The 57,529-nt window shown below is 38.3% G+C and overlaps 1 protein-coding gene across 7 annotated transcripts; it reads right to left on the bottom strand.

Annotated features, from left to right (window-relative positions):
- Window positions 1-8,861: 8,861 nt before the first annotated feature.
- On the bottom strand, window positions 8,862-55,639 carry LOC121166496 (ZZ-type zinc finger-containing protein 3). Of its 7 annotated transcripts, none has more exons than XM_040995656.1 (14): window positions 54,650-55,638; window positions 54,506-54,572; window positions 52,929-53,081; window positions 46,031-47,580; window positions 25,384-25,522; window positions 24,401-24,548; window positions 24,201-24,316; window positions 22,531-22,602; window positions 20,912-21,013; window positions 19,581-19,676; window positions 18,539-18,691; window positions 12,367-12,501; window positions 10,393-10,493; window positions 8,862-10,145 (listed from the first exon to the last, which is right to left on the bottom strand). In XM_040995656.1, exons 4-14 carry the CDS (start codon window positions 47,527-47,529, stop codon window positions 10,001-10,003), a joined length of 2,706 nt encoding a protein of 901 aa, XP_040851590.1. In that variant the 5' UTR covers window positions 47,530-47,580; window positions 52,929-53,081; window positions 54,506-54,572; window positions 54,650-55,638; the 3' UTR covers window positions 8,862-10,000. The 7 variants fall into 7 exon arrangements, with proteins under 7 accessions (XP_040851590.1, XP_040851593.1, XP_040851591.1 ...); XM_040995659.1 differs by having other exon boundaries at window positions 24,201-24,313; XM_040995657.1 differs by lacking the exon at window positions 52,929-53,081 and having other exon boundaries at window positions 54,650-55,639.
- Between the last annotated feature and the right edge of the window lie 1,890 nt (window positions 55,640-57,529).

The raw sequence follows: 57,529 nt of genomic DNA, 5'->3' as shown, positions 1-57,529 counted from the left end.
GACCTTGACTGAGCTGGCTCTCTCCAGCACATGCCACACTGCTGGTATCCAAGAAGGCTAGGTTACAAGCAGAGCAGCAGCTTATGAGTGAAATAAAGTAGCAGGCTGCTGATTTTCCCCATAGCATGAAATGTGATATATTTACTAAGGTAGGCGAGATAAGTATTTCATTGCTATGTTTACCTTGCTATGGGATATATCGTGTACATAGGAATGCATACGGGTAATATAAGTGATTTGAACACAGCAGACATTCATGTAACCACTATACAGATCAAGAAACCCAGAGGAGCCCAGAGGCACCCAGGTACCCGCTCTCCATCTAACATCTCCTTTTTTCCTCTCCCCAGGAAGAAACCATTGTTGTGGCTCTCATGATAAACTGAAGCATGTTGTTATATTTCCTTTGAGATTGGCTTCTTAAGCCATGTTGCTGAGTCTGGTCGTGATACATTCTCCCCATTGTTGTAACATTCCATGCTATGACTGTGTCACAGTGCAGTATCCAGCTCTCACTAGTAGATGGGATTTTTCCAGGTGGAAGCCTGGTGTAAACAGTGTTTCTATCAACATTGCCCTGTTCATTTTCTGTAGTGCTTAGACACGACAAGTCTCGGCTGTTTTCTTCTGAGAATTCATTCTTCTTCTGGAAACACTGAAGTTCCTGGGAGTTGCAAAGTTGATGCTGGTTTACATAAATAAGATCTAGGTAAACATAGAGGTGAAAAAAATTTCCCAAACTATGGACAAGAGTGCCCACAACAAATGTGTTAAATACAGATTACAAGACCTAGCCCCAACCTATATATGAGACCTTCTGGAAAGGTCTTGGAAAGTGGCACTTTAGCAAACTCTTTCATACACACACATCTTAGGTGAGTCATCAGGAATCCGTGTTTTTTGTTTTTTAAGATTTATTTTTATTGGAAAGGCAGATCAAATTTACAGAGGACAGACAAAGAATTATCTATGCACTGATTCACTACCACCCCCAAGTGGCCATAACAGCCAGAGCTGAGCCAATCCGAAGCCAGGAGCCAAGAGTTTCTTCCAGGTCTCCCATGCAAGTGCAGGTGCAGGAGCCCAAGGCTTTGTGCCATTCTCTACCACTTTCCCAGGTCATACACAGGGAGATGGATGGAAACTGAACCAGTGCCCATATGGGATCCCAGCATTTGCTAAATAAGGATTTAGCCACTGAGACATCCTGGCCCATCTTTGTAGGTACCCCCTCCACATTTGTAAACTTTAATGAACTCTCTCATGGCCTCAAGCCACTGGATGTAGCCAGCTTCCGACTCCTATCCCCACCTCCATACAGACATGCACGTGCTGAATCTTCCCAGCAATTCTGCAATTTGCCTGTGTCAGGAGCAGCTCCAGCTTGGTTTCCCTCATGCCTAAGCATGTCCACAGATAATCAAGGTTGACAGTAAACAGAGCTCAGGCCCATTTTTTCAAAAACAACATCAAGATCACTATTTCATTTGCTGGTTCACAACCCTCCATCTCCACCCCCAGCCCCTCAAATGCCCACAATAGCTCAAACTGGGCCAGGCCGAAGCCAGGAGCCCAGAACACCTGGTTTGCAGAGACTTGAGTACAGGAGCCATGACCTGCTGCCTCTCAGGTTACACATTAGCAAGAACCTGGGTTGAAAGTGGAGCCAGAACTCCAACCCAGGCATCCTGATGGAAATGCAGGTGGGAATTGGAGTTGGGAAAGTGGGGAAATCAGGTCATATTCCAAGCATGGTGTTAAGCACAGCGCTGAACACCTGCCACACAGCTGTTTCACTAAGTGGTGATGCCTTGCACCAATTTTCCTGAAGGAGCCTGAAGGATATTTGTCAACATTTATCTTGGAGGAAAGCAAGCCTCCAGTGTCACCCTGGCCTCCAGGATGCTTTCAATGCTTGGCCAGGCCTCCCCCTTCTGTAGATGACACACATATGACAGGACAATCTTAGAGGAAGGTTTGACGCCTTCATGCCCAGAAAATTAGTTCCCTTCCTACTTCAGGTGCTGTGGCTCCATATGCCAGTACACCAAGGATACAAAGCACACACTGCCTTTCAAAACGTTCCCATGAGGGTGTCCCACGTTTGCTTGCTTCTCCACACATCCTTGTCCCCCCTAATCTTTGCCCTGTTCCTACCCTGTTCCAAAGATTGCAGACCCTTCCAAAGTCTCATTTTAAGTGACTCCGGAATTCTTCCATGCTGCCTGACAGTACATTTCCTGCAAAGGGCAGTTGGCCATTGCTGCCATCATTTTTAAATTTCCAAAATCTTTTAGAGCAGTACCCGAATACCCTGTCCCCACAAGCTGTATCCTCTCAGCTATCAACAGTGGGCCATGCATTATAATGCACACTTTGTTAATACATCATTATCACCCAGTCTGGTCCTGTCTGTATGCTGTACTGTCTGACACAAGGTGTAATGACATGTCTGTTAATCGGAACATCACTGCCCTAAAAATGCTGTTTTGCCTATCCTCACCTCCTCCGTCCCAACACCTGGCAACCACCAAGTCCCTTTGCCTTTTGCAGAACGCCTTACCATTGGAACTATGCAGCTTTTTCTTGTTTACCTGTTCACTTATTTTCCTCCATGTATTTTCATGGCTTTCTAGTTGTTCCCAAGTACCAGTTTACAAATTTCTGCAATTAGCTATAAAGCAGGTATAAACATTCATGTACAGATTTTATATTTAGGTAAGTTTTCCACTCATACATACCAGAGTGCAATTACTAGATAATATTAGATTTAAAAAAAAAAAACTTAGTTTCTTTAGAAACAGCAGTCTCCTATGACAACTAATACCCAGCAGCAATGAGAGTTTTAACTGCTCCATACCCTTGCCAGCATTTCATGCTTCCATTGTTCTGAATATTGGCCATTCTAATGGATGCGTTATTACTTCAGGTGCCCAGTTACTAGGCAACTGCACTTCATTTTTTTTTTCTTTGTGGTCCAAGGCTTTTAAATTTTGTTGAGCAAATTATAAGCAGGCACTCTTCAGTTATTTACAATCACTTAAGAGTAACTGTACTTTTCTATCCTCTTAATTATAGATCAACGCAGAAGGGACGCCAGAGGAAGTTTTTCTTCAACTTTGCACAGCTATTGACTCTATTTTCTGAAGGCAAAAATGCAAGTATCTTAAAAGAGAGTGGAAACAGAAAACCAGTAAAGGGTTCACCCCTTAACACACTTCGAGTTAAACCTTTCGTGCTCCCAAATCCTGACATCAGTGTTGTTTGCTTCTCAGCTAGGCCTGTGTGGGAGGTATCTGGATGTCATGCATGGTGTCCTTGGGCTGATCAGCCTTTCCATCAGTCAGGAAAGCTGTCCTCGCTCACAGCACATACTGTTACCACATACGCTGCACTTCCTGCACTTCAGCAGTGTAGTGCCAGTCTGCCAGCTGTGACCCCAAGACTTGCTGCAGTTCTGATCACTGGGTCTCGCACCCTAAGGTCCTATCACATCTTCCTTTCTCCCCAAGATTAACATGCTGTTCCCTGAAGGTCTCAACCCTGGGCAGCAGTCCCGGCATTTGTCCTCTGGTGGCCGAGTTGGTTTCCTAACTTCTCATCCACTTGTGGTTCAGAGGCAGGGGGGTTGACTAGAAAATGACATGTACACCACAGAGGTGTCCATGTAAAGTAAAACCTGACAGATTCCTAAGTGAAACTGAACAGTTCCCAAGACAGCAAATCCCGGGTTATCAGTGACAAATGGCTAAGAGAACAAGCTTAAGATTATATATTACCTAGCCTCTTCTCTACATGGTGATAGAATTTCAGCAATTACAAATTACCATCAGTGACCAAAAGTAATTTAAAAGTCAGAGATGACTTTTTACTCTTACCAAACATCAACTTATAATTTTGATTTGTAATTAACCACCCATTTGCTTATTGTCAAGGAGGTTACAAATACAACTACCAAAATTGATGTGGGTGTGTGGGGCCGTCAGTGAGAAGGCATTAGCAGATTCCAGTGTTGTGCTTGTTTCATATGGACCCTTTTCAGGGCTTTGCAACTTTACATCCAACCAATGGAGTCTGGGTTCTCTTGTGTGCTACCACGTGTCAGACCGGCGTTCTTAACGTATCCTAATAAAATAACCGCACCTTCTATTCTGTCACTAGACAAGACCATAGTTGTTCAGTTTGCATGATTTTTTCCTTCAATGGTTGTGAAGATAAGGATCCACTTCTAGGACAAAATTGCATTTTTAAAGTCTTTTTTCTTGAAACGGATATGTACAAATAAAAGAAATGGAAGACAGGATAATGCTTTTTCATTTATTTATAACTCACATCATTCTGGGAAGCATTTTAAGCCTTAATCCAAACAAAATTAAAAGCCAACATATAAAAAATAGCTGAGATTTCTGGTATGTTCATATGGTTTTAATTTTGGCCATAGATCAGTTTCGAGCTATTACACAAGGAATTCTTAATGTAATCATAATACAAGGTAACTTTCATTTTGTTTTTTCTCTTGCCTTCATTCTTAAACAGAAAAACCAGTGTTTGCTATAGAAGCAGCTAGATTTCTTTGGTTACAATTATGCCTCTGTTAATACAAAGGGGCATGTTCCCACCGCTCACAGTCATCCAATCCTTGACCACTACCCGCCCCCCCCCAGTTGTTACGCTCTTCATGGGGGAGCAGGAGTATTTGAGCTAATTAGAACAGTGTTACAGGATGAAAATTATCAGTTGTGCCAGAAAACACACAATGACCCTTTATACGAATTAAAATTCTTCAAACACATGTCACATTTCGGCAAACACAGTCCCTGCCAATACAGCTGTGGCTGCATGGGGAAAGGGAAGTGAGCCCAATCAGCAAGAGCCTCTGGCTTGACTCTTGAAGAGTTTCGGAGGGGGAGAGGAGGCCAGGGGGTTGGGGTCGCAAATCAAGTCTTCCAGAGAACAACCAAAACATGTCACCAGTCTGAATGGTTTGAGATGACAGCACCACTTCAAAGCCCAAGGGCTTTAAAACAGGTGGAGACCTGAGAGGTCTGTGCCCAGCTAAGGACTTTGTGTCTAGAAGACATCAGAACACACCAACTCATTTTCAGCAACCTGCATTTAAGGCCACACCTGAGCTGGGCCTCTGATTCCACCAGCTACTCTCCTCTTGCTCTCTTGGCTTAACTGACACTGGTCATGCTAACGTTGCTTCAGCAAGCCCAGCTCCTCACCGGCTTAAGGCCCTTCCCTCTGCCTTACAGATTAGCTATCCATGAGGCAGCCCTCCTCTCTTCACTTGGTTCTCTGTCCAAATTTGCCCTTGTCGAGGGTCTTTTGATTATTCAGTCTAACATAGCAAGCTCTTTTCCATTCTCCCAATATTTTTCTTCCAAGATTATTATTATTTTTTTTACATCTTTTATCTTACCACTGCAAAATAAATCTTTCCATTTATGACTTTTGTCTAGGCAGGGCTTGCACCAAGCATGCAAGTGTTTTCCTAATTCACAAGTGCACACATGGCACTGATTACTGAAAACAAACATATGGAACTTCTCTGTGCCTCCAGTTCTCCCATCTGTAGGGGTTACACTCTCACAGAGTTGTAAGGACTAACCTAGTTAATAATACTCGGAAATCACTATTCTTTCGTGCTCAATGAAAGGTCACTCTCTATATTTATTATTTTACCTCCACATCAGGACTAGAATTTCCACTCCAGTGGCCTTTCCATTAAATCATCCTAAAGATATCGCAGATACATGGTTAACTGAAGTCCCACAGAAGACCAAGACTATGCGAGCCAGGCAGGATTGAAGCACACGCACTGCACATGGGTTCCTATGCTCTCCCAGCCCTGGAAAGGACATCTCCTGAAGCAAACCTTCTGGGGTACACAGACACACTGAGGCACTGGTGCCTTCTCCTTAGAGGAATCTAACTCACCAAAAGCTTGGTCAAACAACAAACATTCATGGAGAGTCTTTAAAAAAGAAAAAAAAGCTAGGCTCCAAAGATAGACACACAGGATAGCCTGTTCTCATGGAGCTGCATGGGACATAATTCTCTAAAATCTGCTTAATCAGCTACATGAACTATGAAAAGGTAGGTTTTTGTTTTGTTTATTTTTTTTTGGTCTAGGATCATACAAACAGCAGTACTTTTTCAAAGTAAGAAATAAAAGCAAATGCTTTACAGCCTAAAAAAAGGAAGTCCCAGGTGTGGCACAGCAACTTAAGCAGCCACCTGCAACACCAATGTATCATATGAGCAACAGTCTGTTCCAGCTAATCCAGTTCTGATCAGCTCCCTACTAATGAGCCTAGGAAGATAGAAGAGGGCCTGAATACCTGGAACTCAGCCAAGTGGGAGACCTGGATGGAGTTCCAAGTTCTTGGCTTTGGTCTGGCCCAACGGACTGTAAAAGCTACTTGGGAAGTAAACCAGAGGATGTAATACCTCTCTCTCTCTAACTCCGCCTTCAAATAAATAAGTAAACCTTATTTTTAAAAAAACAATGCTTTCCAGCCCAGTGCGGTAGCCTAGTGGCTAAAGTCCTCAACTTGCTGACATCAGAATCCCATTTGGGTGCCAGTTTTGATCCCGGCAGCCTCGCTCCCCATCCAGCTCCCTGTCTGTGGCCTAGGAAAGCAGTGGAGGAAGGCCCAAAGCCTTGGGACCCTGCACCCACGTGGGAGACCTGAAAGAGGCTTCTGGCTCCTAGCTTCAGATTGTCTCAGTTCTGGTCATTGTGGCTACTTAGGAGCGAATCATCGGACAGAAGATCTCTCCTCCTCTCTGCGTATCTGACTTGCCAATAAAAATAAATAAATCTTATAAAAAACAAAAACAAGCAAGCAAACAAAAAAAACAACGCCTTCACAATCTTATGGGAAAACACTCTTAGAACCTGTGGCCTCCCAAGCCCATCCAACAGAGCTACATCAAGACTTCAAACTTTGTTATTTGCAGTGAGAAGTGACAGTACACCAAACCTGTAACTGAAAACCTCACAAACTAATACTTATTCTTACTAAATGCACACACATACACACACACACACACATATGCACACAATTTTTCTTTTTAAAAAAATGTTCCTCAAGCTTAAATAAATGGTTACATTCTGTAAGGAAGAAAAATGGGTAAGTAAAAGGCACCAAGCATGCAAGTGTTTTCCTAATTCACAATGACTGAATATTATAGTATTTTTCCTCTATCTACAAATAAGGGAATCTTGTATTACCAATGCAGAAATGGGGTTCAGGCTTGTATTCTAGGAACCATGTGACACCAGAAAAACAGAATGGACACCAACCCCATGCACACCTCCACTTCTGATACCACAGCTTGCCAATGCGAGTGTTCTTGTTTGGGACCAACGCTGATGCAAGTGAGTCACTGCCCAGGTTAAGGTCCAAGCATCACCACTTGACAAACTTTATGATCTTCTTGGGCAAATCATCTCATTTCTCCCAGCTTCATGTCCTTGTAAGATAAACAGGGCAGTAAAAGAACTTGCCTCATAGGGCTTTGAAGAACTGAGTACATTACTGCATACTTGCTTGGCACACAGTAATCACCATCAGTGTCTGCCATGATAATTAGTGCATCACTCCACTGCCTGAACCTTTGAGTATAAGTTTTACATGTCATTAAGTCTCTTCAGTTGCTAGAAAATAACTTGAGCATAATATAACAGGGAACAGATCTAACTCAGTGAATACTATTTAATGAGCAATGCTTTAACAAGTATGTTTCTTACAGCCAACACTTCTTAAAAGCAGATGGAAAACATACTTGTAAATGACAGCCCTGTGCATTCATGCAACCCTCAAATTAAAGCAGCATACTACCTCTAATTCTGTTCTTAGCAAACTTTTTAAAGCCTTGGGGGACTATTTGGTTACAGTTGAAAATTCCAAAATAAACACATCTGGATCCAGCATAAAATAATCCTCTTTACCAATCCAAAGTCTCAAAATCCTTGCTCTTGAAAAATGCATCCAAGTGAGTTTGCCTATTTTGTTTATACAACAATATCATTCACAGTCCTTTTCCAAAGCATTTTTCATACTTTGCAAGACTTCTGAATGTACCTGAGTTCTCCAAAACTAACTAGTATTATATCTGTACAAACACAGAAGTTACCATCTGCTAATGTCTTGGCTAATCACAGGTTCAAAGCAGGTATATTGGCAGATGCATGACACTGAATACCAATCAAAATGTCCAAAGTTCTAACAATATCCTCTGCTCAATAGGAATCCTAGAGTGAAAGTCCATTTACTTTTCTTTCCAATTATATTAATACTATCGAAAAGCTTTAATAAATATATTAAGTTCTTAATTCTTTAACTTAAATTCCATTAATTGCCTCAATTTAAAAGTCTGAAGGTATGATTTACTATACTGTTATGTACTGAAGAGAATAAATAATACCTCCCGAACTTAAAACAGGTCACTAAATATCAAAGGACGCATAACACCTATTCCATCTTAGAATATTTATGCTATCCTTTCCTAATTATCAGAAACCACATGGGGTAAAGATTGCAGTTTTAAGTTTAATGTTCACATCTGGGAATAATAATTGCCTTTTTCTTTAATCGTGGTCTGTTTACTTTCTTTGTCTTCTTTTTTTAAAATAAATTAACTTACTGCTCCTGCACACAGCGACGGAAAAGAAGAGCATTTTCCACCTCACTTCTTGATTTCACTCTTCCATCATATATTCCTTATTCCTTAAAAAGGACTCAGAGAATGCACTTGCATATATAAAATAAATTCTTTTAAAACATCCAAGCTCTACACTGGTAGAACATCAAAGCCTTAGGCAAAAGGAAGTCACAACAAGCATTCTATAATATAAACAGACAGTATCCACATAGTTTATTTCTCACAGTTCTCCTGACAAATGAACATTATTCAAGAACATACTGTGTACAGATAAGAAGAAACATACAAAACATTTTAAATGATACACAACAAAATCCAGCAGTATAAAAGAATGCATGTGAACTCTTGCTCACTGTGCAGACTAAATTTAATCACTTGTTTAAATAGTAATAAAAATACAATCTTTTATGGGATCTTGTGCAGACTACAAAAGAGGGAAATTATTACCATATATATGATTTTATATTAGGCAGTTTTCTTTGAATGAGCTGTACTGACAACTCCAAATACAGAGGCAGAAGGCTGTGTATTTTAAAGGAACTAATGTTGTGAATTAGACTTTACACAGTTACTACCACTGGCACTTTTCACCGTAGTTTGTACACATCACATGATCATTTTATGTAACATTACATTTAAAAAATATATCTGAGTGACAATTTATAACATTCACACACCATGAGCTGGTTAAGGAAGCGGTGCCACAGTTGCCTCCTGTAGTGCTTCGCTGTTGGTAATAAGGACAGTTCATTGTGGTTAAAAGAAATTAGATATATCAATATGGTTAAGCAGCTCCAATTTACTAAAGGCCAACAATGACCATCACTGGGACAGTGAGTTCTTTTAAAATGGATATCCTAGAAGCAAACACCATCATTGGTTAAAACTTTGCCTAAAGAAGTCAGTTCCTGTGCTGAAAACTATTTTCACAAAACTGAAAGCTACTAAACTGTTTTTAATATAAATACTTTGTCTTCTCCTTATATTTATGACCAAGAACTCTGAAACCTTTGGAATTTACTCTCACTTTCAAGTGTGCTCTCGTTTCCATCTCACCTATTTAAGATCACCACCTAAAAGGCTTTTAAAGTGGTGGTGAAAACTCACCAGGAAACCCTTTGCTCACCAGGAATGTTCAGCTGCTGGACAGTGATCTAGAGCCACAACTGTGCAGAGCTTGACTTGACGAGAACACTCAGGAAGCTCTCATGCTGTGAGTGTCATTTCAGGGAAAGCAGAGAATCTTTCCAAACTGCGTACATACTTAACAATGATACCATTGCTATGTATTGAAGAGGACTAGTAAATGATGTTCTCTTCCATGTCATCTGTTGGCGGGAAAGTAGTTTGGGTCAAGGTAATTATAACTGGTGCCCTGGGACACACAGTAGTCTCTGTCTAAGAATGTCTCTGACCTATAAATAGGTTCTAATTGGTGATCTTCCTTGTGGATATCTGTTTCGTGTAGGCTAAAAAGAAAACACACAAAAACATTATTACTGCATGCATTTGTGCATTACAAAACTTTCCTACAGCTCTCTTTAAATCTATTATTTTATCAACGTTTCTAATGGAAAGCTACATGAGGTATGGAATAATCAGATGAATTCCAACTGCTCAGAACAAAGTTTTAATTCACTAAATGTGACTATTTTCTAAGAAGCTTAGAGATCAAATTAAGTGACTAAGAAGCTTTGTACCTGACAGAACACTTACCAGTCAGAACAAGAATCACAGAAATCCAAAGACATTTCTGGAGGACAATCCTGGCAGTGCCACCGAACACCCTGGATGGGCTCTATGCCACAGTTATCACACTGTAACAGATTCAGAGGGAAAATTGTTACGTTATAGCCTTTCTCAAGCTTTTGTGTTTCCTACTGAGAAATGTGATGTAACAGATATCGTCTTTTCCTTCCTCTGCATGTGCTGGACAGTAAAAACACAAAAGGTTTGTCACTTAAACAGATACATTCTCTAGCAAAGTAGGCAAAATTCTCACGACTCAAGATCAAGAATCAGACGGGCAGAGGGCATAATATAAGGAAATAATCTTCAATTTGCTCTAACCCATTGAAACTTTAAAATCAAATCATCTCAAACTGGGACATCTGCTTAGGGAGATCAGTGTTGAAAAACACTAGTATTATGATTAAAATGACCCAAACATGTTACAGCAGTGCTTTAGGAAAACAGCAGAAAAAACTTTTTTTTTAACCTTAGATAACACAAACGAAAGCAATCACAAAATCCTATCTTACTTAACAACCAACATGCATTATAATAAAAAGACTGAACTCTTTCTCACATGGTGGCATTTCTGTGCAGTTCTGGAGAAGTCAGAATAAACTCCATTTCTAGTCTATTTATCATTAAGCCTACTAGAATAGCAGAGAGACGTGCAAACAAGGCACAGCTGGGTTTTCCAACTCGTGTTTTGGTAAGTGGTTTGAGTATCCTTTGAAAGGTTAGAACTGCTGGTTAGGAAAATCCAATGGAAAAGCAGAGTCACTGAATGGTTGGGGTAGAGGTAACATTTATTAAGGCTAATCACTGCTTCAGAAGGTTAGAGGAATAATTTCATTTGTAGTTTATTTTGTCAGCAATGTTGCACATCTCAGTATTTCTATGTATACCACCAATATCAGGTTCATAGCCTCATTATCACGTTCTTTAATTTGATCAAGCATAGCTGCCCACACCTGTCATCTTCTTTCAGTACTCATATCCAGCAGGTAAGACACCTCAGCTCCTGCCTAGATTATGAAAGGAAAGTCTGAATACGGTCCTTGTCTTTAGACTTGCCCTCTTCTAACCCACTCTTTATTCTACAATCAGAAAAATTGCTTTGTTCCTCATATTTTTAATTACATAAAATAACCCACAATAATCCACTGCTTTACCATATTTAACAATATACAGTCAGAGAATAATAGCTATTCAGCTCTATACTCTATGTCTTCCTAAACTTTATCAATATTGGCTGTTTAAATTCCTTATGGGAATGAGAACAGCCTAAAAACAGGAACTGGGCCCATTTTATTTACTGCTGATTCACTATATACTGTGTGTTTCAAAATTTTAAGCAATTGGATAATGAGATAACAACAACACCACAAAAGAAACAGCTACAGAATAATCTACCTCACATCCTAAATACTTACATGTTTGTCGTCTTTCTGGTTAATCACACATACGTCTCTTGACATCATGAACACTAGAACACCATTTTGTGTAAACAGCAAAACAGGAGATACACTTGCAAGTTGTAGAGTTGAACACAGCAGAAACCATTTTAAAGTATATTTTTTACACCTTTCAAAAATTAAGTAAATCAGGGGGACCCAACACGATAGTGTAGTGGTTAAAGTCCTCAATTTGCAAGCACCAGGATCCCATATGGGCACCAGTTCTAATCCCGGTGGCCCTGCTTCCCATCCAGCTCCCTGCTATGGCCTGGGAAAACAGTTGAGGACCCAAAGCCTTGGGATCCTGGGAGACCGGGAGGAAGCTCCTGGCTCCTGGCTTCAGATTGGCTCATCTCCAGCCATTGCGGCTGCTGGGGAGTGAACCATTAGACAGAAGATCTTCCTCTTTGTCTCTCCTCCTTTCTGTATATCTGACTTTCCAATAAAAATAAATAAATCTTTTTTAAAAATTAAGTGAATCGGAAGAGTAAGCAGAATTTACCTTGAAGCCAACATGCTGCACAAATCCACTTTCAGCCTGCATTTGCTGAAGTTTTTGCTTCTTTAATTTTTTAAACTGTAATAGTTCTTTATATTCAGGTAAATTCCTATACATGAGAGGAATACTTTCTTCATCCTATTGAAAAGAACACAAAAGAATATAAAAATGTTAGATTGACGATTACAATAAACTAAATTAAGAAATACTGATACTGACAATTTCCCCTGGCAAAATACCATTTTTCCCTTCCAAGATAACTTACTTTTTAACATTTAAAGAAAATTAGTGACACTACTAGCAATATTTTATACCAAACTTTGTGGAGCACTTTTCCTATTGATTTAGAGACAGAAAGAAAGATAGAGATCTTCCATCTGCTGATTCACTCACAAAATGGGGGCAAAGCCAGGGCTGGACTAAGCCAAATCAAGGAACCTAGAACTGCTCTGCGTCTCCAACATGGGTGCAGTGGCACAGGCGCTTGGATCACCTTCAGCTGCTGTCCCAGCCACACAAGCAGAGAACTAGATCAGAAGCTGAGCACCAGTGCCCACATGAGACGCCAGCCTTGCAAGCAGTGTCCAACTGGAGGACTTTCTAATGTTAAAGTAATGTCAAGTGTGACCAAAGACTTTAAGATGCACATACAAGGAAGAAAATGAAATGGCTATGTCTGACACAGACTGATACAAGCCCAGCCCCATTTTTACACATGCATGATTACCTCACCTCATCTATTTTTCCTAGAACTATAGGAAGCTTACCTTGTCAACCTAATTTACACTTGCTGCTACAAATATAACATCCTAATAACAAACAAATCATTTTCTGCTCTATACTTCCAAGATCAAGGTAATACATTTCTTTCTCAAATGGATAAACTACATAACAAAGATGACTAGTCAGAACAGATTGTAAGAAAGGGGAGTTGAACTGGCCTTCAAAAAACTGACAATCAAAAAACTTAAGATTCCCAACTTTTAGATACATAAGAGTCTTCAGAAAGCTCATGGACAATGCATATTATAAAAAACAAATAAACAAACAAATAAAACTACACAAGGATTTCTACTTTTTTTTTGCCAAAATAAACTTGCCATTTAATTACATCTTTCCTGAACTTGCTGAAGTACTCACCTATGTTCAGAAACATCATTCCTGCCCTCAGACTAGTGATTTTATATTCAAAGTGCTAACATGCAAAATCTATTTTAAATTTTAGATAGAGGCTGACATTATGTTGCCACCTGCAACACAGGAATCCCACGTGAGTGCCAGTTTGAGATGCAGCTGCTCTTCTGACCCAGCTCCCTGGTAGGGCTCCTGGGAACGCAGAAGGCAGCCCCTGTGCCTCTCACCCATATGGAAGACTAGAAGAAAGCTCTAGACCCCTGGCTTCCTCCAGGCCCACACCTTGTCACTGTGGCCTTATGGAGAGTAAGACAGGAAAAACAAAGTCTCGTACTATGTGCTTGGTTCTCCCTCTTACTCTGTCACTCTGCCTTTCAAATAAACTAGTAAAAAAAAAAATGTAAAAATATTGCCATTTGAGCAACTGAGGACCTTCACAGATACCTATTCCCATATCTCCAATCTCCATACTTAACAGCAGTTTTCCATGCTATCTCAGTTTCCCTCTCCAGCAGTCATAGGATGGATACCCTTCAACTAAAGCGCTTTATTTTCAAAATACAAAAGTAACATTTCCCACCTGCATTTGAGATTATTCTTTCCACTTCTCTCCTGTTTAACTATGAATAACCTTGGTTGATTTCTTCTTCTTTTTTCTTTTTTAAGCCTCACTGCAATTTCTAATTCCATGATCTGTCATCCAGCATTTATTTATTCTCTTTATCATACAATGACTGATTCCACGGTCAGCAATTTTCTAAAAGCATTCCCAACTTGATGAACCCTGTTTCTACTACTGCTTTCTAAACTCTGATCAGGCAACCCTAATGTTCTCAATTTCCCTGCATTGTTAGGTCACTGTGTATTAAGAAAAACAACACTGGTAGAAAGTGTAACACTTGCCTAAGAACACAAAAGTTAATTAAGTGTAGAGTTGGCTGATTTGTCCAGATTTGTCTGCACATTTAGCAGTGTAAGGCAATCTAACAACTACCCTTATACCTAATCCAAAAACTCTGTCACTACTTAATACTTTCCAAGATCTTTTTTCAAATTGCTTCTCTAGTATCCACTGCTTCCACCTGGCTTCACAATCATTTGTCCTCCAAAGTCTTCAGCAGCTGGATGAGAGCCTACAGTTTCACACTTCACCTACACCTCATATGACCCACTGTCTTTTATCCATTTCAAATTCTAATCAGCCACAGTTGCTAAAATACAATTATTATCTTAGTATATCACCAGTGAGAAAAACAATTTAAGTAACAATATATGTGACTATGGTACAACTCAAACTAAGAAATTTTATAAAAACTCAGATGTTTTAAGTAAAGACAAAGATTTACACACAAAGTTTTAGATTTACATTTTAAATTTAAGATTATTTTTTTAAACTGTACATTTGTTTATTCAAAAGGCAGAGTGAGAAAAGACCTTTCATCTACTGGTTCATTTCCCCAAATAACTACAATGGCTAGGGATGCGCCAGGCAGAAGTCAGGGACCAGGAACGCCATCCAGCTCTCTCACCTGGGTGGCAGGAACCCAAGTACTGAAGCTAGACGAGAAGCAGGAGGAGGACTCAGTCTCATGCACTCTGATACACAATATGGGAGAGACCCAAGTAGCTTAACTCATTCTATCACAATACCAGCTAGCCCTGTAAGGATGTTATGATATTTAGTTACCAAGACTAAGATTAAGAAAAGTTGTACTAAAACAAACAAAAAAAACAGAAGTAAGCACATATGTAGAAGCCAAGTCACTACTTGGGACACATACATCCTACATGGGTATGTTCAGGTTTGGGTCCCAAGTCTACTTCAACTTTAGCTTCCTACGAATGTGTACCTTGAAAGGGCGGAGAGGATGGCTTAAGTAGTCAAGGCCCTGTTGTTCACATGGGAAACCTGGACTGAGTGCTCACCTCCTGGATTTGGCATGGCTCAGCCCTTGCTATTGTAACTATTGGTGAGTAAACCAGTAGCTAAAGGGTTCTTTCACTCCCCAACCCTCTCTTTGCGTTTCAAATTAATGTATTTTAAAACCCACAGAATTACAATAAAATCCAACAATTCTACTTTTGCATCTACACCTCCCCCCAAAAAGAAAAGCAAGGACTCAAGATTAGTATATCCATGTTCAAAGCAACACCATTCATGACAGCCAAAAAACAGAAACAACTCAACTATCCATTAACAGATGAAGGAACAGAAAAAATGCAGTATGCATGTAACAAAATATCATTTGGTCTTAAAGAGGAAATTTGGAAACATACTATAAAATGAGTAACCCTAGCACAGACTGTGTTGAATGAAACAGCCAATCAGAAAAGGACAGATATTAATATAATCACCATCAGAGTCAAGGAGGAATTAGTTCCAGGAAACCTCTGTGATTACCAATCTCCAAAGGATGTTCAAGTCCCTTCTTTTTTTCTTTTTTTAAGATTTATTTATTTTATTGGAAAGTCAGATATACAATGCGGAGGAGAGACAGAGAGGAAGATCTTCCGTCCAATGATTCACTCCCCAAGTGAGCACAGTGCTATGCCGATCCGAAGCCAGGATCCAGGAACTTCTTCCAGGTCTCCCACACAGGTGCAGGGTCCCAAGGCTTTGGGCCATCCTAGACTGCCTTCCCAGGCCACAAGCAGGGAGCTGGATGGGAAGTGGAGCTGCAGGGACTAGAACTGGTGCCCATATGGGATCCCGGGGCGTTCAAGGCGAGGACTTTAGCCACTAGACTATGCCGCCGGGCCCTCAAGTCCCTTCTATAAAATGACACAGTATTTGAAAACAACCTACACAATATTCCCACATACTTTTAATCTTCTCTACATTATTTACAATGCCTAATGCAACACAAATGCTATATGATAAATTTTGATACTGTAGTGTAATATTGATAATGTACAGATGCAATTTAGTTTTTGAATTATTTTCAATCCACACCTGGTTGACTCTGCAGATATGAAACCACAGCTAACTGCATGATTCCTCTTACATGAGTAGTTACCCAAGAGGGAGGTTCCCACTGTTTCCCTAATGGGTCCACTCCCACTCCCGGATCTTGCACTCTTCAAAGGGTACTGCAGTTTAGCTCAACAGTATTCCCCCTGTGCCCACATTTGCCAGCTGATACTGCGACAAAGCCCAACCAACCTTCCCCCCTCTGGCTTATGCATGCACCAGTAGGTGCAGTACGCCCAGCCTGGCTTGTCCCTGATCCAGCTTACATGTTGTAAGCCTCCCCTGCCTGGTCTGCCCCTGATCCCAGCTCTCACACTCACCAGTGGGAATAGTGGCCCAGCAGGGGATCTCCCCACAGCCTCCCTACTGGGTTCACCCACACTCCCCTGTGCTGGTTGGGTCTCAAATGTGCTGGCTCAGTGCCGCAGCCCAGTCTGGTATGTATGGCCTGGCTCACTTCAGCATTTGCCAGTGGGTGCTATAGCGTGGCCGGGCCCGGCCCCGCCCCAGTTCCAGCTCATGCTGGTGGGTACTACAGCCTAGCCAGCCCAGCCAGCACCAATCCCAGCGCTAGTGTGAAATAGCTTGTATTGTGGCCTTAACTGGCATGATCCACACACCATTCTGGCTCTCGGATTTGCCAGCGGGTGATATGAACTGGTCCAGTCAGGCTTGCCCCAGACCTGAGCCAAAGGTAAGCCCATGGGTACCGTAACCTGGCCTGGTCTGCTCCCTCTTGGTTCTTGAGCTAACCTGCAAGGACTGTGTTCTGACAGAGGAGTTGCCAAGCTCCTCCATCAGAATCTCTCCCATTACCAGATCTGGTGCACATCAGTGGGTCCATGGGCCAGCCCTACTTAGTCCACCTCTCCTGTCCTGCCAGGAACAGTGGTCTTTCCTGAATGGCCTTCACCCATTCCAGTTCTTATTGTTGGATGCTAACAGCCCATCCTAGCCTTGTCCAAACCCAGACACAGCTCCCACATGGTTCAGCAGGGACAGACTCAGTCCAGCCCATTTTATACCCATCCTGGTTCTCACGAACTCCAATTGCTGCTGGCGTCTAGCCCAGTCTTGCAAGCCCCAAACCAAGTCCATACCCATGCCAAGGGATACTGCATCCATATCCAGACAAGACCACAGCCCCCATTTGTGCCCCTGTGCTCATCAGTGACCCACAACCCAGTCAGGGCATCCCCTTAACTCCCCAACCAGGCCTGATCCCAGCCACTGATCTCGTGCGTGCCAGTGGTTGCTCTGACCCAGCTTGGCATAGCCCCTCCCTCTACTTGGCCTTGGCCTTCAGATGCTGCAGCCTAGATCTGGCCCACCCAGCCCCAGTCCCAACTCTCGCTGGCAGGTGATACAAAACCTGGCATTGCCTAGTCTGCTCTCATGCCTGACTCATGCAAACCAGTAGGTGTGGCAGCCTAGCCTAGCATGACCTGTACTATATCCTGTTATCTACACTTGCCAGTGGGCTATGGTTTGCTTGGCCCTGCTTGGTTGGCCACCTTCCAAAACCAACTCACACACTTGCTAACAGATGGACAATAAAGTTCATATTATATATAAAATTTTATATATATATAAAATTTTCTTTATGAAAAGTGTTTAGGACCTGGCACAATGGCTCAATGGTTGAATCCTTGCCTTAACATGTACAGCGCTCCTATATGGGTACCAGTTTGTGTCCCGGCCACTCCACATCCCATCCAGCTCCCTGCCTGAGGCCCGGGAAAGCAGTAAAGGACAACCCAAAGTCTTGGGACCCTGCACCCATGTGGGAGACCTAGAAGAAGCTCTTGGTTCATAGCTTCAAGTCAGCTCAGGTTCAGCCACTGGGGCCACTCGGAGTAAACCGGCAGACAGATCTTTCTCTCTGTAAATCTGCCTTTCCAATAAAAAAAAAATAATATCTTTAAAAAAATGTTTAAAGCAATTTATTGTAAAATTATAAATCTGATTTGATATTGAAAAGTAACCAATATTCCCTGAAGTCCAGGAATAATTAAAAAGCCCTTGAATTTTCATCCTGCACTCTCATCATATATTAAATTGATAGCTTACGGATTCCTCTTCAATAGCAGTGTTCATGTGGCTATGGAAACATGATCTGTCATCATCTTCATCCATATACACTGGCGGTTCATGTGAAGTCATAAAGGTGGAAGGTTTGAACAGATGCTTATTAAGGGGGTGCTGTCTTCTGCTTGTTGAAGACTAAATGAAAAAGAATTAAGAGAAGAAAACCACTAATGGCACCAAAATATGTAAGAATGTTACTTTTACCAAGTCTCCTTAAAGTATTTCATTTCTATCCCTTTGTCAATATGCTAACATCAAAACTACGGAAAAAAAAAAGCAGTATAGGGGAAATACCTCAACACCAGTACAGGGAGCAGGTTCAATGTCTGGCTTACTTTTGAATCCCCAGTATTTAACACGCTTTTGACAAAGGTTAGCTTCACCCAAATCCTCTTATGCTCATTTCAAAGGAATATAACAGGTGTTACTTCTGCCACATTTGATTTAAACAAGAGGAAACTGAGGAACAAGAAGTCTGTTTCTTGTTCAATGTATTCAGTTAGATAGATAGTGGTGAACCACAATTACAAACCAGGCCCACTTGATGCCAAAGTCCCCACTCTCAGCAATTATGCAGACCCCCTCTTATGATCAGTACATCATAAAAAAGCACAAGGAATAACTTATTCCATTTGTATCAAATATTAAACTAACCACAGAAAGGAAATATTGTGACTCTGGTTGTACTGGCTTCACAGTTGAATGTCACTAATTTAAGATACAGTGTACACAAAAGAAAGAACACAATTAGGTGTTTGCAATATTTTCCTGTTATTAGCATCCCTTCTTAGCACCAACAACATAAAAGCACATAACAACTTATAAAATCAGCCCAGAAATCAGCCATGATAACTGAAGCCATCATGTTGGAAGACTTGTTATCAAGGTTATAACATTCTGAAATTATAAGATAAAATCTACATTAATAGTATAGATAATGCTATAATTGGAAGGGAAATCCAAATATTTAAAATAATTGGCAAATTAAAACAAGTTTCAAAGCTTTCACCTATTTGCTTTTTACCTTTTTGGAGTATATATATAAATTAGGTGTTCTGCCTGGGACTGGAATGCCAGCTTTCGTTAGCTTTATGAAATACTTCTGAACTCGGCTTGCAACCTAAAGAAACATAACTCTTTTAACACAACAACATGGCAAGGGGTACTTGAATAGCTTTAAAAATCAAAATGTAAATCTATATGTAGTGAATACTAACAGTGTCAAATTCATCATAAAACCTATAACAAAAATAGGGTTGCCACCAAATACATTTGTATTTTCAAATATGCCCCATTCAGTATCATTCAAGTACATTTAAATTTGTTTCTTTCAAAAGTTACATATTTCTAATCCATGAACAGTCACACTTGTGGCATATAAGCGCATTCATTAATAAGGGTGAGATTGTGAAGGAGGAAACTGCAAGATACATTATTACATTTATAATAATAAGAAAGGAAACAGCAGGGAAGAAAGAATGGAGGAGTACAGGGGGAATTTCTGTGCCTATGGAATCATATCAAAAAACTTAAAAAAAAAAAGAAATGTAAAAAATGAAAAATGAATCTATCTACTCATTTTTCAGAACCCATTTTATGTTTTAGCTACTCAAATTAGTTAATTAGTTAATTAGTATATTTTGTATGTGTATCCTGAGAGAATGGACCTGATTTAGTTTTCTAATTCCATTGGATACAAGGTCAGCATACTTGAAACAACCGAGCAAACTAACATACCTTGCAATATGTTGTCTGGGCTTTGGGACTTACAATGATGAAAAAGTAAATTTGTCTCCATAGTTTATAGACTAAATTAAGCTTTGTTCAGAATATGTTTATTTTAAGCATCTTATTCTTAAAACTTCACAAATGTTTTAATGTAATCTATTATGATGCATAGAATTATCTAATTTATGAGGTTTTGGGTATAAACATTTAAAATACATATACTATCTTCTTTCAAAAAAAGGGAAAAACAACTAGAAAATACTAAGACATGGGAGAGCCACAAATCTATTTGCGGAATTTAACTAAAAAGTATTCAATTAGAACATCTATTAAGTATTCAAAAGACCTCAAGTCCATTTCACTTCTAATGCACCTAAGAAAGTAACGAAAGGCAGTCCTAGTGCTTGGGCCCAACTGATGATACAAGAGACCTGGATGAAATTTCGGGCTGCTAGCTTCATCCTGGCCACACCTAGGCTCTTGTCATCATCTGTGGACTAAATCAACAGATGGAAGCTCTCTTTCCATCCCTCTCTCACAATGACTTTCAAATAAATTGATCTTAAACAAGCAAGCAAAAAGACTATCAAAAACATGCCAAAACCCTGCAGCTGTCTCCTCAAATACCTGCTTTGCTGTCCTGTTGCCCAGTTCATCTGCTATCTTCTGCCAGCGTCGCGATTCTACTTCTTCAGGAGGGTATTTCAGCAGAAGCTGTTCAAGTTTTTTCTAACCAAATGCAAGAACAAATTTATGAAAACAACTACACAATCTGAAATACTGAATTTATAAATAAATACATTCACAGTCCATTTCAAAGTACCAAACTCCTTCCACTTTGTTGGGGGTTGCATTGCCAGGAAATTTCATAGTAGAAAAATTTTCTAGCTAGGAGCTGAAGTCTTGACAGGAGTTACTTCTGCTAATTTGGCTGAAAACCCAAGGTAAGATGGAACCCTTCCACTCATGTGGGAAACCCAGAAAGAGTTTTGGGTTCCCAGTTTCAACCTGTCCCCAACCCCAGACAATGCAGTTGTTTTGGAAAATAACCCAGTGGAAGGACGATCATTTTTCTGTCTCTCCATCTCCATCTCTGCTTTGTGTGTGTTGGGAGAGGGGAGAAACAAACAAACAAAAAAACCCACTTCTCAGGGATCAGAGAACATACCTATGAATAAGATCTTTGGGTCAGCTTTATAAGAAATGAAGTTGCCACTTGCAATGCCAGCATCCCACATGGGTGCCAGTTTAGATCGAACTTCTTGGTAATGGCTTGGAAATCAGTAAAGATGGCTCAGGCATTTTGACACCTGCCAACCATATGGGAGTCCAAGAAGCTCCCAGCTCCTGGGTTCACCCTGGCCCAAAGCTAACCACTGCAAACATTCACAAAGTGAACCAGTGGAGGAAAAATCTCTGTCTATGCTTCTCTTTCTGTAACTCTTTCAAAATAAATAAATAAGCCATAAAAAAAGATCTAATTAATTTAAGAAAAAACATAGCAAAGAAAGTAAGTAAACACAGCTCAGTGATTGCTACCTTTTTCTTGGTAAAAAAAAAAATTGGAGGCTCCCCCCTTTATACTTCTAAACAAAAACACATGCAACGCAATGTAAATTCAAGTTGATTTAGAACATTATGAGGCCTTTTCCCCCTCCTTTGTGTGGTTTTCCACTCAAATTCTTCAAACTCATCCCCCAAATTCTTCCAGGGTCTTAAATATGGAAAATAATCTGGATGCTGGAAAAAAAGGTTTTCTAAAAGCTTTTTATAAACTGTTAAACTAATTACAGCTTTGAGGTTTATCCTCATATGGGTCATAGATGTGTCTCAAACTTCACCCTCAAACTATCCTTGCTAATGTTAACACAATCCTAAACTGTATGCCAAAATGTGAGAAAACACTGGCACAGCTTCCTCAGATTCATTCCACTCACATACTAAGCATATTGAGGCTCAGCTTTGCTTGGCCTCAGGTTTTCCCACCAGGAATCTACATTACAAAAGTAACTACTAGCGTTTCTCCCCAAACCCAGGTTTTCTTTTTTAAAAAATTATCCCCAAATGGTAATTCATATATTCTCAAAATCCAAGTCTTTTAACTTACAGAGTAGACAAAAATACATCTCAATATTTTACAGTCATGATTAAAAGGGATTACATACAACAACGTGTGGTTAGCTCACAATATACTGACTATAACGTAACAATTTACTTTTTCAAATCTAAACTATGTCAAATATTACCTGTTCTTCAACAGTCCACAATTGGTTAAATGTTTCTGGTTTGGTATCATCACACAAGCGGCCTCTTATCATCTGCACATAGAATAGGCTTTTGTCAAAGGAACAGTAATAAAGACTACCCTTGATACAGTTAAATTCAGATACTTCTAAAGAACTTCAACATTTTAGTGAATTCACATTTAAAGGTAAATTTTTTTTTTTACTCTTTACTACACACTGTCACATTCTTTTTTTTTTTTTTTTACTGTAAAGTCAGATATACACAGAGGAGGAGAGACAGAAAGATCTTCCATCCGATGATTCACTCCCCAGGTGACAGCAACGGCCGGTGCTGCACCAATCCAAAGCCAGAAGCTCTTCTAGGTCTCCCCCACAGGTGCAGGTTCTCAAGGCTTTGGGCTGTCCTCAACTGCTTTCCCAGGCCACAAGCAGGGAGCTGGATGGGAGCTGGAGCTGCAGGGATTAGAACTGGCGCCCACATGGAATCCAGGCGCTTTCAAGCAAGGACTTTAGCCGCTAGGCCATCACACCGGGCCCTTCATATTCTTTTAACGTGATCTTATACGCCTAATAATTTTGTGATGTACACGATAGTAACTTGATTTTAAATATAAGGAACTATAGGTTCAGAATGGAAAAATTTCTCTTTATATAACTCTGCCTTTGAAATAAATAAATAAATATACTGGGCAATTGGCATCTGGACAATGTTGTCCATGACTGTATATTGTCTCTTAGCTGCCCCTCCGCACTTTTTAAGATTTATTTATTTTTAAAGGCAAATTTTACATAAGCACAGAAGAAAAACTGAGAGGTACTTCATCTGCTGATTCTCCAAATGGTTGATCTGAAGCTGGAAGCCAGAAGTTTCTTACACATATCTCACGTGAGTGCAGGGGCCAACTGACTTAGGCCATCCTTCCCTGCTTTCCTAGGCCATACGCAGGAAGTTGGGGATTAAGTAAAGCAACCAGAACATGAACTAGTGCCCACATGGGGTGCCAGTGCAAATAGGCAAAGTATTAGCGCCAGCCCAACCTTTCTGCCTCTGATCCAACTCCCTGGTGAAGCTCCTGGGAAAGCACTGGGAGACCTCCCAAGAGTGCTCCTAGAGTTCACATGGGGCACTGCAAAGGATTTCCTGGCTCTTGGTCGGCTTGGCCCAGCCCTCCCAACAGATACAACTATTTTGGAAGTGAACCTGTCAATGAGAGCTTTCTCTCTCTTTCTCTCTCTCTGTATCTCTGACTCTCAAATACATAAAATCTTTTTAAAAATAGTAATGAACATGTCTGACAAGGTTCATGTAATGGTTACAGGTTTAAGCTAAAAGGCTAGTTAACATTCCACTACAGTGAGTCATTATTACTTTAAGGGTCAGTACCATGTGTCAAAACTGGAGTAGGAACATTAAACGTATCTACCCATTTAATCCTCACAACAACCCTACAACACAACTAATATTAATTGCACTTACTATTAGAGGAAACAATAACCTAAAGACTATAACATAAGTTTCTCCTAATTTCAATGTCCTTGTGAAAAAGTGCCTTAATTTTAAAAAACACAAAGCTGTAGTATATTCAAAACAATTCATTACAAGTTTTCACTTTTAAAGCATTAAAACATTTCACACAAGTTTTCCTACTCTCACATTTCATACTGCTCACCTGAGGACGACTGCTTGAGCCTTCTGGACCATCACTCAGAGGCAACATAGAGTATGAAAGAGATTCTCCATCCTTCTTGGGATCTAAAGGACTTTTTGGTCTAGCAGGTAAACCTACTAAAAACATGACCATATATGGAATCACACCAGTAAAACATTGTCAGATATTTCTCCATTTAAATTTTTTGCATGATTTCTTACCTTTATCAAAAACTAGTTTAACTCTCCTAGTGTGCCTTTTACGATTTTTAAATTCTCTTTCAAAATTCCCAAGGCTATTTGTATACTGGTCCCATACAATCTCAGGCAACTGAACAACTCTCTGTGGATACGGAAGCCCTATATCAGCCTAAAAAAGAGAACAAAATCCAAGTGACAGCCTAAATTTAATTTAAAAAACAATCAACTATAATCAAATTTTCAGATGACATCAAATCAAATAAGCAGCAACTAAACATTTCAATTTACTGTTTGAAGCCAAGAGAAAATTGAGACAAATAAAACATTAAATTCTAAATATAATAAAATTTTTTTAAATGTGGCAAAATGCAAACATTACTTTTAGACAATAAATCTGAAGTATGCAAACACGATGTAGTATATCAGTAACATACTTAACATATACTCCAAAACAAAAAGTTTAACTGCAGCATATGAAATATGTGACAATAAGACTAAGAACACAGAATTTTAAACGTAGCTGCATGACTATGATTTATTACTAAAATAATAGAAGGACCAATTGAATACCACACCAAGTAAAATGTTAACCATTTTCTCTCTCAATACGCTGATGTGCAAATGTAAATCCCCCACCCCACCAGGCAAAAAAGCTTTATATCCTTCATTACTTATTTTTTAGCTTACTAATCTTGCTTTATTAAAAAAAAAAAAAAAAAAAAGAACATACTCAAAAAAGAGAGGCTAACAGAATAAGCTGGGAAAAATGACAAAAAACAAACATATGTTTAAGTAGTTTCCATTCAAATATCCCAAAAATACCTTTCACTGCCTTCTTTTCTGCACATTTATTTGATGGGTACGGAAGGGGATCTGCTGCCTTTACAGGATAGTTAATCACAGAAAGGGGAGTAAATGAATGCTTCCTAAAACACTATATACCCACACAAATAAATTATTTCATTAACGAATAAATCTTAACAGTCTTTAAAAGCAATCTATACCTTCTTCTGAAGTTTTTCCACAAATCCAATGGGATTTTTTAGTGCTTCTCTCTGGTGTTTGCCTAAACTTTCAAGGTCTTGGACTGCTTGCGAACGCTGAGCCTCAAGTACAGCAATCGTCTGTAACAGTCTCTGATAGCTACAGAGACAAAGAAAAATAGCTTACTAAAACTTTCTAATAAGAACAATAAACAAAAGCTGAGTTCAAACCAGGACCTACTAAATCACAAGGTCTTTTTACAGTTACCTAAAAGAATTTAGTAAAATATGTTATTGGGAATAAATGAGGTCATCCTGAGTTAAGATGTACTTCATCAGAATGCACCAGAGAAAACAATGCCTTCTTTTCCCATCTTAAGTGTTGAATTCTCGAACAAGTATCAAAAAAAAAAAAAAAAAAAAAAAAAAGCATCTTGACTTTCCAGCAATTAAAGTCATTATGAAACTGTTGGATTAAAAATATTAATAAATCATAGGACTTTAACACTAGAAGCCACCAAATTCAATCACTCTGGCACTCTGTTGGAATAAGGGATTTTATGACCATTTTTTATGACCAGATCTTTCAGGACCCTGACCTACAACACAACCATGAAAGAAGGTCTCATGATTCTCCTTTGCTCTCTTATAGTCCCATTTTAAAAATTAATTTTCCCATCAAGGAGTCTGTTATAAATTATCCTGTGCATTTAAGATGGAGAAAATACTTCATTCGTAAGTATTAAGCATTTATAGATAAGACCACAAAGATATTTTTACTTCTGTCTGCAAGAATTCACCAATCACAATTAAAACATTCTACCACCCAGACAAATCAACTGCCTCTCCTTATCCTGAAATTTCACGTTTGTGCACGCATGTGAGTGTGCAACCCTGAATACACACACACACGAATATATGTGTATTCAGGGCAAAAGTCCCAAGTAGCCAAATACATTTCATGAGAACAAAACGTCACTCCAAGTTTACTTTAATATAAAGTGATTTGAGTCCTTTGAGTATCAAGAAAGCAATTACTTGACGACTTCAAATAAATTTTAATATTCCACTAGACTACAAACTCCATAATGGTAAATAAATCAGTTAACCATTTTGTTTAGCCTACGTGCAACACACTTCTTAGCATACACACAACAAGTATTTTTTGAATGGACAGAACGGGTTGATTTCTGTGCAATCAAAAATATACTGAATGAAAAATTTTTTAAAGTATACCGAATCATCGAAGTTCAGAAGTTTGCAAACTTGTAGAAATAAAAGCTGTAACAATGCAGTTTTGAGACTCAGAGCCATAGTGCAGTCACTATATGCTGTTCTATTATAACTTTCTTAGTCCACAGCCTAAAACATGATGTTTGAAGTTTATATTAACTCATCTTTGATGAAACATTTTAAAATTAAGGCAAAGGTGTTAACACTGAATATTAAGACCACTCCCAAGCGTGAAATGCTTTACTTCACAGCTAGAATTCTGAAATGAAAGCTACGGTTGTACTAAGTCAGTCCTGAATATGTTAGGATTCCCTAACATTGTTTTGCTTTGCAGAATATGAAGTAGTATGGAAACCTTGCCTCCCTGTCTCTATTAAACAGATTCACCCAAAGCTCAATCAGAGCATAAAGACAGTAAGCTGGATGGTAGAAGCTCTTTCTCTGCAGTATTAACTTCCTGAATTTGCACCCTGCTAGCTGAACACAACCAAAGACTTTAGATTGTCTCTATCCCTGTTAAAAGGCTGCACATTTCAAAGTCACTTTAAAAGTTACTTTAGGGTGGGTTGGGTATTATGGTGCAATGGGTCAAGTCCTGTCTTGGGATGACCACATTACATACTGGAGTGCTGGTTCAAGTCAGCTTCCACTCCAGCATCCTACCAATGAGCCTCAAAAGGGGGATAATGGCCCATTACTTATACCAGCCAACCTTATGGGAGACCTGAAGGAAGTTTTGGACTCCTGGCTTCAACCTGGCAATCATTTGGGGGAATGAACTAGCACATGGAGTATCTCTCTCTCATCTTCCTTTTCTAATACATAATGCATCTTTTAAAAACCAAATTTTATTAAACTTTCAACATTCTAATACACACTAAAATATAAGGACATTAGCTGAGGCTTGCAAAAATTTACATTCGGGAAAACAGATGTATTTTTATTGTCAGGAGCGAGGAAAAAAGTCCACTATTTGTTAGGATTGTTTAAAGACCCTAAGAATATTCAGCCAAGAAGCTAAAGCAAAATATTACTGCAAGATTTAATGAACAGCTATGAGAACAGAATTATAAAAATTAGACAACAAATACTAATACAAAACATGAAAAAGTAGAGGAAACTGAGTTTGTGGTAAATGGTAACCAATTGTTCATTACTTCTTCACAGTTGTTGCTTTGTAAACTTTAAAATTCTTTAAGTTTTGCTATGCTTTACACTGTCCTTAATAAACAGCAATAAGTTCCTTATAATACTTTGTAATTAGAAAAGAACACCATGATTCCCCTATGAAAACAGTTTGATTAAACACACTGAAAAAAGGAGGAAGTAACGAGACAAGAATGAATGCATTTCTTTAGCTACTCTAAGAAAAAGGTCAAAGCAAGAACTGAATGCAAATGAAAACAAGAACTCAGGTCCAGTAACTACTGCCTTTGCAGGTGCATTGGCAGGAAGTGGGATTGGAAGTGGAGCAGCCAGGACTCTAACTGGCAGTCATAGGATGGTGGTGTCATAAACAGTTGCCCAATTTGTTGTGTAGTAACCCTGGCCTTGATTAATGAAATACAAGACAGTGGTCCTGCTCATCATGCTTTCCAGCAACATACACCTAGACACAAAGTTAAAAATTTTTGGAGGAATATATCTTCGTCCTTTGACTCAAAGATAACCCATTTAGTAATTTTTCCAAAAAAAATTAAACAGCTCAATCTGAAATCGTCACACATCACACATACAAGAAAGCAAGACAAAAAGAACTTGAAAATCTAAAGGGATTAGGAAACTACAAAAAATTGAGCATGATTCTTTGAAAATGAAGCAAATAAAAGCATTTTCTACATATAAAAATTAAAACTGAAAACACATTGGGGCAAATTTCCTCTTCCAAAAAATAAAGACAAGACAAAACAGATAAAGACAACCAATAAGTTAAATTTAAAGGTTTTCAATCAAAAGCACTAACAAAATTGGGAATGCTGTAAGGTCAAGATCTGTGAGAGGACAGCAACCAGAAAGATAAAACATGCTTTGGGGACCTTTTTGCCCCACAGCAATGTACTGATCCTGAAGGCAGGATTTACAGGCTCAGCATATCCTTTGACTATTTAACTTTGCAGATCAAAGTTGTAATCTAAAGGGCCAGAGCAGTGGTACATGAGGTTGGACCACTGCTTACAATGCCAGCATCCCATATTGGAGCTAGGTTCAGTCCCAAGTGTTTCACTTCCAATCCAACTTCCTGCTAATGCACGGGGTAAGGAGGCAAAGGGCTTAGGCCCTTGCAACTGATGCAAAAGATGACGGAATTCTTGGTGCAGGCATTCAGCCTGGTCAAATTACTGGATGCTGCAACCACTTGGAGTGAACCAGCAGAATAGAGAGATCTGCTATTCTTCTAAGTAAATAAATAGGTAACTGGGCCCGGCGCCTTGGCACAGTGATTAAGGTCCTCACCTTGCACGCCCGGGATCCCATATGGGCGCCGGTTCTAATCCCGGCAGCCCTGCTTCCCTTCCAGCTCCCTGCTTGTGGCCTGGGAAAGCAGTCGAGGACGGCCCAAAGCTTTGGGACCCTGCACCTGCGTGGGAGACCCGGAAGAGGCTCCTGGCTTCGGATTGGCATAGTATCGGCCGTTGCGCTCACTTGGGGAGTGAATCATCGGATGGAAGATCTTCCTCTCTGTCTCTCCTCTCTGTATATCCGCCTTTCCAATAAATAAATAGTAAAAATAAATCTTTAAAAAAATAAATAGGTAACTACTCGGTTTTGTTTTGTTTTGTTTTTAATATGTGGATTCTAGGGCCCACGAGCTGTTGAATCTAAGAACCACCCCAGTCTTGATGGGATCCTGAGGGCTATTCCTGGAGCATAGAAACACAGTAAGTAAACAGCACTCTCAAACTGCACTAGAAAATTTCGGTTTGGAACTAAGCAATCAGATGCACATAAGCCACCCGATACCTTACTTATGAATATATATGGTATAAAACATATTCATTACAACACTAATCTAATAACAACTCAAATGTATACTTAATCATAATGGTATACTATGGTATACGCAGTCAACAGTATACTAAACCACAAGGAAAACTGACAACTCATACCTACTATATTTACACAAGTGATATATCACAACGAACATGTCTCATGATCCAAAACCACAGGAAATTAATTTCATTGTTTAAGGAAACAGATATAGGCTATTAAAATATTTTAAAACAAGAAATATTTTCTCTAATGTAAAATATTTGTTATCTTTGAATAGGGCAATACTAAGGTATAAATGCAATTGTTTACAGAGGACTTGTGGATTACTACCAGTATTTTATTTCTTAAAATCAACAGTGGTTAAAAAAATTGGTAACTTCAGTTCATAAACACATTATAACCATATAAAATATTTTATTACACTTATATGCATATTGTATAGAATTTTTTCTGAATGAAAAGTGTGTTACATTAAGAAAACTGGAGATATCACTTCTCTTTCATAACTTAAGATTACCAAACCTACAGATTCAATTTCAGTTCTATCAGTAACTAACTACAGAATTTCATTTGACTTATTAAACCCTGGATGTCAGCTTCTTCAACTTTAGAGAGAATGGGCCAAAGAGGTGACTCAAAAGGCTTTTTTCCTAAGAGAAATATTTTGTCATTGTAAGACATTTGTTCCACACTGGTCATTCTTTTTTTTTCTTTAAATTTTTAATTTTTATTGGAAAGGCGGATATACAGAGAGGAGAGACAGAGAGGAAGATCTTCCGTCTGATGATTCGCTCCCCAAGTGAGCGCAACGGTCAATGCTATGCCGATCCGAAGCCAGGAGCCTCTTCCGGGTCTCCCACGCGGGTGCAGGGTCCCAAAGCTTTGGGCCGTCCTCGACTGCTTTCCCAGGCCACAAGCAGGGAGCTGGAAGGGAAGAGGGACCGCTGGGATTAGAACTGGAGCACATATGGGATCCCGGGCGTGCAAGGCGAGGACCTTAACCACTGCGCCACCGCACCGGGCCCCACATTGTTCTTTCTTATTGCATATCAATTCCTGAGTTAAAAATAGATTAAATTTGGGCCCAGCATGATGATAACTGGAGGCCAAAGTCCTCGTCTTGCACATGCCAGGATCACATATGTGCACTGATTGTAATCCCAGCAGCCCCGTTTCACATCCAGCTCCCTGATTGAAAAAAACCCTCAGGAAAAAAAAAAAAAACAAATTTTCTAAGTATAAATTAAAATACCTTTAATTAAAATACCTTTTAATTAAAAAAAAAAAAAAACTACATAATGGGGCCAGTGCTGTAGTATAGATGGGTTGAGCCACAGCAGGTTAAACCATTGCCTACAACACCCAGTATCCTGTTTCAGTGTGCAGGTTCAAATGCCAGCTACCGATTCTGATCCAGCATGCTGCTAATGTATCTGGGAAAGCACTGGAAGATGGCCCAAATGCATGAGCCCCTCCTGACCACCGACATAAGAGACCTGGATAGAGCTCTAAGATTCTTGCTTCAGCGTGGCCCAACACGGGCATCTGTGGCCACTTAGGGCACGACCCACAATAGAGAACCTTTTTCTTCTTTCTCTCTAACACTGTCTTTCAAATAGATAAATCTTAAAATATACCAAATATCTTTTTAAATCCAAAATTTTGTTGAATGCTAGAATCACTTAGAGATCTTTTTAACAAACAGTGTGGCAGAGGTGACTTAGGTGCCACAGAGCAAATCAGTTGTTCTGGGGACAGAGGTTAGGCATTTCAGTATTTTTAAACATTCAAAATGATTCCAAGGTGTACTTAAGCCAAAAAAGATCAATGCAATGATCATTTTAATAAAAAAAAATTCATTACAAATTACCAGTATTATTAAAATATTTGCTATTCACAGTTGAGATGGATAAAATTACTAAATATTAAAAGACAAAGAAAATGTATAAATGCAACAACATTTTTAAAAATATGAGCTAATTTTTAAAACCATGACAAGGCCCAGTGCGGTGGCGCAGTGATTAAGGTCCTCGCCCTGCATGCCTGGAATCCCATATGGGCGCCGGTTCTATCCCAACCCAGCAGCCCCGCTTCCCTTCAAGCTCCCTGCCTGTGGCCCGGGAAAGCAGTCGAGGACAGCCCAAGGCTTTGGGACCCTGCACCCGCGTGGGAGACCCGGAAGAGGCTGTTGGCTTCGGACCGGCATAGTATGGGACGTTGAGCTCAATTGGGGAGTGAATCATCAGACGGAAGATCTTCCTCTCTGTCTCTCCTCTCTGTATATCCACCTTTCCAATAAAAAAAAAAATAATAAAAATAAATCTTTAAAACCATGACAAATCAAGACACAGATTCATGTGCAATGTATAAGAGATTAATATTTTTGGTAGGCTTTGTGGAATAGACAAGTGGAGCATCTCCCACTCATTCTGTGGATCTCTAACCTGGAAGAACACCTCTTTACATTTAAATATAATTACATTTCAGTTAAAGCTTGAAATACTTTAGCAAGGAAGTGCTGGTATTAGTTCACTTTACATTTAAGCATGCTCCTACACCTCCTGTTTCTAACACCAGTCTCTTTTAATTACATGGATACACAGACACACTTCAGACACTACAGAACAATTCTCTTAGATGGTCTTGCTATAAAAAAAATCAATATGAAAACATACTCAATAAAAAAGTTTGTGTGTTTTTGTAAAAAAAAAAATCAGCAGTATTTTTGTAGGAATTATAAATTTTAAAAGCCTGTCAATGAAATGCCGAGGACTTGATGGCATCACAGTTTAATTTAATTAAACATTAAGGAAATAACACAATCTTTGTCAAACTCATCCAAAAATTAAAGAGGGAATACTTCCAACTCATTCTATGAGGCTTGCAGGAAAATCCAGGCAATATCACTATGAAAGAAAATTATCAGCCAACCTTCTTCATGTTTATAGACATAAAAACCCTCAACGAAACACTAGATAAGCAAATCCAACATATTAAAAAGATCATTTCACACGACCAAGTGGATTTATCCCAAGAATGTCAAGATGGTTTAACATATGCAAATCTATGTGATACACATTATCATAATGTAGGACACAAGCCATTTACACTTCTTACCAAATGCAGAAAAAGCATGACAAAATCCAGCACCCTTTAAACACAGTATGTATAGAAGGAAATGTACTTCAAAAGCTCCAACTAATATCATATCCAACAGTAAAAAGCTGAAAAGGTTTTCTTCTAAAATCAACAATAAGACAAAGATATCCACCCTCAGCCCTGCTGTTCAATCTAGTAACAGAATTCCTAGCCAAATCAATTAGAATAGAAAAAGCAAAGGCACGCAACCTATAAAGAGGTTAACTAAATCTGTGGGCAGAGTACATGATCTTAAGCAAGAAATTCTAGACTTCATCAAGCTTAGAACTATTAAATTCAATACAGGTGCAGGAAATAAAATCAACATTCCAATCCAGCTCTCTGCTAATGCACCTGGACGGAACTGGAAGACAGCCTAAGTTGGGTCCCTGCCCCAACAGGAGAGCCCTGTTCAGCCCAAGCAACGGGAACCATTCGGGAGTAAACCTACAGAGAGAAGGGATCTGTCTCCTTCTCTCCTGCAATCATTCCTTTTAAATAAAATGAAGTTGTAATCATAAATCATAAAAGGCAATTTGCCTTTTAAATATATGAAATATTTAAAACAAGATAATTGTTATCAATAAGTCAAAACGCATGTTAAAGAAGGGAAATCAAGCACACTGTTCGTGGAAATATTATTTCAGTCATTACAAAAAAACCATGAGACTTCTCATTTTAGTAACATTATCAATTCTACTCCTGAGTACATACATATTGAGGGAAATTAAATTAGTTTGTAAAGAGGTACCTGCACTCACCCACATACTATAACATTTTTAAGAGCAATCTAAGCTTCTAACAACTGATAAAATAATAGCATATATACACAACAAAATACTATTCAGTTTTGGTTTTTTAAATATTTGAAAGGCAATGATTTACTTACATACACACAGCAAGGGGTGAAGGAAAGGAGAGAAAGACAGAAAGATCTTCCTTCCAACGGTTCACTTACCAAATAACTTTAATAGCCTGGGCTGGATTCAAATCATTACCTGAATGGGATGACAGTGCCAGAGGCAGCAGCATAACACACAACTCCAGCTTCTACCACTACGTTTTCAAAAAGGAAACTAGTCATCTAAGTGATACACTGCAATACTGCATGATCACATATAAGCTGAACAGTTCTAATCTAAAAAGAGAAAATCTGGGCCCAGCACGATAACCCATTAGCTAACGTACTCGCCCTGCACATTCTGGATAACATATGGGCACCAGTTCAGATCCCAGCTGTTCCACTTCCCATACAGCTTAAAGCCTTGGGACCCTGTACACAATTGGGAGACCCAGAAGAAACTCCTAGTTCCTGGCTTCAGATCAGCTTGGCTCAGCTCAGATGTACCCATTGTGGCTACTTTTAGGAAGTGAACAAGCAGATGGAAGATCTTTCTGTCTCTCCTTCGCTCTGTAAATCCGATTTTCCAATAAAACTAAAATAAATCTTTAAAAAAGAAAAAAAGTAAAAACCTAAAATTCCCCAAAATCAAATTTAGCATTTCCATGACAGAAGCACAAAATATCACAACTGAACTCACGTGAAAATTCACAATCAAAACACAGGCACTTAAAACAATACTGTATAAAATTATCCTTAGGCTACATGCACAAACTGCTTAAAAAACATACATTAATTTGCTATTTAGCCTTGGATCTCAACCACAAGATACCTCATGTACACACAACTATTCCGAAATCTGAAAAGGCTTCACTCATAGAAACAAAACAGAAGGGTGGTTACCAGGGATAATGAATGAGACTAGAGTAATGGAAGTGTTGGGGGACATGCTGGGTCAAAGGCCATTTTAGTCAGAAGAGTAAGTTCATGGGTCTGATGTACGACAGCGAGTATAGTTCATAATCACATACACCTGACAAGCGCAGACAAATCCTAAGCATTGTCACCTCAAACAAAAAAAAATGAGTATGTGAGGTAATGCATATGTTAAGTAGTTCAATTTGCCTATTCTACAATATATATACACTTGAAAACATGTTGGACAACAAACATAACATACACTACTTTATCAACTGAAAACAGATTTTAAAAATAGATATCATGGGATCAATATGATGGATCAATTAGTTAATTCTCTATCTGGGCACAGGTTCACATCCCGCCTGCTTCACATCCCATCCAGCTTTCTGCCTATGTCCTGGGAAAGCAGCAGAGGATGGCCAAGGCTTTGGCACCCTGCATCTACATGGGAGATCTGGAAGAAGCTCTTAACTTCTGGCTCAAGATCAGCTCAATTCCAGCTATTGCAGCCATCTGGGAGAGTAAAATCTTTCTGGAAATCTGCCTTTCAAATAAAAATGAATAACTTAAAAATCAGAGTATTAGGTACTTTCCATATTTCACATAAGAGAAAACTATGCTAAGAAGTCAATATTAACAGAATGTGTCGTATATATAAATTATGTAAAATATCTGAGGAGAGCTTGAGCTGTGGTGCAGCACATTAATCCACAGCTTACAACCAGCATCCCATATCAGAGTGTCAGTCTGCAACCTGGCTCCTCTGCTTCCAATCAAGTTCCCTAATGTATCTGGGAAAGCAGAAGAAGAAACGCTAAGTATCTGGGCCCCTGCAACCCAGGTGGGAAACCAGAATAAAGCACCTGGCTTCTGGCTCAGAGTTGGCTTGACCCAGGCTTATATATGGAGATATCTGGGGAGTAAACAGAGGATGCAACAACTGTCTCTTCTCACTGTCTCTAATCCTTTCAAATAAATATATAAATACTTTCCCACAAAGTATCTGATAATTGGGCCCAACGCAATAGCCTATTGGCTAAATCCTCACCTTGCAACCACTGGGATTCCATCTGAACCCCAGGTCATGTCCCAGCTGTTCACTTCCGTCTAACTCCCTGCCTGTGGCCTGGGAAGGCAGTGGAACACGGTTCAAAGCCTTGGGACCCTGCACCCACATGGGAAACCAGGGAGAAGATCCAGGCTCCTAGCTTCAGATCAGATTGGCTCCAGTCACTGGGGCCACTTAGAGAGTGAACCAGTGGACAGGTCTTCCCGTCTCTCCTCTCCGTACATCTGCCAGTCCAACAAAAATAAATACACCTCCAAAAAAAAAAAAAAAGGCATCGAGATGCTGATAACTTCTTGATCTTGAGTATTAACCTCAAAAATTGCAATGAAACAAAATACAAGGATAACTCTTTCATGTCCAAAAATATAATCAAAATTGTAATGTCTTGAGAAGCTTGTTTTCATTTGCACTGAGTTATTCTTTAAATCAAACCACAGAATAAACTTAAAATAAATGTAATAAATGCTCTGACCTTGCTATAGCAATAGAAATTCATGGTTCACTGCTATTCTCCTTCTTAAATATACATATACCCACAAACTATCTTTACCACAAACATTTCAGCTAGGAGTAAGAGAAGTTTTACTTAGAATATCTAGCTGAGGGCCCGGCGCGGTGGCGCAAGTGGTTAAGTCCTCGCCTTGCACGCCCGGGATCCCATATGGGCGCCGGTTCTAATCCCGGCAGCCCCGCTTCCCTTCCAGCTCCCTGCCTGTGGCCCAGGAAAGCAGTCAAGGACGGCCCAAGGCTTTGGGACCCTGCACCCGCGTGGGAGACCCGGAAGAGGCTCCTGGCTTCGGATCGGCATAGTATCGGCCCGTTGCGGCTCACTTGGGGAGTGAATCATTGGATGGAAGATCTTCCTCTCTGTCTCTCCTCTCTGTATATCCGCCTTTCCAATAAAAAATAATAAAAATAAATCTTAAAAAAAAAAAAATATTTAGAATATCTAGCTGAGTAAAGACTGAAGAACAAACTGGATCACTTCTCAGGATGTAATACAACTATGAGGAAAAAAGCATAGGTCAAGGAATTTTTTTTAAAGATTCATATTGTAAGTCAGATATACAGAGAGAAGAGAAAGAGAGAATGATATTCTGTCCACCAATTCACTCCCCAAGGGGCCGTGAGCCGATCTGAAGCCAGGAGACAGGAGTTTCTCCAGGGTTTCCCCTCGTGGCTGCAGGATCCCAAGGCTTTGAGCCATCCTTTACTGCCTTCCCAGGCCACCAGCACGGAGCTAGATGGCAAGTAAAGCAGCCAGACCATGAACCTGTGCCCATATGGAATCCCAGCATATGCATGGTGAGGGCCTTAAACACTAGGCTACCGTGCAGGACCCAAAAGGATTTTTTAAAAATAAAATTAGGGCATGGTGTGATCACTCAATTAGCTAAATCCTCCCCATGCAAGTGCTGTGATTGAACAGGGGCACCAGTTCATGTCCAAGCTGTTCCACTTCCCATAGAGCTCCCTGTTTGTAGCCTGAGAAAGGAGTGGCACATATCCCAAAGCCTTGGGACCCTTGAGAAATCTGAAAGAAGCTCCTGGGTTCCTAGGTTTAGATTAGGTTAGCTCGACCCTGACTGTTGCAGCTATTTGGGGAATGAACCAACAAATGCAATCTTTCTCTCTCCTCTGTAAATCCACCTTTCCAATAAAAATACACCTTTGAAATATATTAAAATAAAAAATAAGCTTTCACTTATCAGAAAAAAAGAAGATATCCCATCAAGGACATTTCTCTGGTCTCTTAATCTTCATTATTTAACAAACATGCTTCCTGGTCCCCTATCAACAAATACAAAGAGTACTACTTCTACTTATTATACTAAAAAGGGTGCATCCCATATATAGACATTTTACCAATACTGAATATCAATTAAAACTTCAAACATTATTGTGAGTAGGTATTTAGCCTACTTTTAAGCTGCTTACCTCCCATAAGGGAATACTTAGGCTCAATTTCCAGCTTCAAGTCTAAATATCAGCTTCCGGCCAATGCAGACCTAGATGGCAGCAATAATGGCTCCAGTAATTAGGTTCTTGCCCCTGATGTGCAAGAGTTAGAAGACTTGAACTGGACTGAGTTCTTGGCTCTGGACGTTATTGCTCAGCTCAATGTGTTCCTCTCATTAATGCAGAGACCTAGTTCCGAACTGACAGCTTCAGCCCAGCCAGCCCTAACCTAGCAGAAACTCACCAACTCTTACATAAATATAAATAACTGTTTTTAAAATGAAGAAGCTAGGGGCCCTGCATGGTAGCCCATTGGCGAAAGTCCTCACCTTGTACATGCAGGGTCCCATATGGGCTCAAGTTCGTATCCGGGTGTCCCCGGCTTCCCATTCAGTTGAGCCCAAAAACCTTGGCTCCCTGCACCTACCTGGGAGAGCCGAAGGAGGCTCCAGGCTTCAGATCGGCTCAGCTCCAGCCATTGAGGCTGCTTAGAGAGTCAATAAAGGCATGGAAATTCTTTCTGTCTCTCCTCCTTTCTGTATATCTGACTTTCCAATATTTTTTTTTAAATCTTTGAAAATAAGTCTTTAAAAAAAGTAGATGCTAGGATCTTTTATGATACATTCTGTAATCCACTATGAGCACACAGAAATATTAAAGGGCCCTTAACTGAATGCCACAATAATGCAACAGAAAATGAGCAGTTACCAGCACTAACTCCAATGTATAGGACACATAACACCTTTCTGAACATATAAGAGCAAGCCCCTGCTGCTCCACTTCTGATCCAGCTCCCTACTAATGTGACTTGGAAGGCAGTGGAAGACAGTCCAAGTTCTGGACTCCTGCCAATCATGTGGGAGACCTGGATACAATTCCTGAATCCTGGCTCCAGCCATCCGCTTCATTGGATGTGGCCACTTAGAGAGTGAATCAGGGGATAGAAGCTCACTCTCTACAGATATGCCTTTTTAAAAGTAAATAAATCTTTTTTTTAAAAAAGGAAATTATTTTTTATTTCTGTAGCTCAACTAAGATCTTCCAGTAATACACATACCAATTAGTGACATGGCACTAAAAAATATAAGTGAATGTACTTAAACACCTACAGATTTCTTCAAGTAAAACTTACCACAAACTGGCTTAGTCGCTGAATATTTTTAGCTTATAAAGGCACATTCAGGGCCCAGGACAAGGGCTCATTGGTTAAATCCTCGCCTTGCACCACTAGGATCCCACATGGGTACTGGTTCATGCTCTGTTTGCTCCACCCCCCATTCAGCTCCCTGCATGTGACCTGGAAAAGCAGTAAAGAACAGTCCAGGGCCCCGCAAGTGGTTAAAGGTCCTCGCCTTGCATGCCCGGGATCCCATTAGGGCACCGGTTCTAATCCCGGCAGCCCCGCTTCCCTTCCAGCTCCCTGCCTGTGACCCAGGAAAGCAGTGCAGGACGGCCCAAAGCTTTGGGACCCTGCACCTGCGTGGGAGACCCGGAAGAGGCTCCTGGCTTCGGACCGGCATAGTATCGACCCGTTGTGCTCACTTGGGGAGTGAATCATCAGACGGAAGATCTTCCTCTCTGTCTCTCCTCTCTGTATATCCGCCTTTCCAATAAAAAAAATAATAAAAAATAAATCTTTAAAAAAAAAAAAAAAAGAACAGTCCAAAGCCTTGGGACCATGCACCTCTGTGGGAGACCCAAAGAAGCTCCTATGTTCAGATGTGCTCAGTTCCAGTCATTGTGGCTACTTGTGGAGTGAAGCACTGGATTGAAAATCTATCTCCTTCTCCTTCTTGTAAAATCTGCCTTTCCAATAAAAATAAATTAATCCTTTAAAAAAGACATTCAATGCTGCAAAGGCAACTAAACCCTATGATTAGGAGAAAAATCTTACGCAAAATTATGCAAGTATAGGTGCCTCTTACTAAAATACTAGATTTATGGGTACTATGTCAAGAATAAGCACAACCTCTATCTCACAACTCAAGAAGTTCAAAGACATGAAACGACTTCTTCCTGATTGCCCAGCTAAGAGCCAAGACTCATGCTATTATCTCTTGATTCTATAACTGAGTGCTCTACCTTCCTTAGCACAATACAAGAAAACAGTCTTCATGTCACTTTTATCTTTACAAGAGTAAATTGAACGTATGTTATTATTAAAGCATTTCTTGGTTATACAGAAAAAAATCAGTTCAGAAAACAGGAAATGTAAAAAGAAATGAGGCTCCCCTAACTCCATAATAAAAAACTTACCACTTTTTTAATCCATTGAAAACAATTTTAACAGGGTATTTTATACTGAAACTCAAAGACAAGGGAATGTGTTACTATTCAAATTTTTGTTCTCATGATAAACATCTTAACACACCTAAAATAATTCTGTTTTGAAAGAACTTTGAACAGATAATAAAGAATTATTTAAAAACTCCTTCCTTTTACAAATTGCTGACAATTTTTTTTAAGACATTCCCCAACATCTTTAAAATTACAACAGGTAAAAAGCTAAGGAACTCTGATTATCAAAATGCAGACTTCAAATAAAAATGTATCAAATGCATTAATCACAGTAAACATACCAAATCTATTTAGCAAACTTACCCAGGAAAGAAGAAAGCAGGGTAGAAGGAAACTGTACTAGTTTCCTAGTTCTCATATAACTCTCAACCACACATTTTATGCAGGTACCTCCTCCTGCAATGCCAGCATTCCACATGGGTACCCGCTTATTTCCCAACTGCACCACTTCCAACACACTGAGAAGAGCAGTGGAGGATGTCTTGCATTTGGGCTCTGCAACCTATGTGGGAAACCCTGTTGAAGTTCTGGTCTCTTGGCTTCCACCTGGCCCAGCCCTGACCAATGAGCCATTTGCTGAGTGAGCAAACAGACGCAGATCTGTCTCTCCCTCCAATGCTGCCTTACAAAATACATACATAAAATAATAAACTTTTGAAAAGCACTCATTAATCCTTCAGGCATCTACCTACCATTGCCATGAAGTAACCATGATTCTTTCTCCAAAAAATCATTTTCTTTAAATACTTAAGCATTCCTATTTCTTATCATTGTATTATTGGATTCACAGACTCCCAGTATAAGAAATACTCACAAGTCTTACTCTGAAAACAAATTTGGTGCTCTTCTTAGAAGCAACAGTCATAGTGAAAAATGTCAACCCAATTATATAATTTGGCTAAAAGTAACTATTTTCAGGACCATGAAGTGAATGCCAGGTAATTCGGTAGTTAACCTAAATATATAACAGTACTATAATTTACTTGGAAAGAATTTGGTAAAAACACCTCTACATATCAATGCAGAAAATTATCATCAATTACCATTTCCTCCTATAAAAACAAGTTTGTATATTCCTTACTTGAAGCTGTATTTCCTATTACTGTGATGCATTTTATTTTTATCAAGATGTATATTTACTTACAAATTAAATGTTCTAGTTCACTTACATATATTGTGACACATTCCAAACAATAAACAGATAATGAGAAAAAATTGTAAATAGTATTTTCTTCCTAATTCTCAGTGAAATGACTCCAGCATATTCTAGTATATAAAACTCTCTGCACTTACATTTTTTGCATTTTTTACTTGTAAAATTCACATATTATAAATGTGACATTTTAGTGATTCTCAAGGGTAGTATAGCTCAGTGGCATCTGACAAAATCATGTTATATAAGCAGCACAACAATTTAATTTCGTAACACTTATCATTACCTTAAAAGGAAAACCCTATATTCATTAAGCAATCACCTTTTTTTCTTGTCTTCTCCGAAATCCTTGGAAACCATTAATCTGCTTTCTGCAAGTATAAATGTGCCTATTCTGCATATTTCATGTAAGTGATCTCATATACTGTTTTTGCCTTCTGTCAATGATGTTTCCAAGGTTCATTCCAAACAAAACATTCTGATACTAAAACAATACATACATTTTACAGAATAACATCTTTAGGTTCATTCTGTTAACAAACAAAGTTATATTTCTTATATAGGCATTCAAAAACTACTAAGTCAAAATTATGTATGTGACACATTAACCAGGATAACAGAAATAACATAATGCCAACTTTCCTAATAGATGAGGAAAGTTAACAATCACAAAAGTTTCAGATGTTTGCTCAGCAATAAGCCACAGCCTAAAACAAGCCACTGGAACGGGGCTGGAACTCTCCTTAAAAACATTTCAATCATGCTGGCTCTGTAAATAATGTGAAAGTAAAATTTAAGTAAATAAATATTCCAGATTTAAATAGGAATGTTTCAAAAATGTTTAAAGATTATTTATATGAATACTATAGTACCTAAAAAAGTATTTGTAAGAAACATCACAGTTACTTAAGTAGGTTCTTTACATACATTTGTACTTTCCAAAATTTGTATTAAGACGACATAGTACAAATCTACACTTGATGTTAGCCAAAAGGCCGAGAAGCGATGACATAGTAGAAATCTAAAAAAGGTTATCAGATGCTAGGAACAGTAAGGAAAATTGGGACAGAAGACAGTACCCAGGGTTACAGCTAGACAACAATTTTTAATAACTTCTATAGCAGGTAACAATTTGTCAATCAAAAAGATACATCAAGTTTTGATTATAATTTTCTAAAAATCTCACTTCTTACGCTGACATCAAAGCATTAAAAGAAACCCTTCTCTCCAAACAAAATTTAAACAAAATCTAATGCTCATATTTTCAGAGTCCTTAAGATCTATCAATGAATGCAAGGACAGCATCACAATGTAGCAAGTAAAGCTGCTGCAATTCCAGCTTCACTTTCTTTTTAAGATTTTATTTATTGAAAGGCAGATTTTAACAAAGAGAAGGAGAGACAAAGAAGGTCTTCTATATACTTTAAAACGGTAAACAAGAATATTTCATTAAGTGAAGTAGGTTACTTACCGATAATGCTGATTCTGATTACAAAACATAATTGTAATTATAGAGATCAATCTCAGAGTAGAGAATTTTTGGCTGCAGCAAATTCAGATCTACTCTAAAGGTTCTTTATGTAGAAACCCAAGTCTACGCAGCAATTCCTCAAAGGATGAGGCTGCCAAGCACAGCTCTGCCTAACAATTTTGGTCCCATAAGTAATTTATGATATTACAAATAATAAAAATACACTAATCATGAATTAGGAAAAGTCTGTTACATAGTACATCTACACTGTCTACTTCTAAATTGTCATGGGTAACAAATGAAAAACTGTATGAATTTGCTTTGTAAAGTGTAAAGCATAAAATCCATCCCTAGGCATAGAGTGTTTCTGTCTCCTTTATAGACAACACTTTGGTCAACAATAAAAGTAGAATCTCAGAAAATCAATACATTTATACACACACAAACACAAATTTTCCCTACGAAATTTCTGTTAATGAAAATACCAAATGCTTTACTAATCAGCACATAAGCATGCTGCAACAGAACAACATATGGTAACTATTTAATATCATTAGCATTTTCAAAAAACAGGTTTAATATTAAAATTCATAGGTTTTTTTTTTAAAGATTTATTTACTTTCGTTTTAAAGGCAAATTTACAGAAAGGAGGTACAAAGAGAAAAGATCTTCTGTCCACTGTTCACTCCCCAAGTGGCTGCAATGCCCGGAGCTGTGCCGATCCAAAGCCAGGAGCTTGGAGCTTCTTCTGGGGTCTCCCACCTAGGTGCAGGGTCCCAAACAGGAAGCTGGATGGAGGTGGAGCAGCCAGGACACAAACCAGGGCCATATGGGATCCTGGTGGTTGCCTGGCAAGGATTGAGCCACTAGGCTATTGCACAGAGCCCCGAAGTATTTTTAATATGCCTTAAAATTAAGGTTCCCAATTGGAGAGTTCCTAAGTAATGCATTCGTGTACCTTCTCTACATGGAGTACCGAAGCAAAACACATGTTCATTATCTAGAACTTTATTATATCTACTCACTAAAGTTTACATTTAGAAGCAAAGATTCTTAAATGAAGCTATCCATTGCCTTTCCATTTAAATTGAATTTTGGAAGAGAATTCAAATGTAGTTGATCAAATCGTATTATCTAAGACCTGAAAGCTCTGAACAGCTATGTCACGACACTATTTTGAATGATGACATTTAAGATAAATGCCAGTATCACAGTAAATCATCAGAGCTCAAGATAAAATATACGTCATATAAATATATATTATCAACATATATGAAGGAATAGGAGCCTACATTGTAGCAGAGCAAGTAAATTAGCCAGCTATGATGCCAGTATCTTTTGCAGGACCCAGTTTGTGTCTTGCTTGCTTCACTTCCAATTCAGCTTCCTACTAATGGCCTGGGAAAAAAAATGGTTGATGACCAAAAATTTGGCCCCTGCCACTCACAAATGAAGCTCTTGGCTCCTGATTTCATCCAGGCCCAGCGCCAGCCATTGCAACAACCCCAGGTGTGAACAAGCAAATAGTTGATCTGTCTTTCCTCCTTTTAACTCTTTCAAATAAATAAATCTTCTATATACATTCAAGAATGGGATCAAAAGAAAGAGAAAGTGATTTTTATAGAAGAGATTACACCTTTCAAAATACTCTGGTCCCAAACTTCTTTAAATTATCAGTAAGAAGCTAATTACCATGTCCCCTCGCCATCTCATTTCTCCCAAATTTGGAGGAAAAAAGGTTTACAAATGAAGTGCCAACATTTTAAAGCAACACCTAGCCCCAAAAAGAGTCAAATTTGTGCAAAATTAGCCAATGAAGCACTGAGAATACTATCTAAAGCAAGCACCATCCAAATTGCAAAGACTTTATTTACACAAAATACCCATAAACTGATCACTTTTAAGCATGAAATGTTATTAATGCAGAACATCATCCTTTAAATGTTATGGCTACTATCTTTTAAATATTATTTTATGGAAATATCATCATTCAGAACCCTCGTCAAGGAGCTAGAATCATAGCATAAGCACCTCACAGCCATCACTTGTGTAGCTGGTTCTGAGACTCCTAAAACCTGCACTATGTGTTTAAAAGATGCTCATACAAAATTATTTTTGTTAAGTTCTTAAACCAAAGTATTTTTGCCCAAGTGATATGATCTGACCGCAACTCTTCCTGGGGGTGGGCAAGTAGTGGATGCTTAAATCACTACTCCTGCATCCCGATCTGACTCTATGGATTCAAGTGCTGGCTCTGCTTCTAATCCAATAGTGAGCACCCTGAGAGGAAGCAGGTGATGACTGAGGTTCTTGGGTCACTACCACCTACATGGGAGACAGGAAACGAGTTTCCATCTCCTGCCTTCAGCCTGGCCCTGTCTTAGCTGTTTAGAACATTTGGTGTGCTCACTCTCATGCTTTTTATCTTCCAAATAAGTTACACACACTTATTTATGTGTTTGTAAATTTTAAAGTCTATATACTATAGGTGTATAGATGGCTAACATTATGTAAATCTGTCTTTTGCTATTGCCGATCAGGCATTTATGATAAGCACTTTGTGTTACAGTTCCTTTCAGGATCACGAAACAGAGCTACCTCCAACTGTGAAAAATTTGGAAACAAAATTAATTACAAAGGGTGTCTAACACAAAAACTGAAGCAATGGTTCTTCAGAGTCTTCCCTTGTTGTATCAGAAAAAGCTGTGTTAAATATCTTATAATTACATAGCAGAGTAACTTTGTTACTGTGCTAATTACTGTCAATAGTTTTAACAGTAACACGTACTTCTCTTAATCACAAATGTCAAAGATGAGAGACAAAGCACATTCTTAAATAAAAATTTTACTTGGGAAATAAATGTAACTAAGATAAAGTAAATTATAACCTGCCAGATTTTTCCCACAACTAGGTGAATCTAAGCACTCATTCATTGTTCTATCTGGAAGGCATAGACATTTCGTAAAACTGAATCAAAATGTATCATTGACTCAACATATTTCTAGTTTATATACTGGAACAGAACACCAAATCTTGTTTAACATGTCTTTTTACTATAATAAAGTAATAAGAAATTGAGTTTCAAAGTCTCCTGCTTTGTAAATGTTGAAAAAAATCAATATGTTTATCTTAAATTTTTTATAAAACACAAATTTCAGCTATAACAAAAACCATATGAAGGGAGAGCACTTGGCATAACCAGTTAGAACACTTGGAGTCCCCATATTCTAAGCCAAAGAGCCTGGATTCAAGTCCTGGCTCTGCTTCCAATCCCAGTTTCCTGCTAATGCCCATCCTGGGAGGCAGTAGATAAGAACTCCGATAATTGGGTCTCTGTCATCCACAAGGGATACTGGATTAATTTCTGAGCTACTGGCTTTAGCCTGGTCCAGCCAAAGCTGTTGCAGGCATTCAGAGAGTGAACCAGCAGAGAGGAGTTCTCTGACTCTCTTTCCTTGTCTCTCTCCTTTCAAATAAATTAATACTAATTTTAATAATTTTTAGAAACCCAATATGAACAAACATGAAAAGACAGTGAAAAGTTTGGGAATAAGAAACAAAGCAGAATTCATGGTTACCATATTTACACATACTCTTTGTTGTGTTTCAGTGCCACATGATCTGATTCAAAGTAATACACATCAGGATCATCATCTTCCTCTTCTGTAATGTGCTGATTGGCACTCTCTTTGGCAGACGGCAAATGTCCAATATTCAGTCTTGCCTCTGAGGGTGGTTTACTTAGACCATCACTTCCATAGTTATGAGAGTCACATTTATCCTTTCGGTTTTCAGAAATTTCATCAGGATTTGTGGGAGACTCTCTTACATTATCACTAACAGTTGGATTTGTTTCAGTGGGGCTAAGATTATTCTCCTCAAATTGTCCATTTTCTCTGCAAGGAGAACTGCTTTTAGTGGGACTAGCTCTGGGTATCGCCTTCCGTGGTGAAGTTCGCAGGGTATAACGATGTTCTTGAGGTTCTGATAAAGACATCATTTGAGCTGAAACACAGTCTAGAACAGAGGATGGTTCCGGTTCTCCAGACAGCGGCATACTTTGAAGAGCTGCGTCCAGGACGTTACCGGTGTTTTCTTTACACTGCTCTTTTGAGGCATTGCTATCTCCCACCACATCTACTTCTTCCTCAGAATCCCTTAAAGATGACTGAATTTCAGAAACCGGGCCTGTAGCTGGCTCAGTAGTCAGCTGATTAACATGTTCCACAGGCAGGCAAGCAGTTACTATTTTGTGGTCCTCCAACTTGACCTGCACTTCTGATTTTGTGCAAAGCACGTTATGGTCTATATAACTGTCCTCCTTCCTACTATCAAGGAATATTGAAGTTTTGGTATTTGAATCCCCATTTTCAGTTACTGATTTTTCCTGCAACACATAGGAACCAGTACTATTTTGCTTAGTGTTCCCATCAGGCTGACAGTCATCACAGTTTATAACAGCTGAATCACTGTCATCAACACCATTGACAGTCAGATAGCCTGTGATTTCTTCAACTACTGCAGAATTAAGTGGCCCCTGTTCACTTACATTCACCTTTTTAATTTCCCTTTTCTCACAATCATCCAGTATAAGACATCGACAAGCTCGTTTAGTTCCTTGAAAATCTGCATCATTGTCCACTACTGTACTCTTCTGTTCTACCAACTCCTTGTCTGATTTTATAGGTGAATCTTCCTCTGAACTGTTTGGTGCTTCAGATCTAAGACAACGTTTAATTCTTTTAAAAACTGGTGAAACAGGTTCTGTTTGTTTTCTCTCACAATTTTCTACAGCCTGCCTTTCTAAGTTATCCTTTTCGGAAGAAGACAGTCCTCTTTTCCTAGGGCTTACCCATGACTCCCGAGTACTTTGCTGTTTTAAATCAGCACTTCTTCCACTGTTGTTGCCTTTCTGAATTTGTACAGGCTCTGGTCTCTTCTTTGGTGATCTTGATCGTACTTGAGAATGAGAAGAGATTTCTTCAGGGTGAGCAATGCTACGATTCCTTAAGGTTCTACCACAAAAAGATTCATCCAAGCCGTTTAACCCCACTGTTGATCTTGTAACACGAGTAGATCGGGAAGCAGCCATACTATGGCAAGTCCCTACATTACGGTCATCATGATCCACTCATTGGGAAACCTTCAAAAATGTAAACAAAATAATGAGAAAAAGGTAATAATTAATATACCTAAAACAAAAGCATAAAGCTATAACTTCCAATCCAAGTTTAGCTAATATCAATAAATTACATAATAAAAATATTTTTATAACCATTCCAACATTATTGATAGCTAACAATTGCATGGCATTTAAAGTGCATCAGGAATCCTGTTTTATTTAGGTTAAGTTGCTTAAGAATCACAATAATTCAGGTAAGTTCTATCTTCCTTATTTTACAAATGAGATAGGCCTAGACAGTCTTAAGCAATATGTTTCATAACACACAGCTAGAAAGTGACTAAAAATCATCCTCAACTTGCTCATTATGTATCCCTCAGATACACACAAAGTACCCAGAAAAGACTTATCTTAAAGATGGAATTTCATCTTGATTATTACAATAACAATGTTGATTCTTATACAGCCGAAATCTTAAGAAAAATATTCTAATCATTTACCATGTTCACTGAAAACCTTCCTAAGTCATAGAAAGGGGGAGGTTCTGCTCTTTCTTATTTAAAATGAGTAAACGAATTTCAACCCAAGCACTTTGGCATTGATAAAACTTCCCAGTAGTAAATGTTTTTAATTAAATAAAAGTACAGAAATCACAACCATAGCTTATACTGGCTAGGAACGAAGTAAAATAAACCCAAACTTTCCCAACCTCTAGCCATAAAGCCACAAATCAGCAAGTGAGACCAAATATTGTAAAAAGAATAGATGATAATGAAAAATAATACCCTGGAGCAAATATTTACATTTAAGAAAGGAGTCACACCCTATCCTTCTCAAAACTAGTGTGAATAATATATGCCAGTTTCAACATATTGTTTGGGCACTAAGCAGGTTGTCTTGTGTGACTGGCTGGAGTTAAGATAAAAATGAGACACTGAAAAATGCCCTTGGGCCTGGTGCGGTGGTTCAACTGGCTAATTCTCTCCTTTCAAGTGCTAAGATCTCATATAACCACTGGTTCATATCCCAGCTGCTCCAGTCCCCAGCTTGTGACCCAAGGAAGCAGCAGAGGATGGCTGAAAGCCTTGGGATTCTGCACCCACACGTGAGACCCAGAAGAAGCTCCTGGGGCTCTTAGCTTGAGATCAACTCGGCTCTGGTCACTACAGCCACTTAGGATGTGATCCAGTGGCTGAAAGATCTTTCTGTGTCTCTCCTTCTCTTAGTAAATCTGCCTTTCCAATGCAATATGTCAAATCTTTAAAAAAAAAAAAAAAGCTAACTGATCCATTTGAATAAACTGAACAATTTGCTGATATTTTCCAAAGGCTCACCCACATAGCAGAACAGAACTATTAACATTTTAAGTCTCTTTTTTTGTTAGGGTTTCAGAGGACATCTGCTACTTCTCTGTCTAATTTTGAAAAGGTACAAGATGGTTAGAGAAAGAGGTCGATAACACTTACAAGTACAAAGTCTCACAGTCTCCTAACTCTTCCTGCCTTGTGCCCTTTCCTCTCATATAACCCTATCCTCTGTCCCTGCAATTTCATCCTTTGCTTCCATTAGAAGGATCTAACAGTACACAGGTTAGAACATTGGAAGACAAAGCAAAATGTCACAAACGAAAAAGAAACATTATAGGACAATGTTTCCCTGTTCGTCCCTACTGTCCCATGAATCAAGTGAGAAAGCACCCTGGAAAATATGTAATTTGGTTCAATCAGTTTTGTGTGAAAGTATGCCAAAAAAATTTTAATTAGTAATTTTAAGAAATCTCATCAGATTCACAGCAGCCCAGGAATTAGAGTACAATTAATTTTCTAGACAATGTCATAGCAATCAAGAGAACAAAAGTACACACCACCAATCAGAGCTCACAAATACTTTTCTTACAGTAAGCTTTTCCTACTTGGTGATTCAGTAAAGGGACTTCTGATATGTAATTATATTTTGCTAATATCTTAATATTACAGTCTTTCTGGTTTTATTCACAAGTAATGAAATCCAAAAATTTCTATTTTAACTACCAAGAATCTTAAATTTCAAATGATACTTCTAAAAGAACACAACAGAAAAATACTAGAACTTAATTTACTTGTTTTAGATACCCAAATCTTAGCTGTAAAATTTGAAAGAAACTGATTCTTAAATGTTAAAATCTGTAAAAATACAGAAAACAAAGTTATAAGCTACTTACAAAGTCAAAATGCAAATCTCTTTAACATAAACTTAATTGTATTTATAATCTATGGTTTGGTTGTATTACTGGCAGCAATAACATTTTATAGACACACCCACAAAGAATCTATTAGCCTTTACTTTTTAAAATTAAATGTGAATTAGGGGATGGTATGGTGCCACAGCAGATAAAGCCACCACCTGCAAGCAGCTCTACTTCCCATGCAGCTTTCTGCTAACGGCCTGGGAAGAGCAGCTGAAGATGACCCAAATGCTTGGACACCTGTCATCCACCACAAGAAAGACATGGACAGAGACCCTGGCTGCTGACTTTAACCTGCCACGCAGCATCTAGGAAGTGAACCAGCAAATGGAAAATCTCTGTTGCTTCCTCTTTCTTTTAAGCCTATAAGGTCTTGTGACGTAATTCTTTTTTTTTTAAATGTAAAAAAAAAAAATGAGATGTCAATCAAAGGCTTTATAAACATCTTAAGTCATTCCAAAAGCACGCTTCCCTTCGCCCCTCTTTCTACATCAATCTGAATGAAAGCAAAATCTGCCTCATAACACAAACTTCCCTAACAGAGATTTTTTGGGGAGTGAAACAAACCTAATATTGCTAATACTAAGAACTACTTATGAAGAATATATATGTAAAAATCTACAAAATATCACCGATACTGACAGCAAATATTAATTATTCACCATTCTATTAATTAAAAATTAGTGATTAATATGAAAAGGTTAAATATCAAAAGTACAATAATATAAAATGCTAAGCTTCTGCTACTTTTCCTCCCTAAAAATTATTTTTACTCCATACAATAACTGTAGTGACGGCCAAGTTTTAGAGTTCTCAAATCCTGCGTTCTTCGGCCCTATTTAAAGCAATCTACCCTGTTTAATGACAAGGATCCTTTGGAATTTTGTACTCTTCCACCTCAAGACATGACCTGAGGCTCATCACCATGGCTATCTACATCTCCTGCAAGCTTCCTCAGAAATAGTAGACACTTACCAAGATCTACCACTAAATCAAAGTCTCACACGAATAAAGAGCATTTTAGAAGCTGACAAGTACAATCTTTAACACTGAAATAGTTATCCTAATAAAAGGCTCAATTATCATTTTTCAATTTAAATTACACATGTTTATAATAAATCCTTTAATTCTTTACTGGATTCAAATAATAAAAATAGAATCATAAACAAGACTATGACCTCTCCTATAGCAGCAAAGAGGATATCATAAAAATCTGCTGACTGGAATGAACATATTTCCTGCACTTAGGGCAATAAACTAATTAAATTATACCATTAGAGTTAAATAACATTTTAATAATCTTCCTTCTGATAATTCTTAGAAATTCAAAAGTTGAAAATACTGTATCATTTTCTTCCTATCATTTTGGGTAAACATATGTCAAGGCAAAATTTTCTGTAGTTAGCTAATAAACTGAGGGCAAAATTCAATTTTCACAAAAAGAATAAGACTAAATAAAAGCCTATACTCATCATTATTCTCTCAGCATTATTTTGTCATCCTTTACAAAGTAGTCCATGCTAAAGCAGTTCTTTTCCTTCATTAGTTGCCTAACAAAATATTTATAAAAGAATCCAGTAAAAATGCTTGGAGCACAAAACTCTATTTTGACAAATATTGAGCTCCTCAATTACATGTCAGAAAATAGTCCTATTTGTTAGCTAATAGTAATCATCTAAAATCAGGTATTTAATCACTCCCCGTTTAGAATCATGGGAAACCATTATTTAACACATTCACATAGGCAAAATCCAATGCAGCCACTAGACTCAAGTTTTTCCTTAATGTTATAAACCAATTAAATAGTGGCACTTTTTGTAAAACGCAGAAAATCAAATGCAATCAATCAGCGAAATAAGTCGGCCCTCCTCCCTAAAGTTTTCACCCCAAAGGAAGGCACGTGAGGAAGCTCTGTTAAATTTCAGTCTGTCCACATTCCTACCCACAATTCCACACACTGTACCCCTTATTTCATGTAGAACTATACTTCCCTATGCTCACATCTACAGAACTCCATGAGTAAACAGCAAAAATAAGAAACAAAAAACTGTCCAGGCTAATGAAACACTGCTCAAAGTATTGGCTTTTCTAAAGAAAGCAAGTAAGGGAGCAAATATTAGAAAAAGGCACATTGGTAACACTACATTTGCTTTTTTGTCTCTCTTACTGGATTATCTGCAATGAATATGTAGTGTTACCAATATGCTTTTCTCTAACTGTCTAGAAAGAACATAACCTGTCTCATTGTTTAGTCTATGCTAGTCATAATCCTTTTCAGACAAATTACTTCAGACCTGTAATTATCACAAAATGCTTAAGGTTAATAACAGAAAAGTGAAATTTGATGGAGGTGGGAAGTAAACTAAAAAGGTTGTTAATATCTGTCTCTTCAAACTCCAGAAACTCCAGCAGGCACTTACACTGTCTTATGTAACAGATTTCTGAGGCAATGGTAGTGTGGCTCAGCAACTTAACATGCCACTTGAAACGCTGGTATCCTGTATCGGAGTACCACTTGAAGCCCTAGATGTTCTGCTTCTGATTAAGCCCCTTATTAATGTGTCCAGACATATAGCGAGAATGGCCCAACAGTTAGGGCCCTTTCAACCTGTGTGGGAGACCTGAATGGCATTTTGAGCTCCTAGCTTCAGCCTGCACTGGCGCTGGCCATTAAAGCCATTGGGGTAAGGAATCAGTGAACAGAAGTTTGCTCTCGCTCGTTCTCTCTTGGCCTCTGCCTTTCAAAATGCTAAATAAAATCTGATAAAAAGTAAAGGAATTTCTGTCTTCTTCAGAAATGAAATACAGGAATACACAGATCAATTGGTCTGCATGAATATATACTTAGAACACAAATGGGAAAAAAGAGAAGTCAAGGACTTCCATATTGTCCCCTAAGTTTCAAAAATAGGTTTAACCACCCAGAGTCCAGTGTGTTAAATTCATCTATCTCCTTGTTGGGAAAAGAGTAAGAAAATATTTTATCCCTAATCCATTCCCTATGTTTCCATACTCCTGTAAGTACCCAGGCAAATTATGCAATTTTCCATACAAATGATGAAATGTAGGGAAAAAAAAAACTCCCCTGCATCCAAAAGATTTTTTAATAGAACTGTGTTCATTACTGCAAAACTAAATAACTTACCTGAATAACCAAAGATCTATCATTGTGGAAATATTATCTCTTTCCTTATATCCTGAAGTAGTTGAAGCTACGATCTAGAATAGAGCTTAAGCATCAGGGTTTCAGGCTCTCAGCTTCAGCCATGGAGAATACTAGAACCTTTTAAACTCCTTTCTTTAAAATAAAATGATGAAAAAAAAAAAAGAATTAAAGAGGAAAATTAACTTAAGCTAAAAGATTCAGTCTTTCTAAGACAAGAGGAAAAGCAGGTAACAGAATGTGTTCATGGTAATACCTGTGATGCCTCTTGGTAACTGCTGCATTGGGGATACCAAGAAACTGAAATCGGACTGCCAGAAACCAACAAAAACAGAGAGAGCCTGATAGACACCAAATTCTTACAGCAACATTAGTTGAAGTCAAACTGTGACTCCGTTCATCTCAGGCAACAGCTCTAACAATTTTTTTTTTTGGTGATCTAAGGGTCACCTTAGATATGATTTCTCATTATGAAATTTATAATCTAATTTTAGAAGACTCTCCCAAAAGTTGGACTTCATGTACATAAAACTGGGAACTGAATAACAAAAAACATTTAATACATACCAAAGAAACCAAGTCTTCCATACTTAGAGGATAACCTTAATGCATATTAAAAGTACCATAGACTCAATTACTGAAGGAAATTTCTATTATTTTTAGCAAATGGATTTTCAACAAGGACAAAAGCAGGATTTTCTGTTTTTAGTACCCAGTTAGCTAGATATTTTAATTATCCCAATTACATTCAAAGTCTTGAAACAGTCTGCTTAGTTACAATTTTACTTTATAATATTATGTGATGACATCCTTGTCAGAGAATGTACAACGTGGCTAAACGGGCTATGAAGATTGTCAGTCAATTTGGAAATAAGGAGGAACACCAGGAAGAAGACCAGCAGATACTTATAACTGCCACTGTCACTTTAATAAGCACAAAAGTAGGTATTCTAAAAATGATGCCGTTTTTCATAAAGGATTAAAATGTAAACAATGTAATTATCAAGCCCTGTAAACCAGAGTTATTTCCTTATAAAAACGGATTACTGCCTAGCTAGAGTGGAATAGGGTTGATCAAGTATCTATAATGCTACTTCTCCCAAATATGCCATGTAAATGGTTGAAAAAGCACAAAACAAGAAAACTTACTAAATAGAAATATTCAATGCTAATTTTTAAAGTTATCTAAATTAACATAGGAGCAGAAACAGAAAATAAGATCAGACAGAAAGCAATCCGTGACTTGAAAATTAACTCTTTGAAAAATGAAGACTCCAACTTACTATTCCTTTGTACCCAACCCTGAAGCTTTCAACAGATATGGCAGAATCTTTATATTCTGTAGTGTACAATGGCAATTATCACTGGTAAAGAGGATCCACAACCTACAATAAGTCTCTGAGCATACATGAATATGCCCATTCTAATTCTCCTAATCAAGTTCTAGTCATTCATATTAGGGTAGCTAAGTGGGAGAAGCTATAGGTACATCATCCATTACTTATTTTACAAGCAAGAACATTTGCAACTGTTATTTTCACTGAAGAAGTGATACTTACAGCTGAGTTCTACCAGTAATAAGATAGGTAGGATTCTGTATATGTGCTTCTCAAAAGCCTGGTAATACTGAAAAAGAAACTTCAGTAAATTATTTCTAACTAAACCCCACTGGGCTTTAATTAAGGTTACAGTTTTTTTCTTACCTTTTTAAAAGTGTTTCGCCTAGTATTTGAATTCCAAGCATCTGTATTTATCTGTCATCATTGTCACTGTTCATACATTGAGACTTCAGGTTAATTATTTCTATGTTTCTACTAGCAAAACTTGGTATCTGTGAAGGGAAACCACAATATTGTCACTATGCATGTGTTACTATTTACAGATTTGTGGATAAAAGTGTTCTATCTAAACACTTCTATAACATTCATTTCCTAAACTTCACAATTCTCATACTTACTTAAGAAATGTCTGATATCCTCAACAGTTTAAGATGATGTGCTAACACTTTCCAATTCTTATCAGAGTACCCACATGCAGGTTTGCTAAATTTAAATCAAATCCCTACAAATGTTAAAATGAAAGTTCACTTCCACGTTTTAAGACAATATTTGGGAATAAGTTTATAACAACTTACGAATACTATTAAAAAAACTCAAATTCTTAAATTTGACCTTAAAACATGGTAACACTCAGGGTAACCTTTTTTGTCTTACATTATTCTTCTGTAATACTAACTTGTCAAAGATATTTTGGAAATAAATAGCATGATTAAAATTAATCAAAATTTAGCTATACAGATTGTCCTTTAAAATATGCTTATTAAACAGACATTACTGTTGATTACAAGAGTCGAAAATATATCCACGTGATACAAAATATTATATGAAACTTTCAAATAATTTCAATCCAACTAGCCGAGGAAAAAATGAGTTACAAAACAACATCCATTCACTAAAATCAATTAAAGAAGTTAATGCATGCATTCTAAATTAATCTACCCCAGTGTTTCACCCTGAATTATTCCACAAATTCATTTGTTTTATGAATATTTGCTATTAGTTTTCAATCTTCAGATCTGTCAAAAGTTGCATTGCAAGACTGGTTAAGAGTTGTGTTATCTATCTTCAATTATTTCTTTCAAATACTATTAGAGGCCCTGGTGTATCCTGACAGCTAAAGTCCTCGCCTTGCACGCACCAGGATCCCATATGGACATGGGTTCTAATCCCGATGGCCCTGCTTCCCTTCCAGCTCCCTGCTTGAAGTCTGGAAAAGCAGTCAAAGACAGCCCAAGGCCTTGGGACCTTGCACCTGGGTGGGAGACCCAGAGGAAGCTCATTGACTCCCGGCTTCCCATCGGCTCAGCTCCAGTTATTGCAGTCACTTGGGGAGTGAATCAACAGACAGAGAAGATCTTTCTCTCTGTCTCTTCTCCTCTCTGTATATCTGACTTGCCAATAATAAATAAATAATAAAATTTAAAACAAAAAAATCTTTAAAAAAATTTAAAGCAAATACTATTAGAAATCATTAAGAAACATCACAAAACAAATGCTAGTATTTCTAAAGATCATGACTTCTCAAGCAACAAAATTAAACTAGTGGGGCCAATGTGGAAGCATAGTCGGCTAATGCCCCATTTGTGGGGCCAGTATCCCATTTGGGAACCAGTTCATGGCCTACTTGGTGGACTGGGCTCAGGACTTTGCAAAGGCTCAAGTCCTTTGAGCCCCTGCACCAGAAGTTGTTCTGGACTCCTAGCTCCTGACAGGCCCAGAACTGGCCACAGTGGGTGTTTGGGGAATGAACTAGGAGATGGAAGATCTCTTCTGTCTCTCTCCTCTCTTAACTCTTACAAGTAAAATGAATAAATTTAGAGAGAGAGGAAAACTAACCAAAAACCTTTTACCACTTAATTCTGTTCATTTTATGCACAAATAATTCAAACTTAACCATTCTATAAAAATGCTTGTATGCTTTCCAGAGTAAAGGTTATTTGAATTGTGATACATACGTTATTCATTTTATTCAATTTATACTGATACAGAAACACACTTCAAAAAGTTTTAAATTTTAGTTATTCTGTCTTTTAAAAAGCACATAAAATGGGAAATGAACTATTTAAGCCTTATTACCAAAGCCTTCCTATCTATGCCTTGCTACAGAGCTTTGCTTGTTTTCATGTACAAGTAAAATCTGTTTACTGTGCAAGTATTCAAAAGCAAATAACAAAATGCAATCTTCCCAAAAGAACGACTTTTTCTTCTGCTTGCAGTCTAACACTGGTACTACTGTATTAAACTGATTGCAGGATCTCAGATTCATGGCACACAGAAATCACTTCAAAGACTACAGAAAATCTAAAAATATTAACACTTCTACAGATTATATAGAGAGAGTACAATCATACTACTATAAAAATGAAAATGCAAGCTCCAACCTAAAAAGCAACCAAAACAATGAGGTATTGTAGCTTTTAAAAGAGCTTGGGAAAAAAAAATAGAAACAGTGTTATTCTACAGCTTTATAATGAGTACCTCATTCTTCAATTATTGTAAGTGCAAATATCGTATTTGTACACTTTCACTGTATGAATTTAAAAGAAGCACCAGCACATTGAAAGTCAGCGGGGTTGCATTCCTCGCTCCTGGCTTCAAGCACTGTCCCTACAGTGCCAGCCCCAAGAGTCTGAAGAGTAATCCAGTAGATGGAGGGACGCATTGTCTGCCCTTCTCTTGCCCTCTCCTTCCCTCCCTCCCTCGGAAATAAGAAAACAGACAAAAAAACACAAAATTCTAAACCAATTTTTAAGAAACCAAATTAATAAATCACCAAATGTATTCACATATATTACATATAGTTTCTTATGTAAATTTTAGAAATATCTACAGTGGTCTGTGCTATACACATTCTCATACTATCTTCCTTAATGATATTTGCATGGAAGAAATGTGAGTTTACCAACTTCAGCATCTCTTTTTCTGTGGTTTAATATTTTCTAATATCACTTATATTCAATATAAATGTTGAATGCATGTTTTTTACTTCCTAAATAAATTCACTAAATAGTTTTTAAAAATCCA

The sequence above is a fragment of the Ochotona curzoniae genome, unplaced genomic scaffold (assembly GCF_017591425.1).
Source record: "Ochotona curzoniae isolate NIBS_2020 unplaced genomic scaffold, NIBS_Ocur_1.0 patch145, whole genome shotgun sequence".
Taxonomy (NCBI): Eukaryota; Metazoa; Chordata; class Mammalia; order Lagomorpha; family Ochotonidae; genus Ochotona; species Ochotona curzoniae.
Note: the sequence above shows the minus strand (reverse complement) of the source record. Positions and strands in the feature narration are given on the sequence as shown.

What these genes read in the sequence shown, in the direction of transcription:
- LOC121166496 (XM_040995657.1), bottom strand. Translation starts at nt 47,529, where the DNA reads ATGGCTGCTTCCCGATCTACTCGTGTTACAAGATCAACAGTGGGGTTA. An exon ending in TAAACTAGTTTTTGATAAAG is followed by an intron (nt 24,317 to 24,400) that starts GTAAGAAATCAT and finishes TCATGTTTTTAG; the next exon opens with TAGGTTTACCTGCTAGACCA. An exon ending in TGTGATTCTTGTTCTGACTG is followed by an intron (nt 10,146 to 10,392) that starts GTAAGTGTTCTG and finishes TTTTCTTTTTAG; the next exon opens with CCTACACGAAACAGATATCC.